The sequence below is a fragment of the Balaenoptera borealis genome, assembly GCF_965194805.1.
Source record: "Balaenoptera borealis genome assembly, chromosome: 6".
Taxonomy (NCBI): Eukaryota; Metazoa; Chordata; class Mammalia; order Artiodactyla; family Balaenopteridae; genus Balaenoptera; species Balaenoptera borealis.
In genome coordinates, this window is record NC_138863.1 from 126249695 (window position 1) to 126318925 (window position 69231).

At 60.1% G+C, this 69231-nt stretch overlaps 1 protein-coding gene and 1 long non-coding RNA gene across 13 annotated transcripts; one reads left to right on the forward strand and one right to left on the reverse strand.

Annotated features, from left to right (window-relative positions):
- Nucleotides 1–12155: 12155 nt before the first annotated feature.
- Nucleotides 12156–55993, reverse strand: HS6ST1 (heparan sulfate 6-O-sulfotransferase 1). Of its 5 annotated transcripts, none has more exons than XR_014245996.1 (3): nt 55153–55993; nt 15151–16116; nt 12156–12753 (listed from the first exon to the last, which is right to left on the reverse strand). XR_014245996.1 is itself a non-coding variant. In XM_082396909.1 (2 exons), the coding sequence occupies exons 1-2, from the start codon at nt 55677–55679 to the stop codon at nt 15408–15410; spliced, it is 1236 nt and encodes a 411-aa protein (XP_082253035.1). In that variant the 5' UTR covers nt 55680–55993; the 3' UTR covers nt 12711–15407. The 5 variants fall into 5 exon arrangements, 1 of the variants encoding a protein (XP_082253035.1); XR_014245997.1 differs by having other exon boundaries at nt 13632–16116; XR_014245998.1 differs by having other exon boundaries at nt 13147–16116.
- On the forward strand, nt 25578–31493 carry LOC309631007. 8 transcript variants are annotated; one of them, XR_014246001.1, is made up of 4 exons: nt 25580–26281; nt 28207–28887; nt 29021–29166; nt 29423–31493. It is a non-coding gene; the product is annotated as an uncharacterized lncRNA (long non-coding RNA). The 8 variants fall into 8 exon arrangements; XR_014246002.1 differs by having other exon boundaries at nt 25584–26281; nt 28822–28887; XR_014246003.1 differs by having other exon boundaries at nt 25585–26281; nt 28611–28887.
- Nucleotides 55994–69231: the final 13238 nt, after the last annotated feature.

Below are 69231 nucleotides of genomic sequence, written 5' to 3' on the forward strand. Positions count from 1 at the left end.
GGGAGGTGTTTCCAGGGGCTCCAGGACGTGCATGAGGAGGTGGAGGGGACAGCAGCGTGGCCGGGAGGTGTTTCCAGGGGCTCCAGGACGTGCATGAGGAGGTGGAGGGGACAGCAGCGTGGCCGGGAGGTGTTTCCAGGGGCTCCAGGACGTGAATGAGGAGGTGGAGGGGACAGCAGCGTGGCCGGGAGGTGTTTCCAGGGGCTCCAGGACGTGAATGAGGAGGTGGAGGGGACAGCAGCGTGGCCGGGAGGTGTTTCCAGGGGCTCCAGGACGTGCATGAGGAGGTGGAGGGGACAGCGGCGTGGCCGGGAGGTGTTTCCAGGGGCTCCAGGACGTGCATGAGGAGGTGGAGGGGACAGCGGCGTGGCCGGGAGGTGCTTCCAGGGGCTCCAGGACGTGAATGAGGAGGTGGAGGGGACAGCGGCGTGGCCGGGAGGTGCTTCCAGGGGCTCCAGGACGTGAATGAGGAGGTGGAGGGGACAGCGGCGTGGCCGGGAGGTGCTTCCAGGGGCTCCAGGATGTGAATGAGGAGGTGGAGAGGACAGCGGCGTGGCCAGGAGGTGCTTCCAGGGGCTCCAGGACGTGAATGAGGAGGTGGAGGGGACAGCGGCGTGGTCAGGAGGTGCTTCCAGGGGCTCCAGGACGTGCATGAGGAGGTGGAGGGGACAGCGGCGTGGCCGGGAGGTGCTTCCAGGGGCTCCAGGACGTGCATGAGGAGGTGGAGGGGACAGCAGCGTGGCCGGGAGGTGTTTCCAGGGGCTCCAGGACGTGAATGAGGAGGTGGAGGGGACAGCAGCGTGGCCGGGAGGTGTTTCCAGGGGCTCCAGGACGTGAATGAGGAGGTGGAGGGGACAGCAGCGTGGCCGGGAGGTGTTTCCAGGGGCTCCAGGACGTGCATGAGGAGGTGGAGGGGACAGCGGCGTGGCCGGGAGGTGTTTCCAGGGGCTCCAGGACGTGCATGAGGAGGTGGAGGGGACAGCGGCGTGGCCGGGAGGTGCTTCCAGGGGCTCCAGGACGTGCATGAGGAGGTGGAGGGGACAGCGGCGTGGCCGGGAGGTGCTTCCAGGGGCTCCAGGACGTGAATGAGGAGGTGGCGGGGACAGCGGCGTGGCCGGGAGGTGCTTCCAGGGGCTCCAGGACGTGAATGAGGAGGTGGAGGGGACAGCGGCGTGGCCGGGAGGTGCTTCCAGGGGCTCCAGGACGTGAATGAGGAGGTGGAGGGGACAGCAGCGTGGCCGGGAGGTGCTTCCAGGGGCTCCAGGACGTGCATGAGGAGGTGGAGGGGACAGCGGCGTGGCCGGGAGGTGTTTCCAGGGGCTCCAGGACGTGAATGAGGAGGTGGAGGGGACAGCAGCGTGGCCGGGAGGTGCTTCCAGGGGCTCCAGGACGTGCATGAGGAGGTGGAGGGGACAGCAGCGTGGCCGGGAGGTGTTTCCAGGGGCTCCAGGACGTGAATGAGGAGGTGGAGGGGACAGCAGCGTGGCCGGGAGGTGTTTCCAGGGGCTCCAGGACGTGAATGAGGAGGTGGAGGGGACAGCGGCGTGGCCGGGAGGTGTTTCCAGGGGCTCCAGGACGTGCATGAGGAGGTGGAGGGGACAGCGGCGTGGCCGGGAGGTGCTTCCAGGGGCTCCAGGACGTGCATGAGGAGGTGGAGGGGACAGCGGCGTGGCCGGGAGGTGCTTCCAGGGGCTCCAGGACGTGCATGAGGAGGTGGAGGGGACAGCGGCGTGGCCGGGAGGTGCTTCCAGGGGCTCCAGGACGTGAATGAGGAGGTGGAGGGGACAGCGGCGTGGCCGGGAGGTGCTTCCAGGGGCTCCAGGACGTGAATGAGGAGGTGGAGGGGACAGCGGCGTGGCCGGGAGGTGCTTCCAGGGGCTCCAGGACGTGAATGAGGAGGTGGAGGGGACAGCGGTGTGGCCGGGAGGTGCTTCCAGGGGCTCCAGGATGTGAATGAGGAGGTGGAGAGGACAGCGGCGTGGCCAGGAGGTGCTTCCAGGGGCTCCAGGACGTGAATGAGGAGGTGGAGGGGACAGCGGCGTGGTCGGGAGGTGCTTCCAGGGGCTCCAGGACGTGCATGAGGAGGTGGAGGGGACAGCAGCGTGGCCGGGAGGTGCTTCCAGGGGCTCCAGGACGTGCATGAGGAGGTGGAGGGGACAGCAGCGTGGCCGGGAGGTGTTTCCAGGGGCTCCAGGACGTGAATGAGGAGGTGGAGGGGACAGCAGCGTGGCCGGGAGGTGTTTCCAGGGGCTCCAGGACGTGAATGAGGAGGTGGAGGGGACAGCAGCGTGGCCGGGAGGTGTTTCCAGGGGCTCCAGGACGTGCATGAGGAGGTGGAGGGGACAGCGGCGTGGCCGGGAGGTGCTTCCAGGGGCTCCAGGACGTGCATGAGGAGGTGGAGGGGACAGCGGCGTGGCCGGGAGGTGCTTCCAGGGGCTCCAGGACGTGAATGAGGAGGTGGAGGGGACAGCGGCGTGGCCGGGAGGTGCTTCCAGGGGCTCCAGGACGTGAATGAGGAGGTGGAGGGGACAGCGGTGTGGCCGGGAGGTGCTTCCAGGGGCTCCAGGATGTGAATGAGGAGGTGGAGAGGACAGCGGCGTGGCCAGGAGGTGCTTCCAGGGGCTCCAGGACGTGAATGAGGAGGTGGAGGGGACAGCGGCGTGGTCAGGAGGTGCTTCCAGGGGCTCCAGGACGTGCATGAGGAGGTGGAGGGGACAGCAGCGTGGCCGGGAGGTGCTTCCAGGGGCTCCAGGACGTGCATGAGGAGGTGGAGGGGACAGCAGCGTGGCCGGGAGGTGTTTCCAGGGGCTCCAGGACGTGAATGAGGAGGTGGAGGGGACAGCGGCGTGGCCGGGAGGTGTTTCCAGGGGCTCCAGGACGTGAATGAGGAGGTGGAGGGGACAGCGGCGTGGCCGGGAGGTGTTTCCAGGGGCTCCAGGACGTGCATGAGGAGGTGGAGGGGACAGCGGCGTGGCCGGGAGGTGTTTCCAGGGGCTCCAGGACGTGCATGAGGAGGTGGAGGGGACAGCGGCGTGGCCGGGAGGTGCTTCCAGGGGCTCCAGGACGTGCATGAGGAGGTGGAGGGGACAGCGGCGTGGCCGGGAGGTGCTTCCAGGGGCTCCAGGACGTGAATGAGGAGGTGGCGGGGACAGCGGCGTGGCCGGGAGGTGCTTCCAGGGGCTCCAGGACGTGAATGAGGAGGTGGAGGGGACAGCGGCGTGGCCGGGAGGTGCTTCCAGGGGCTCCAGGACGTGAATGAGGAGGTGGAGGGGACAGCAGCGTGGCCGGGAGGTGCTTCCAGGGGCTCCAGGACGTGCATGAGGAGGTGGAGGGGACAGCAGCGTGGCCGGGAGGTGTTTCCAGGGGCTCCAGGACGTGAATGAGGAGGTGGAGGGGACAGCAGCGTGGCCGGGAGGTGCTTCCAGGGGCTCCAGGACGTGCATGAGGAGGTGGAGGGGACAGCAGCGTGGCCGGGAGGTGTTTCCAGGGGCTCCAGGACGTGAATGAGGAGGTGGAGGGGACAGCAGCGTGGCCGGGAGGTGTTTCCAGGGGCTCCAGGACGTGAATGAGGAGGTGGAGGGGACAGCGGCGTGGCCGGGAGGTGTTTCCAGGGGCTCCAGGACGTGCATGAGGAGGTGGAGGGGACAGCGGCGTGGCCGGGAGGTGCTTCCAGGGGCTCCAGGACGTGCATGAGGAGGTGGAGGGGACAGCGGCGTGGCCGGGAGGTGCTTCCAGGGGCTCCAGGACGTGCATGAGGAGGTGGAGGGGACAGCGGCGTGGCCGGGAGGTGCTTCCAGGGTCTCCAGGACGTGCATGAGGAGGTGGAGGGGACAGCGGCGTGGCCGGGAGGTGCTTCCAGGGGCTCCAGGACGTGAATGAGGAGGTGGAGGGGACAGCGGCGTGGCCGGGAGGTGCTTCCAGGGGCTCCAGGACGTGAATGAGGAGGTGGAGGGGACAGCGGCGTGGCCAGGAGGTGCTTCCAGGGGCTCCAGGACGTGAATGAGGAGGTGGAGGGGACAGCAGCGTGGCCAGGAGGTGTTTCCAGGCCGCTCCAGGACGTGAATGAGGAGGTGGAGGGGACAGCAGCGTGGCCAGGAGGTGTTTCCAGGCCGCTCCAGGACGTGAATGAGGAGGTGGAGGGGACAGCAGCGTGGCCAGGAGGTGTTTCCAGGCCGCTCCAGGACGTGCATGAGGAGGTGGAGGGGACAGCAGCGTGGCCAGGAGGTGTTTCCAGGCCGCTCCAGGACGTGAATGAGGAGGTGGAGGGGACAGCAGCGTGGCCAGGAGGTGTTTCCAGGCCGCTCCAGGACGTGAATGAGGAGGTGGAGGGGACAGCAGCGTGGCCAGGAGGTGTTTCCAGGCCGCTCCAGGACGTGAATGAGGAGGTGGAGGGGACAGCAGCGTGGCCAGGAGGTGTTTCCAGGCCGCTCCAGGACGTGAATGAGGAGGTGGAGGGGACAGCAGCGTGGCCAGGAGGTGTTTCCAGGCCGCTCCAGGACGTGAATGAGGAGGTGGAGGGGACAGCAGCGTGGCCAGGAGGTGTTTCCAGGCCGCTCCAGGACGTGAATGAGGAGGTGGAGGGGACAGCAGATGGCGCTTATGGAGCAGGGCCCGATGGGCAAGGCGGGTCCATCCCCGGGACCCCTGGAGGCCTATCCTCTCTGTCCTGGAGCCATTTGTTGTCCAGCTGCAAAGAGCATCTCACAGGGAGCCCCGGGCAGCCACTGCCGGCCTGCATCTCAGAGCAAATCTGCCCCCTCATCTTACAGTAGAAGCACATGCACAGTGAGAAGCAGCGTTCTGCCCCAAAGCTGGCAAGCAGAGGATCTGGGGGTAGAAATTCCACACTGGTCCCTAGGCTGATGAGTTCAGGACCAGAGTGATGGTCAAGGGTGGGTATGGAAGGGAGCATGTGAGGACAGGCTGGGGGCTGGGGGACCACACCCACGGGGGCCCCCTCCCTCCCAACCCACTAGCACGTGAGCTGAGATGGAGCTGAGGGGTGAGCCCGTGGTGTCCACATCCTGTCTCAATGACCCCTCCTGTCACTTGACCCCATAGGGCGAGGCCCCAGAGTGGGCCGGGGCCCACGCAGGGAAGCCAGCCGCGTGCAGCTCACACAGCCCGCCCAGGGACGGACGCCCAGCAAGCTGAAAGAAGAACCAGAGAGGTGACTGACGAGGAAAGGATGGTGCCGGTTCTGCTTCTGGCCTGGGCCCGCGGACGGGCGGAGCTGGCCGTGGGAGGGAGTCAGGTCTCTCTCGTGCTCGGGGAAGTCAGAAATACTCAGTCCAGGAGGGCCTGGGCCAAGCTTGCTGGGGGCGCCGTCCTGAGTCGGGGGCAGCGAGGACGCCGGATGGTCATTGCTCTGTCCTCACGTCCACTTTCTCAGTGACTGTGCCTGAGGTCTTTCTGCGTGGAGCCCCCCTGACGTTGACCGGAGGAAACACTGACGCCTGTTCTAAGAATTACCGCATCCAAAGGCAGCTTGGTTACAACAGGAGAGTTTTAGACAGGAAGCTTCTGCTCCTGGGAATACAGAGTAGACGTACTTTTCCCTATTCCTCCTGCTAAATTAAACCACCTCTCTCTCTATGTATCTATACAGAAGACTTATCTACATAGTATATATAACATGTATTATCTATCTTCTATCTATTATCTATCATCCGTCTATCTATCATCCATCATCTTTCTATCTATCAACTCTCTATTGTCTATCTTCTATCTATTGTCTATCATCTATCTATCATCTATCATCTATCTATTATCTATCTATCTATTATCTATCAACTATTGTCTATCTATCTTCTATCTATTGTCTGTCATCTATTTATCTATCTATCTATCATCTATCATCTATCTATTATCTATCTATTTATCTATCTCTCTATCATCTATCTATTATCTATCATCTATCAATCATCTATCATCTATCTAATCTATCATCTATCTAATCTATCATCTATTATCTATCATCTATCATCTGTCTATCTATCATATCTATCATCTATCTATCTAATCCATCTATCTATCATCTATGTATCTATCTATCATCTATCTACTCTATCATCTATCTAATCTATCTATCATCTATCTACTCTATCTATCTACCTATCATCTATCTATCTAATCTATCTATCTATCATCTATGAATCATCTATCATCTATCTATCTACTCTATCTAATCTATCTATCATCTATCTACTCTATATCTATCATCTGTCTACTCTATCATCTATCTAATCTATCATCTATCTACTCTACCTATCATCTATCTATCTATCATCTATCATCTATCTATCTACTCTATCTAATCTTCATCTATCTACTCTATATCTATCATCTATCTACTCTATCTATCATCTATCTACTCTATCATCTATCTAATCTATCATCTATCTACTCTATCTATCTACCTATCATCTATCTATCTAATCTATCTATCTATCTATCATCTATCTATCATCTATCTATCTATCATCTGTATCTACCTAGGCTCTAGAAAGCAAAGAAGAAACACACCAACTAGGGACTTTGAGACCAAAGGAATGACATGGCGGTAAGTTCCTGAGTTTCCTTTTTGCCTCACGTATCCCAGAGCTGGAGCAGAGGCAGCCCTGAACCCAGGAACGCCAATGGGCGTAGACAGCAAAGCCCCAGGGAAGCCTGCTGTCTTAGCCAAAAAACTAGGAAGGGGGCAGCCTAGCAGAGTGGAAAACGCCTAGGCCATAACCACCCTGCTCCAGCCAATCAGCACAGAAAAACCTGTGGCCCTGCTCCCACCCCCAGTGGCAAAGGCCCAGTGAGGGTCCTAGACTACCCGTGGTCCCAGCATCCCTGCTGGGGGTGGAGGTGCCAGGGAAGGCCTTTACCCCCGTTGGCTGGTAATAAGCCCCCCACGAGGGTCAGTAGTGAGGAGCCCCACTGCGGGTGACGAGAGAGGCCAATGGGGAACCTGATTTCTACCTCCACCTGGGCTCCAGTGAAGGGGACAAACAGACGCGTGGGAAGGCTGGGTCCACACTGGGGACCGTCACGAATGCTCCATATTCATCCAGCAAAATGACATGAAGCCAAAGCTCCAAGCCCCGCATCCCTCAGCCCCGCGTCTCCGCCAGGAGCTCTTCCTGGGCCTGGCTGTCTCCCTGGGCCCCTTCCTGCACCGGGAGCCTGAAGCCCAAGCTCCAAGCCCCGCATCCCTCAGCCCCGCGTCTCCGCCAGGAGCTCTTCCTGGGCCTGGCTGTCTCCCTGGGCCCCTTCCTGCACCGGGAGCCTGAAGCCCGAGTTCCCGAGCTTCTGTGCCTGCCTTGCATGCGGGCTTTTCACAATGATGATTTTGTTCTGAGAGACAGAAAACCATGCAGAAAGTACAGAAAATAACATGACAACCTCCGCCCCCGTACCCACCACCCAGAAGTGACAGTTGTTACTCTTTGATGTGCCTTGTTTTCTAACTATAACACGTAAAGTGTTACAGATAAAGTTGAAATCCCCTTATTCCTTTAGCCAAAGTCCCACCCGCTCCCTGCTCTGCCAACTCTGAGAAAAATCGCTATTGTGAATTGAACATTTATCTTCCATTTCACTTTTGTTTTTGTCTTCAGCCACCTATGTTTTAAAAAGGTAATTCATTCACATGTTTCAAAATTCAAAAGTTACAAAAGGGGGAATTCCCTGGTGGTCTAGTGGTTAAGACTCTGTCAGCCACTTTCGTTGGGTAGCCATGTGTCATTGTGGGGGGCGGGGAAGTGTGGTCTTGACCCTGGTTGGTTGTGCGCCCACTGACCCGTGGAGGCTCTCTTGCTAAGGAAGGAGCTGGGGACAACTATCAGGGGACAACCAGCAGCCTCTGCTGCAATGCCAGAGGTTTAAAACCCTTTGATGGGGACAAATCACTTCCTGTGTGGAGTGCCGGCTGGAAATGGGCAGAGAGTCCGGGCCAGGTCCCGTGCAGGACCTCTCCGTGCGCTCTGGAAGCACGAGGGCAGACTGGGCGTTAAACATCTTTCCTAGAGAACAATGTGTGAGCTGTACAACACGGCCTCTGCTGCACAGGAAGCCCTGTGGCCAGAGTCCCTTAGAGCACGCTGTGTGAGGCGCCCTCCTCCTCGACAGCACTGCGAAAACCCCAGGCTGACCTGTTCAGCGCACAATATGGTCCGGAGCCCCCGGGGCCTGAATACCGGCTTTGCGGCTTCTGGGGAAGGGCAGGTGTGACACAGGACAAAACAGCCTGTGGAGCCCCAGCTGCAAGGCTCCAGGCCGGCTCTCTTGAGTCTTGGAGAGCCTGTGTCTTGAATGCTTGGCTTTTTTTTTGCGAAAGAAGTGTTTTCCACAGTCCCTAGGCTTCCTTTTACAGAGAAATCCCAGGGTTTCGATGAGCCACAGAGTGGGAGGATGGGGTCAGTGAGAACAGGCCCTTTCAGAGGGAGAAGCTGCTGGGGCCGGGGTTCGGGGGACTCGCAGGCAGAGATGAAGGGCAGGTCTCAGTGCTTCATGCCAGTGGCCTTGGCCAGGGTCAGACACTGGAAACGGCGTGGCTGGGCTGAGAGGGAAGCAGAAGGAAAGGGGACCGCGTGTGGCCCGTTTGGGGCCTTGCAGCTGTTTGTTTGCAGGACGGGTCAGCTGCAGCGGAGTGGCAGGCCAACCGAGGCAGAGAGCTGGCCTCCTATGGCTGGTGGGCTGGGGGCACCTGTCTGGGGGGAGGTTAAGAACCTGCCGGTGTGTGTGGGGTTCCCCGTGGCAGTGAGACAGGCTGGGACCTGGGATCTGGGACACTTTGCTGCAGTGCTTGTACCTAGACAAATGTCTCCCAGCAACAAAATACAAAGAAACTATAAGGGACTAAAAATAACCACATGCCCGTGCAGTTGGGGCAAATTCTGGACAATAAGATACAGAAAGACCAAAAAACCCCCAACTGCCACTTCTAAAGAGACAGGAGCAAAAGCAGGGGGTTGGGAGCAAAAGCAGGGTCCTGTGCAAGCCCCCTGCATGCAACACCACCAAAGGGGTGGGCAGACCACCTCAGCCACCCCTCCCGCCGACCCCTGGACACACCCCTACCCTCACCCCATATAAGGAACCAGCTCGCCCCTCACTCGGGCAGCAAGCGAGCAAGGGAAACTGTTGTGTGTTCTCGCTCCCCACCTGCTGCAGCAGGGGCCCCAGTAAAGCCTCGCCTGAATTTCTTGTCTGGTCTCTTGACAATTTCTATTGATTGAGGAAGCCAAGAACCCTGGTTGGTAACAGCAGGAGGAGGTGCTGGAGGGCCAGCCCCCGGGGGAGATGTCGGTGCCGCATCCAAGCCAAGAGGATGATCCCAGGTTCCGACTGTCCTGGACACCCTGCAGTGGAGTCGGTGAGGACAGAGGCCGGGGGTCCTGGCCGGGGGCCTGATGGCCTTCTTGACAAGGTGGCGGGGGGACGAGGCAGGGGGAGGGGCGTGTGAGCGCCCTGCCACCCATCACTGGGGGATAGGAATGTCCCATATGCCCAGATGCCACCCAGAGGGGAGGGGAATCAGAGGAGAACTCCTAACACACTGGTTCTAACCAGGAGAGACTGTTAACTTGAAGGGACATATTTTAAAAATTCAATCACACTTCAGAGGGAATGGAAATTTAAAGTCAGGATATGAGCAATTTCTCTAAAAAGGGCATGTTTGGGGGCAAGTCTGGGCAGTGCTGTGTATTCAGACCCCTCCTCCGGGCCCGCCAGGAACCGCGGTCCCACCTGAAGCCTGGGCCATGGGAGATGCCCTGAGACTGGGTGGGCTGGGCTGGGGGTGCAGGGAAGCGGGAGGCCCAGCGGGCGTGGAGCCAGGAGGGTCTTGTCTTTGGCAGAGAGACAGAAGGCAGGTGGGTGACCCACCCGACTCCTAGGGGCGGGAAACCGGATGGTGCTGACCGGGGCCGGGGGGATGGACGGGGCTGGCAGGCGGGGGACCTGGGAATCTGTCACGGTCCTTCGAGGGGAAGAAAGGAAGAGGACAGTCCTTAGCTGTTTCCACAGGGGAGGCTGCGGCCCACGTGGCTTGGCGCCTCGGGGGGCAGGGCGGTGGGTGAGGCTGAGCTGGTCGCGGGGAGCATCAGGACTCCCCAGTGGCGGCTCGGTGGTCGGGGCTGGAGACGAGATGAAGGCGTGGCTCGCTGTGGCCCGTGTGGCCCCGCCTTGTCCTCCGGAAGCAGGTGAACGCTTACAGCAGCCCTCCCGTTTCACAGAGAAGGGCCGACCCGGGACCGTGGGCCAGCTGGATTCCGAACGTGGCCTGACAACAGGCTGTACTCCCGGAGGCTCTGCCCGCTGCTGCGGCGTGGAGGGGAGCCCAGACCAGCCCCCCACGCCAAGGGCGAAGCCCTCGCCCATCCCCGCCCACCGGGGCAGGAGTCTGGGGGCAGGGGGCCTGGTCAGCCGGGGGTGCTGGGCCAAGGCTCCCAGGACCTGCACCCCGAGTTCTCCCCGAGGCCTCCGGGGAGGAGGTCCCTGGGACCAGGTGCGTGTTCCGGAAGGAGACTCTTGGATGGGTGATGGCCCCCAGGGATCTCCCGTGCTCTGGGCTGGGGGCATGCTGTGTCCCTGCCAAGGGCACCTGCCTGGGTGGGTGGGCAAGTCGGGACTGCCTTCCCTAGGAGGGAGCTGGCGTGGAGCACTGAGGGGTCCCGAGCTCGCCTGAAGGTTGGGGCTGAGGATCCAGGGAAGGCATGCAGGTGGCAGGCCCGCCCCCTGGGGCACGGCTGGTGCGAAGAGGAAACAGCAGGGGATGCAGGGGTGGGAGGCTGGGCTTCGGGGCAGCTGGTGGGGGAAGAGGAGGTGGGGTGGCGGGGAGAGACCAAGGAGAAGCAAGGTCAGGCGGGAGGGGCGGGGGGGTCAGAAGGGGTGGAGGGGCTGACAGGCTGGGCCGACGCAGGGGAGGCCGCAGCCAGTGCAGAAGACTCCGAAGTGACCCTCAGCTTTAAACAGGAGAAGGCGGGCGAAACCCCTCATTTTTGGGGGAGGTGTTTTCACACACTGGCTCTGCGGGGCTGAACGGAGCCACTGCAGCGGGAGGACACATTCCCCCTGGGTTTGCTGAGCGGGGAGCAGGCTGAGGCCCCACGTGTGATGTCCAGGAGGGGCTGAGGCTGGGTCTGCACGGGGCGCCCGCTCCCCATCCCTGCAAGGCTCCGCTCCGAAAAGAGAGAGGACGCTTCCTCACAGACCCGGAGGGTCAAGAGCACACTGGGCGGGGAATCTCTGGTGACTAGGAAGTGGCCACCTCCGCCCCCGGGCACGGCGTGGCCCCGGCTGTGACTGCCCTTCCTCCTCTCTGCGGGCAGGGGATGGGGAGGGATGGGGAGGGATGGGGAGGAGGCCTGGATGCAGGAGCATCCAGATCGAGACCGTGGGAAGAGGAGGAAGAGACCCTCACACCTTAGGGTCTGAACACAGCCTTTCCAGAGTCTTGTGTGCAACAGCACCCACTGGTGGAAATGCAGGGGCCGGTACCCGAGGCCCCCGGCCCTCCACTTGTCCAGCAACGGCCAGCCCTACCCGCAAGCACAACAGATCCGTTCCCATGAAGAAAAAGCAGTGAGACCCGTGATCACATCAGGACCCAGACATCAAGTAAGGGCCTCCCTCCCCGTCCCGTGGGACAGAGGACCACCTCATCTGCGCAGCATTTACCCCCCAAACCTTTAACTGAATCCGACCGTGAGAAAACACACGCGGGCCTTGAGACAACCGGCCTATACTAAAATGCCAACGCTAAGACAGACGAAGGAAAGGGGCGGGTGGGGCTCTGTCTAGCTAAAGGACACAGTAGAGGCGTGACAGCTGAGTGCCGCAAGTGTCACAGGAACATTCTGAGGACACTGTACGGACCATTGGAAAATTTGGATGCGGACCGTACATCAGCTAATATTATCTTTTGTTAAATTTCAGGAATATGATAATGGTTTTGTGTGTGTGTGTGTATGTGGCAGAATGTCATTCCTAGGAGGTACATGCTGAAGTATTTTGAAGTATTCTGGGGACTGCAACTTCCAATGTTTCAGAAAAATGTGCGTGTGTCCACATGCACGTGTGTGATGCGTGTGCGCAGAGACAGAAAACGAGTGGGAGTGCAGGATAACAAAACGTGACACATGTTAATCCAGGGGAATCTCAGCTAAGGGTTTATGGTGCCCACGACCTACTCTTTCAACCTGTCATTTGCAATGTTTCAAAATTTGCAATGTTTCAAAATTTGCAATGTTTCAAAATTAAAGTTGAGGGGAAGGAGGCTCAGAAAGTCAGCACACGCTGTCTGCATTGTTCTGTCTTCCCTTAAGCGGGCCTCATCTTTTCAAGTCCTATAATTAATGACTGGTAAGTTATTCTTTTTTTGGTCACGCCGCGCGGCTTGTGGGATCTTAGTTCCCTGACCAGGGATGGATTCTGGGCCCTCGGCAGTGAAAGCGCCGAGTCCTAGCCGCTGGACCGCCAGGGAAGTCCCCAAGTTATTCTTTGCGGTGATGACAGTCACATTTCTTACTTTCGCAAAGCAAGGCTGAGTGACACAGTGTGTTAACTCCTCTCTCGCTGGGCCACCGCCTGCTCCTGAGGGAAGCCCGTCTGCTCCTGTGTGATTCCTGCGAGCTCACAGATGCTCATTTCGAAAATCAAACCGGGACGGCGCCACGCCAGGCGCGTTGCTATGTGACCACAGACCACACACACCAGCGTTCCTTTTCAGGGTTTATTTCATCTGCTAACATTCATCTTGACCTAGACAAAAACAATTAGATGATTATGACTTGTGTTTCCATCATCAACTCATTTTTTTGTATGAGTCACCAAAAGGTTTCTTCTCAACACTTTTTTTTTTTTTTAATAAGAAGCTATAAATAAATAAAGCTTTAAACGCTCCTGGGTTCAAGTTAAACTCTTCCAGTTCCCAAAACGTTCACAGACTCATTGTTTGGACAGTTCTCTCGTCCCTCACGCCTCCTCCAAGAGAGGCCACCGGAGGCCGGGGGTGGTGGGAGCGGGGAGCTGTCTGCTCACGGCATGTCTGCTCCTGTCCCTCGGCCCTGGGAAGAGCCCTGGGGAGGCCATTCCTTCCCTGGAGCCCCAGCCCGTGGTGCTGGAGGAGATGCTGCAGGCTCAAGAAGCCTTTACCTCAGAGCAGGCGTCCTGAGCCGGCAGTGCTGGACGGGAGACCCGAGTGGCCGAGGAGCACTGCCAGCCGGTGCTGTCACTGGCACCCCTGCCTGGATGCTGGCCGGAGCCAGGACCTCCTTCCAGATGCAGTGAAGAAACCGAGGAGACCGTGTGACTTGGGACAACGGGCCATGAGTTAAAACACTCCATTATGTACAAAACACATCCTGCACTCAGGTCCACACCCCCAGGAGCGCACCTTGGGGAGGGCTGCTTGAGCCAGGCCACTGGCCGGGTGCCCGGGGGGGCTCACACAGAACGGCCTTCCTCCCGGTGGGAGGCCACAGCAAGCCCCTAGCGTCGCAGGTGCTCGTGCGAGACCCCAGAGCTCTCGTGAACGTGTCCCACCCTCCTCCCTGGAGCACGCCCGCCCCAGATGAGTATCGGAGCAGACCCCCATGCTGACCTTCACACCCCTTTAAAAGAGCCACCTGAGCGCTCACCTCCGCAGCACGACGTGTCCGCTCTCGGGGGCCTGCTGACTGCGCTGTCCTTGGACTGCAGGGTGAAGTGGCCAGCGCAGGCAGCTGGAAGGGGGGGCCCTCAGGCCAGACAAGCAGAGACTACAGCTGCTGGCTCCTGGGTAGCCTCCTCATGCGACAACACCCCAACCCTTCCGGTGCTTACGGAAGGGTCTCGGCTCCCACCCCCTCATTCCACAGGAGGGCAGCTAGGCTGGCCAAGGGGAACCTGGGGCAGGGAACCCTGGCAGAATCTGCCCAGGAGGCTGCCGGGGGCCCGGGGCCCTCACCACCCTCCTTGAGTCGGGCCTGCAGCCGCCGGGCACGCGTGCTTCCTCTCCTGGGGAGACGGGGTGCCCTTCCACCTCGGGCGTGGGGCTCACACTCAGCTCCCCAGAACCAGGTCTCGGGTCTCATGTCGGGGGGTGCACGTCCAGAGGCGACGCTGGCCTGGCCTCCTCGAGCACAGGAGGGACGGGCGTGGGGCAAGTGTCTACAATGGACTGAACATGGCTTCTCCAATCTGCAGGGCTGCGGGGAACAGGCCTGACCAGCTGGTAGGGGCAAGGGCGCAGGAAAACGCGGGGAGAGCCCAGGGTCGGGGGGCTGTGTGTCTGGGTACTAGGGGAGCCACCCAGAGCTGTTTCTTCCAATCCTGGAGGAGAATCTGAAAGCCCGAGTACCCTTTCCTGGCTGTCCTGAACCACCATGGCCCCAAAGTATGGCTTGTGGGCAGTGGCTGTGGTCTGCAGCGTTCCAGCCAACGGAGGCTTGGCTGAAGTTTATACACGGGGCTGTGGGGGGAACGGGTCTAAGTCCCACCTAAATGTCCAAGTCATGGGCTTGGGGCTGGGGGCAGCCCACTAACAAAGCCCAGAGGGTCAGAAAGGACAATGCGGGCAGGGAGAGCTCTTGATTTCTGTCCCCCTTCCTGTCTGAGCTGGTCTGGCTGGGAGGTCTGCCTGGACCCAGGTGGAAGCATCCTCACCTACGGCCTTCCTACTCCTGGGATGCCCTCCGCCCATGCAAGGGGGCAGTGCAGCATGGGGCCCATCTCCCCACAGCGCCCCTCGGTCTGGGGACTGAGGAAAACGGGGTGGGGGACCCCAGGTGATGTGCTTTGATCTCTTGACCCGAAGCATGAAGCCACACTGTGGGTTTTGACCTTGGGCTAGAGAGGGGATTGGGCTTCCCAGGGGCTGGACTAGAGTCTTCTTGGCTTCAGACGGGGTGGGCCCTGACCCTGAAGATGGGTGAGCTGGGAGCTCCATTCCTGAGTCTACCTCAGAGGGCTGCCATGTCTCCACGCAGGCCTTGGGGCCAGGGGTTCCCTGGAGGCTGAGCTACCTGCAGGGGGTGGGGTGGGGGAGGCAGCGGGTGTGTGCCTGGTGGGCGTGACCACACACCTGGCCTGGCAGGTCCACCTTCCACTGCACTGGATTTTTCTAGTCTTCAAACCTGTGGCCGTTGTGACCATGAGGACGGGAGAGCGGGGACATACCTGCTCCCAGCCCTGCAGGCCTGGTCGGGGGGGTCCTCCAAGCACCCTTCCCTCTGACCCAGAGGGTTCCCACGTTGATTTCTCAGAGCCCCGGCCTGGGAGGGTGGGAAGAACTGACCCACCAGGCCCACCCCTTCCCCTCCCTCAACCGTTTGTCCGTCTTCTGGCGAGCAGACGGGGGTCCTCTTCCCACGGAGTTCTGGGGGCCGTGTGTGTCGGTCAGTCTGTCTGGTCCCACCTGCCCCCGCTGGCCGCCACTACCACTTCTCGATGATGTGGCTCATGTAGTCCTCGGTGGGCACGCGGCCGGGCTCCTCAGTGTCCCCCCGCGGCGGCGCCTCCTTGGCCCGGTGCAGCAGGCGCTCCTCGCGGCTCCGGAGGCGCTGCTGCCGGCGCTCCAGCTGCCGCCTGTACTGGTAGCGCTGCTGGAAGAGGTCCCTGGCGTAGTCGTAGAGCTGCATGTCCAGGTCGTTGAGCTCCTCGATGCGCCGGATGGTGTCCTCGCCCACCTCCACGCCGCCCGCCCGCGTGCTGTTGTACTGCATGAAGGGACGGATGAACTTGAGGTTGAACGTCCGCTCGAACAGGTACTGCGTCTTGCGCTGGAACTCGGTCAGGCCGAAGAAGGCCATGCCCCGCAGGTTCTTCTTGGCGCTGTCCAGCAGCAGCTGGGCCCGCTTGCCCTCGGGGATGAAGGACAGGTTGTAGCAGCCCACCAGGCTCAGGTCGGCCAGCATGCGCACCTGGCGGTTGCTGGCCAGGTTGTAGGGGCAGTCCATGAACTCCTGCAGTGTGCAGCCCGACCAGTCGGTGCCCTCGTAGCAGGGCGGCAGCTCCTCGGGCGTGGGCGTGCGCCCGTCGCACATGTGCAGCGATGTCTTCCACGTGGCCCCCCGCTGCACGTGCCGCCACTCGCTCAGGTAGCGGGACACGGGGTCTCGCAGCAGGGTGATGTAGTAGAACTTCCTGCAACGAGACGGGAGCGGGGGGGAGGTGAGGCCGGGGCGCCAGGCAGGGATGGGGCACGCAGGGACCACTGGGGGGTGAAGGAGGCCCTGAGTCGGATGGCTCTGCTCAGCGTCTATGCTATGGGACCCCCGGGGAGTGGCTTCACCTCTGAGATCAGCCATCACATCTCAGGTCTTCAAAGGGCCACTGCTGAATGAGAAACCCAGGTGTGAGATGTGATGTAACCTGCAAAGGTCTCAGGCCACCACCACAATGCCGAGTGTGACCGCTGCAGTCTCCTGCAGGGCCCAGCCCTGGTGCCCTCCTGAACCCTGGCCCAGGGTCTCCTCTGGGGCCCTCCCCCGAGCCCCAGGCGTGCCCTCCTGCCTGCTCGCACCTTGGGAGGGACAACCTGACTTTGCCCTGCAGGGGGTGGAGGAGAGTGGCCCCAGAGTCCACACCACCTGGAACCAGATGTTTACAGAGCTGTCACAGTGGCAGGCTTGGTGCAGCCCAAGGGGCCACTGAGAAGTCACTCAGTCCCAGGCTGCACGGCAGGTCTGGGTCAGGGCCTCCCGCTGGGCCCACTCCACCCCAAGCTCCTGCAGAGGTCCAGTGGGGGAGGGGCACCAGGAGACCACCCAGCCCCCGGGGTGAGCCGTAACTCATAATGTTTATCGTCTCCCAGGAACTGTTCCAACCCCCAAGGAGCTGGGCACCATGCCACCTCCTCACGCTGTGGGTAAGGGGCACCCATCCGTACCATGGGAGAGCTGACTCAAGGAGGGCTGTGCCCCCTTCTCCCCGCTCCCTCGGGGTGAGAGGCAGCCGGGATGATTCAGTTCCCTGCAGGGTGTGCTGTGATGATCGGCCCCAGTGCCAGGAACTGTGACGGGCCTGGTGGGTGTGGGTCGCCCCAGGGGGGGGTTGCGGCTCTTCTCGGAGCCCCACCTCCAGGGCTGGCAGAGCAGCTGCCTGAGCAGGTGGGGCAGGTCCCAGGCCAAGGGGAACCAGGGCCTGGGGCGAGCAGCCTAGAGTGTCCTCGGAAGTGGGCAGCAGGAGCCCACTGGGTCGCACACACCACTCCTGGGGGGATCCCTCCCCCCTTCCCCAGCCCTTGCCCGATGGCAACATGGAAGCTGCACCCACACTGCCCCCTCCTCACAGAGGCCCAACAAGAGCAGCCCTCACACTGCCCTCTGGGAAGCCACGGGGGCACAAGACACCTCGCAGGGTCTGGCAGTGCCCTGATCTGACCGCATCTCCCAGGGGGCAAGGGGGCCCTGGGGTGTGGGCATGATAACTAGCAAGGGCGAAGGTGACGGGGTACCACTGGGGGTCACCCCAGCCTAAGGGGGGGCCCATTCAGAAAACCGCAGGAACGGCAGACAGCGGCAGAAGGCCCGGGCAGAGGGCACCCAGGGGGCTGGGGGAGGGAGTCCGCAGGGAGGAGAGAGCAGGACGGGCATCCTGACTCCTGAGCCCTCCGCGAAGCCGGGGTTCTCCCGTTTGTGCCTCGGGCCCCGTCAGCTCTCACACGCCCTGCCCCAGCCCAGGTGCTGACAGCGCGCTCCTGGCCTCTGCAGGCGGCTCACGTCCCAGCCCCTGGGGTGGGGTCGGGGTGGCTGGCAGCCCCAATGTGACCCCCTCCCCCCAGCTCCTGTGGAACGTGCCCTGGTGGCTCTGGCTGCCCCTGGGAGAAGAACAAAGGCCCACCTGTGCCCTCCCAGCTCCTCTCTGACCACTGGGACCGCGCCCCCCCTTGCTGGCTCCCAAGAAGACACCCCAGGGCCTTTGCACGAACTGTGTCCTCCCTCTATTTCATCAGCTGACTCTGACTCATACCCTAGACCTCAGCCAGAGCCACTTCCCAGGGAAGCCTCGTCCTGCAGACACGGCTCTCTCTTGGGCTTCTGTCACAGTGGTAGCTTTCCACTGAGCTCTCAGCTCACCCCGTGGTAGGGAGGGGGCGGCGGGGAGCTGGTTCCTGTGTGTGCCCTAAGCAGGGCCATGGTGCCCCCCTGGGGACAAGACTGGGAGGGGCCAGATGGTCCAAGACAGAAGGTGCCTCGGGGCAGGCCCCTCACACGGCACCTTCAGCCCCCGGCGGAGGAAATCAAGCCTTGAGAGGTTAGGCAGCTACCTGGAGGCCCCCAGTGGCTTCAGCACTGGGGTAGGGTGGGCGGCCCCGCTCTGCAGACCCTGGTTAGGGGGACTGGGACCGGTGACAAAGACCTTCAGTGTAGCCAGGGCGAGGAGGTCAGCTCATCCCAGGGCCAGCCTTCTAGAGACCTAGTATATGACATTTATAAGCCCTGACCACGACAACTGCTTCTAAAGAGGCCACGACAGACAGGCAGACACAGAGATACACCTAGAAACACACGTGGGCAAACACAGTGCTGCGTGCAGGCTGCTGGCACACACCGCGTCCACCGCTGAGCCCGGCTGGTCCCGTGTCCTGTCCTCGGCCCTCCCCACCCCGTGTGCACACGGGCTGGCCAGCGCGGTGGAGTCTCCTGGACACAGAAAACCAGAGTACGACGTGTCAACGGACAAAGATTTGTCTACGTGGCCCCATCGAAGCCACTCGGGGTTCAACCTGGTTGCAAGGTGACCTCTGAGGGCAAGAACTCACGGTGCACAGCGGGGCACCAGCGCCCGCCCCAGCGTCTGCGTCCCCGCAGGCCTCTGCAGTCACGTAGGCCTGGAGTCCTGCGTCAGCACTTGCCACCGCCCGCCACGAGGGCAGGCTTGGAGAAGTCCAGCTGTCCCCCAGACCCTCACAGATCTCAGTGCACCCTTGAGAGGGGGACGGGGCCGCTCGCCCTCCTGCGGCGTGCTGGAGCCAGAGCCGACTGAGCCCCGAGGCCCCGGGCTCACGCTGACCCCCACGGCTCCCCTGCGCACCACACAGGTGCTGAGCGCGGCGGCCTTGCTCCCGGCTGCGTCCCCGGACGCCGGCCTGGCTGCACAGGAGCAGGGCCTCGCCCACGGTGACCGGGGCGGGCGGTGCTAGGATGGGGCGTGCCGAGCCTTCTCTGTTCAGGACGGTGCCAGGCCCTGGGCCCCCGATTCTGTCCTCCCAACACGGCCTGTGGTGGAGACTAAGGGTCCAGGCAGACCCTAGACCCTGTGCGCGGGGCCAGCCGCCCCTGGTCGCTGCCCAGCCCCCGCGCCGTTCCTGACTGGACGGCACGGGAGCCCCTGTGGGCGCGCACTCCTGTACTTGCTTGGCCTCAGGAGCGCATACGCCTGACCCCCCACCTCCGCGTCCCGGTCCACCCCGGCCCTTGCTTGCTCTGCTGTCGTGACACAGCAGGCACCCGTGGCCACAGGCCTGTGCCCTGGCCACCCTCTGTTCAGCACTCCTGCTCCCGTCTCACTCGCTCTGCCCTCCCTTGCCCGTTAGGCACATCAGCAGACAGGGCAGCTTTACCGGCTACTGAAGGGGGAGCGAGGGCACTGATCAAAAGTGAGCAGAGGGCAGGTGTGGCGGGGGCAGAAGACCCCCCAGACGACCGACCGTCCACGTCCAGGCAGCTCCCTGCCCAGGACGAAACCAGATGTGTGTTCTCTGGAGGCGCTCATGGCTCAGAGACACGAGGAACTGGGCAGGGGGCCAAACAACGGCCTGCACGCTCATGGGGGACCCAGCCCCTGCCCCAGCCGCACCCCAGAGAAAACTGCAGGGTTTCTGCCCCAGAGCGAAGTTCCCCCTGCACTCACATCTGGGGTCCCCCACAAACAGGGGGCCTTCTGCCTCTCACCCTCCAGCAGGATCTGCCCATCCAGGCCGTCCAACTGCTAACCAGCAAGGGTTCCAGAAGGAGGACAGAGAGGACATGGCGGAGGAGATGATAAAAGAAACAATGAGGAGTCAAGCACCTAATTCATTTCGCGTGAAATGGCTCGCCCACTGCCCAGCAAAGGAACGTGGAGACTAGACCCAGGATTACAGACATGACCCAGGAAGCGCGTGGACAGAAAACCAGGACACGTAAAGAGTGGGACTCAACTTCTCTATGGAACACCATACGCTAAGAATCGATGGAGCGATGGCTTCAAAATGCTGACGGGAAATAGACCAACTGTATCTCATACCCAGCCAAGCTTCACACCCGTGAAGGCTTGGGAAATTTATTTTCTGTGAATCCTGCTCTAGGAAGATACTGGAGTATGTATCTCATATAGTAGATGAGAGAAAAAAAAAAGTGTGGGACACAGGAGCTCGAACCCAGGAGAGATCCCAGATGTCCACGGGGCATCCCGCTGGGTCTGCCAGGAGCAGAGGGACAGGGCTTCCAGAAAAAGGGGCACAGACAGATTACCTGACAAAACACAGCACTGGTGGGAAAAACGAATGGTAGGTACATGGCAGATCTTCGGAATCACCTGGAAAAAACTGAGTCTCTGAAGATGGAAGACAAAGCAAGTAAAAAGTAGGGCAATCGTTAATTCTAGGGAAAACGAAGTTACATAAAAAAAAAAAAATGAAGTATGCTACTAGGCTCAGAAGAAAACAGTGGTTTTAGAGACATCATGATATAAACAGCGGTAAGTGATTGAATAAAAACTTGAGCTTTAACTCTCCTTGGAGAATGGGTGGGGTGTGGAGAAGGATAAGGGCATAAGAACACTTCATCTGTCAAAACAGAAAGTACACAGATAGCATTTAAATCAGTGAAATAGCACTATACACGACTCAGAAACACGGAAGTCAATACATGAAGACTACCAAAAAGAGCTGCAAGAGGGTCTTTGGGGAAGCCGGAAAGGAAAAGGAGATCTGTTGGTTTTTATCATAAACCGCTTGGAGCTATTTGTCTTTAAGCATGTGTGCATTCTTGTAACTAAAAACACTAAAACAATGTGGAAACTGGCTTAAAAAAAAACATACGGAGAGACGCTTCCCTTCATTAGTCATCGAGGGAACAGCACACTCAGCCACAACGTGATACCCACTGGAGCAGCAAAACAAAGTGGGGCAAGGCCAACTTGTGACAGATGCTTACTGGGACAGCTGTTGCGGAGTGACTTCACGGGAAGGCGGAAGGCGCACACACACTCACCCCGTGACCCTCACCCCCCCCCCCCCCCCGAGTCCTCTCCTAGGCACACATCCTGGGGAAGCCTCGTCCACGCGCCCTGGGAGGTGTGGACAAGACACTCTGCTGGTGACAGCCCCAAACATCCGCCGCAGAGGCATGCGTACACAAACGGGGTGTATTCTTCCAACAGAACGCTGCTCAGCAACAAACAGGAACAAACTACAGCTACTCACGGCAACTCGGGTAAACGTGATGAGTAAGACGTTGCAGAAAGAATGCAAATTAAGAAAATGTATCAGAGTGCAACAATATGGTTTATCAAGTTTCTAAAAATAAAACCAAAGAAAATGCTATTTAGTGGTACGTACGTATGTACTGAAAACAGTGAAAAGAAAAAGGTGATGAGGTGATACACAGGAGCCCTCCAGTCAGAGCTTAGCCTTGGCGTCTTGCGGGGTGGCGGCGGGGGCGGCAGGGACCGCGCTAGTCCGTGGCGGCGTCCATGGCACTGATCACGCCCTTGTGCTTAAGGCAGGAGCGAGGGTGCAGGTGTGCATCCTGTGCTTTATTCCCTAGGTACGTTCACGCAACTTCTTCTGTATTTCCCAAACACGTGTGATCAGGAAAGCAGTTTTAAAACCAAGGTTCTCCAGGGCAGCCTGCGAGGCCCCTGCTGGCCTTGCAGGTGGACAGCATTCCTGCCAAACCTGGAGCCTCAGTTCCTCAAAGCGTCTGGTTTCCCCTCCCACCTCTGTGCCAGCCAATTCCAGGTGTCTGCAGCCCTTTCCTTACCCCTGACCCCTTCCTACATGCCAATGTGAGTAGGGAGAGGCTCCACGGGGGAGGGGAGGACCCCTTGGGGGCATCACCTCTGGGGACCGTGAGGGTGGCCAGTCTTCTGGGTCAGTCGGGGCCGCCCTGTGGCTTGTGAACTAACCACATGATAGCGAGTCAGCTGCTCCTGCCTCCGGGAAGGAACCACAGCTCCTCCGGAGCTGGAGCGCCCAGCTGATGGCCGGCTTCCCATCCAGGAGGGCCTTGGGGTGCAAACAGGGCCAGCAAACAGTGCGCCCCGCCCCCTGGGGCTCCCCTTTCCTGCTGCCAATCCCAACGCGGGAGACCAGGGACCCTGTTTAGTGACTTGTCGGCAAGTTATGCTCTGTCAGGGTGGGAGGCTTCTGGCACCTTCTGCAAGCACAGCCCTAACCCACATCCTGGCCTAAGTGGGAGCCCATTGCACCCCAACTTCCAGGGCAGGTCTCCGTGGAGCAGGGCTGCCCGCTACGTCCCCGGACGGACCCAGGGAGCGGCGCAGACACGCCCCGGCCCAGACCATCCTGCCTGTGAGTTGGGGGCAGGATTCACAGCGCTGTCACCCTAGCGGGGCACACACTGGGACCGGAGGGGTGACAAGGAGGCCCTGCTCACACCTCTTCCCCTGAAGCTTCCACCACTGGCTGCTCACCACCATCTAGCCAGCCAGCCGGCACCCCACACGGTCCACTGCTGGCGGCAGGAAGTGGCATGAGGTCGTCCCTCTGCAGCCGTGTGCAAGGTCCCTCGGGCCGCCACCATGTGCCATCCCTCTCCCCAGGGTCTTCACCCACCCTCTCACCCCAATGCGGGCAAGCCCTTGGAAGGCAGGCCTGTGTACCGGGGACACCGCAGTGCCCTGCTCAGCGTGGAGAAAGCCCACAGCATCCAGGGCCGCGGACGCACAGCAAAGGACATAAACCAGCAATGCCCACAGGGCCCTGACAACGGCACCAGTGGCCACAGCCAACAGGCTTGCGACGTGCCAGGCAGAGCCCGGGACCCAGGCACTTCTCCCCTTTCACAGAGGATAAGCCCAGGCTCAGAGGCGGGCAGGGCTCTTAGAGCGCTCTGGGCTGGGTGGGGCGGAACCAACAAGGGCAGTAGGAGGTGATGAATGGCACCGCTCACCAACCGGGCAGGTCAGGAAGGCTTCTCAGAGACGGTGGGGACACAGCCCTTCGTGACCTGAGAAGGGGGCAGTGCAGGCTTGAGGTGCAGGCGGGGCCGGACAGAGAAGGGTCTTGTTCATTTACAGGAAAACAAGCTCCGATGGGAAGTGGCACAGAGTGCAAAATTCACATGGATTCAAAGACAGAACATAGGACTTCAAAGAAACTTCATGCCGTGAAACAATTCTAGCCTGCCCGGTCTACAACCACTCCCAAGAGCCCACGTGTGAACCGACCGCGTCATGCTTCCTTGCATTTAATTATGCTCTGTTTAATGTTTTCTGCGACCGTGGCTGTTCTGACATTTTTGTGTGCCCTGGTTCGGTGCATCCCACAATCGTGTACATCCTAGTGAACAAGGAATGTGTTTTGTTCTTGGGTGCAAACACTGCTGTCAGGGAGCGGCCTGCTCTAAAGTTTTAAGAGTCTGAGTTCTCACGGGACCAGCAGCCAGGAAGCCCTGCTTTATTGATGACAAACACTCAGACGGCCTCTGGGAAAATTCTGCAAGGTGCAGCTCTGCACTCCTTCCTTGGAAGGTGACAGCTGCGAGGTGGCTGAGTGGCAGGGGCTGGGGGGCCTGCCCTGCCGCAGGGCTGGGATCAGGGAGAGGGCCCTTCTCACTGTCCTCAGAAGCCCCTCCCCCTCCTGCCTGCTGTTGTGGGCATCGGGCGAGTCGGAGGCCACAGTCCCGACTGGGAGGTCCGCTCTGTATCCCGCGGACTTTATCAGTGATGAGGAAACCGGGCTCGCAGAGGCGGGCGGCTGATGCAAGCCTCGGAAGCAGAAACGGCCCCTCCCCTCCCTCGGTCACACCCATGGCTGGAGGAGCTTCCCTCTTCTGCCCCAAACCCCACTCCTGACCCTCCTCCTGGGAGCCGGGAGCCCGGAGCCCAGAGCCGGGGTGGGTGCACAATTCTGTGGCTGGGTGAGGGGCTGGATCAGCAATTACGCTTCCAGAAGGAGTCTGCTCTAAAGAGCAGGGCTGAGATGTGGCAAGTCTGCTGCAGGATGCTGGTGGCACGCCGGCCATTACAGGAGACACGGACGCAGAAGTCAGTGGCATACACACACGGCAGACGGTCCTGCAGCCAAGGGCGCAGATGGTCGCAAGCCTGCTGGTGCACAGAAGGGCCTGTGCCTGCCGGTGCGGAGACAGAAGGCACTACTAAGCGGCTCTCAGAAGAGCGAAACTATGGATTTTCCCCACATTTTATTATGAAAAACTCAAACTTAAAGAAAAATTGAAAGGTCAGTGAACACTCATATGCCCAAATGGGTGACTTTAACATTTTTTGGGATTTCCCAGGTGGTCCAGTGGTTAAGAATCCGCCTTCCAATGCAGGGGACGTGTTTTTGATCCCTGGTCAGGGAACTAAGATCCCACACGCCATGGGGCAACTAAGCCCACGCACCACAACCACTGAGCCCACACGCCACAACTAGGGAGCCTGTGTGCCACAACTTCTGAGCCTGTGCACCACAACTAGAGAGCCCACACGCTGCAACTACTGAGCCCGCGTGCCACACTAGAAAGCCCACACGCCGCAACTTCTGAGCCCATGTGCCACAACTAGAGAAGCCTGTGTGCCTCAATGAAGACCCAGTGTGACCAAAAAAAACAAAAAAACCCCAGAAAAACAAAAAAACCCGTTTTCTTCTTTATATACTCTGTATTGCCCGCAGTGAGCACACGTCATTTACCTAACTGATGTCAAGTAATAAAGGTCATAAAACATCCCTGTTGCTTGGGGTGCAAAGAGGCCATCAGAAAGGGCCAGCTTTGCAAGCTCTGTGCTCACGTGTCCTCTGTGATAGGACGCCAGCTGCCCCCTCCGCTCTGGGGGATCCAAGGGCAGGGCTTTTGTGAACAAGGTTCTAACTCACAGGAACAAACTCAGACCCTGAGACGAAGCTGGATTTTTCTACCAGTGCTAGCAGAGCTGCAGCTCCCTAATTGCGGATGAGGACTGTTATTTAGGATTAGAATTACAACCTTTTCTTTTTTTTTTAAAGAAATACTGTTGTATCACTTCCAGATATACAGTCACTGAAAAAAAATTAATGCCATAGGGGGATTGGCTTCACTGCCACTTTCTCCCCAAGGACGAGCTTTGGGGTCCCAGAGCAGCAAGGGAAACTCTGTGAGGGGTACCTGAGGCCCCCCTCTACCCCAACTCTGTACTGTGGTCTCCCAGGGCCCAGGAGTCCCTTCATGAGGACAAAGGCCACACCGTGAAGCCAGTATCCAGACGGTTAATTTTCAAAAAACCATACTCTGAGAGGTCTCCGGAACTTCAGAGAGAGGACCCCGGGCAGAACTTGCCATGGGGCCTGCTCAGGTGTGCAGGAGCCTCCCAAAGCCTTGCTCTGATGCCTGTCCCACCCCAGGGCCTGGGGAGTATCCCAGGGCGGGGGTGCCGGCTCGCTCACCAAGGTCCGGGTCCCCCTCCCAGCAAGAAGCTGACACCCTTCGGGAGGTCATGGCGTGAACCACCTTGGTCATTAGGTCACTGAGCTGGGCCCTCGTCAGCACTGCGTGCTGCTGACCTCAGGCCAGGTGCCCCCCGGAGCCCATGGCCTGGAAGCGCCTGCTGCCCCCGACGGCCCCCTGGCCTTGGACAGTGCTGCGGGCGGGTCAGGCCAGCTCCGGGAGCGCGGCTCACGCCACAGAACAACGCAGCACAGAACCCAGATGAGGGATTTGAGGCCTTCGAGGAAACCCAAGCCTGATCTGGCTCTGACTCCCACGGTGAGGTGGAAGCAGCTGAGTGCCCGTGTGGGCTGGCTGTGTCCTCCCCTTCCTGTGACAGGAAGGCACAGCTCCCCAGGGCAGGGCCCAGCAGCTGTCAGCTGTGTCACCTCCCTCTCCTCACCACGGCTGAGTGAGCAGCGCGGGCCCATGCGAGGGGAGCCGGGTCGGAGGAGAGGCGGGCCCCGCTCTGAGCGGCATGGGTGGGGAGCCGGACCACCCCCGGTAGCACAGGAGGGAACCAGCTGATGGAACGGACAGCCTCTACCGGCTCTGGGCAGCACTCACCTCCCTGCACCAAAGCACGGCGCCCCTCCCGGGTACCTGCGGGAAAAACCCAGATCCGCAAGTGCTGAGATGACACTGCAGGCTGGGGGGCCCCTCTCCAGATGCAGGTAGGAGACGCTGGCCTCAGGCCTTTCTTCCTGGGCAACGTGTCCGCAGAGCAGCTGTGAACTCATAGCTGTGATTTTTGTCGATTAACTGACTCTGCTTCCCAAAATACCCGGGCTGGGAGAGCAGCCCCGCGGCATCAGTGGTCGGGTGCTGTGTGCACACAGGTGGGCCAGTCCTCCCAGAGCCCCTGCGCCCCGGACGCCCAGGGCAGGCAGAGCCTAAAGCCGACACAATCCTTGGCAGGACCAGAATGGAAGCTCTGGGGAAGGCGCAGGCCCCTCGCTGGTCGTCCCAGCTGGACGGGTGGCGAGGAGAATGCCGGCCCAAGGCCACCTGGGCACGGGAGCCCTGTCGTCCTTCCCCAGCAGGGGGCACGCCCGGAGGCATGTGCCCTCCGCAGGCTGGGGCCCAGCTGGCCTCACAACTCTGCTCCCTGCCCCGCCCACCTCTAACAAGGTGGGAAGGCCCTTCCTGGCTCACCCAGGGAGCTGAATTCTTACAGACAGCGGGGAGAGAGTCCAGCTACTGGGAGTGGCGCTCACGTGGGCCCCCAGGTGGCTCCACAGGTTTAAGAAACAGCATGGAAATCTCTGAGGAGGAAGAAGCCCAGGAAGTGTCTTGTAGCCAGGTGTGGCTGTGTGACTAAGCCTGGCCATCAGGATGTCTTTAGAGACACCTCCCCCCCCATTCTCTTCCTGTTGGCTGGAACATGCATGTGACTACAGAGGGCCAGCAGTCGTCTTGGACCATGAAGCAGAAGCCTTGCTTTCTGGGGATGGTAGGGCCAGAGAAAGAGCCTGGGTTCCTGGTGCGTCTTGCGGCTGCACCACCTGCCTGGCCTGCCTACACTGGGCTCCTTTTCAAAGAGAGAGGAATAAATTTCCACCCTATCTTGGTCTCTGAACCTAATCCATCTACTCCAGGACCAATGCACGAGGACCCAGGCACGATCAGTGGTGAGGCCAGCCAGGTCTGGGGCGAGGCCTGGGGTATCAGAAGTTCAGTAATAACTGCATTAATTCAGTGAACCCTCAAGGCTTTACCCTGGTCATCCTGGACACTGCCAGACACCCTACAGGAAGAAAATGTTCCCATTTTGCAGATAAGGAAACTGAGGTCCAGAAAGGTTAAACAGCAAAACTGGCCACAGAGCTGGCTGGTGGCAGTGCTGGAATTGGAGCTCAGGCCCCCGGAGCCTGTAACCACCTGGGGAGAACTGGTCACCTGCTGAGCCACAGGCCCCAGAAGGCACATGAACACGTCACCTGGCAAGGTTGGCCCTGGCCACCTGCTGACCACTTGCCAAACAACAGTCAGGAGTGGTGGTATTTTTAACTAAACTATGGACACAATTTACGATCCACTTCCTTTAAAGTACAGTGAGTTAATTAAGAGTCAGAGTGGTCTGCATAAAGAAAAAAACACATCCAGACCTGCAGTGAGGACGAACCAGCCCTGAGATGAACCACTTTACCCAGCAGCTGTGACCGTCTTCCTGATGGCCGTCCCGGGAGGGGAAGAGCCAAAGTCCTGGACTTTGCCCGGCCCTGGACTTGGGCACCTTGGCTGTGGGATGCGGGGCGGGCCTCCTGGACAGGTTCTCCTCTGGTCCCAGCCCCGCTCCAGCCCTGCCTCCTGCTGGCTGATGACACTAATGCAGACGCAGAGCTTGGGGGAGGGCTTGACTCTCACGGGCCCCGTGTCCCTGCCAAGGCAGGAGCGGCAGGGCTGAGAGCTGGGTTGCCGTGAGCCCGCACTGAGCCCGATGCCTCCGCGGCCCTGCCCCTATGCCCTTGCCCCCACCCCAGGGGGAAGCCCATGCCCCCAGGAGCTCCCAGCTGAAGGAGGAGGGCCTGGCTGGAGGCCTACGGGCCACGTGGGCCCCCAGCTCCAGATGCAGGCCTTCCTGACCACCTGCTTCCAGGGCCTCCGGGATTCTGCGCCTGGAGGGATGGACACGGCTCGCAGGGGAGTGCTGGCCTGGCCCCCGCACACAGTGCGCCCACTGCCCCAGGGCCGGTCTGTACAAGCCGTTGGGAGGGGGCCGTCAGAGTTGCGTGGAGGTGCCAGCAGGACCCAAAAAGGGAGTGGGTGAGGGTGAGGGGGGCTGCCTGCCCCCGGGCTGGGGGACCCGGGGACGGGACCTTCCGGCAAGGCCTCCACAGCAGAAGGCCCCTCCCCAGGCATCCTGCACCCGCACATCTCCTGCCAGGAGGCTCACACGCTGTCTCCCTACCCACTGGGCGCCCTGGCTGGCCATCACTGCCTAGTGCTGGCTCAGAGGGGCGCTGCTGGGAGCTGAGAGCCCCCATCCCTCCCCTGGGCCAGCAGGGACACACGGGCGCTGCCTGTCTCAGTAAGGAGGCTGAGCACGTACGAGACAGTAGGACGAGGATGACGGAGCTTTGCACCCTGTCCCTGTGACGTGAGGCATCCTCGCAGAGGGGGCGGGTCAAGCGGCAGACTCTGCTGCCCCTCCCCCCGTCCCCGCCTCCACGCCGGCCCCTCGGGGCCCGTTACCACCTCCTGTGCCTCCCAGGCTCCTGCAAGGATCGGGTGAAAGGAAATGTGTCAAGCAGCCCTGCAGCCCAGGGGATCCACCAAGGTGAGGGACTCGCAGCCCGGGCAGGTCCAGAGGCGCGGAGCTGGGGGACCACATCCCTCTGCGTCCGGGATCAGCACCCTGCCGGGGACCCCACGGCCCCCTCCCGTTGGACTTTTCCTTTCCTCCGTCACAGGAGCGCGTGCTGTGTGTGGGACTGATGCAGCCCTGCCCTCCTGCAGCATCTGAAGGGCTGGACCTGTGACCGTGAGACACCCAGATGGACAAGTGCCAGGAGATCGGGTGCCTGATGCCAGGTCGGGGTCCGGCAGGGCCTCTAAGGTGTGACATCTGACCTCAGCTCTGAAGGACAGGGAGGAGGCGGAGGCCTGGCAGAGGGCAGGGGTGGGGCTGAGGCAGCATTCCTGCAGAGGAGGCCCAGGCCAGGCAGGGGGCGGCACACCACGGCACAGGCTAGTTCATCTAAGTGCACAGGTCGGTGAGAGGCAGAAAGGAGGGCTTGGTTTCAACGAGGAAAGGACGTTGTTATCAAACCGTGGGAAAAAAGGAATTTCCGTCCTTGTTTCAGAATTCCAAGTGGCTGAAAACATCCATAAGAAGGAAAATCAGCGCTCCTAGTTCAGGCTTAGGAAGCACCTCTGCAGTTGGCTTCCCCCTCCCCTGACAGCACCTAGAGTTCCGTGGGTGGATGAAAATCTTCCCTTGATTTATACACAACGTTAGCAAAATTTCAGGGAAGCAGAGCAGACTACCTCAGCCCCTGGCTCCGCGACCCAGAGAATCCGAGGCATTGCCGACTGGGCGGGGGACGGCAAGGGGGTCCCCAAGGCAGGAGGGCCCCCCGAGTGCATTCCAGGGGCCTGCAGCCCCTGCCTCCCCCTCAAGGCAAGGACCCCACGTCTGCAGGAAGCTTGAGCTTTTCCTCCCCAGCCCCCTGACCTTCGTGATCCCACTGGACCCTCACAAGGTCCCCCAGGACAGCCATGAGGTGAGGGGGGGGCATGTGACTTAACCACCAGGCCAACACACGCTGGGGGGAGCTGTGCGCACCGAAGGGAGGAAAGGCCCAAAGCCAGAGCTGGGTACCACGAGGGGCAGAGCTGGTGGCCGCAGGTGTGGCTGCAGACTGGTCCCGCCTGGGCCTCCAGCCAGGCCCCCAGCACGTCTGTCCTCCTGGCTCCAGCCTGCGTGCCGGTCACGGTCACTCTCCATTCCTGACCAGGGGTGATCGCCCTGCAAGAACCTCTCAGTGGACACGTCCAGCACTGGGGGCTCGGGTGCCCCGCCCACGAAGGGGCAGGTGAGGTCTCCTTCCCAGATGCACGCAGGGACAGACCGCACTGTGTCTGGCAATGGCGCCCAGACCCACGACAGACCTCCCACAGCACCGAGGGATGCCGAGGGACCCAGGATGGACGCCAGGCCCCTGACCACCCCTCCTGGCAGGTGACCAGAAAGGCTGCGGCTGCCGGGGGTTCTGGGAGCGCTGCCCAGGGTCGGGGCCACAGGAGGATATACTGGCAATGTCCTCCCGGCTGAGGCCAGGCTTACTCTCCACCCACCCAAGCACGGGCCTTTCCAGAGGTGTTCCCTCCAATGAGCAAAGGATGGCTTTCTGGGAGCTTGTCTGCTGTTCCCAAACTCTGGGGTTGGCCTCAGCCTTGGACTCTCGACCGAGTGGCACAAGCGGTGCCCCTCCGGGCTGTCCGAAGGCAGTAGGGGGCCTCCCTCCGCCCCCCAACTCCACCAGGCTCCCGCCTCGGCTCCCGGGCAGTGCTCCAGCTAAGCGGGCGCTGCTCGGGAGGTGACCCAGCCCGGCACCTGCGGGGCCCCGCGGGGCTGCCGTTCACATTTCGTGCCTGCCCGCCTGGGCTTTCTGGCTTCCGACACGGGCGGGGAGGCTTCAGTTCCACCTGAACACGCACGCTCCCGCCCCGGGGCAGAGGGAAGGTGATCGAGCCCTGCTCCATCCCCGGGTGGGGACATGCGCTCGCCGACTGGGCCTGAGACCTGCCTCCAGGCCTCTGCTGGCGCTCGTCCCCCTCGTCCTCCCAGCCTGTAACCGCAGACCCGCCGGGGCCCGAGGAGGGGGACGCCGAGGACCGGGAGCGCCGCCCCGGGCACACAGCACGCACGCCCGGCTCCCCCTCCTCCCTCCGTCCGCCGGGCCCCGCCAGCCTCTGGGTCTCCGTGCCGGGGACGCATCCTACGGCAGTCAAGACCCAGCACAGAAGGCCCACGCAGCAGGGCACAGCTCAGTGGACACTGCCCCCGCCAGGTTCCGAACAGTTCAGGGCCTAAAACGAGCTCAGGGAACTCGAAACCTGCGCCCGGTGACTCCACGGCGACAGGGAGAGCCCTTCTGGGGACTCTGCAGTGACACAGGAACACACGTACGTACGTGTGATGAGCCAAAGCGCCACGTCAAAGCTCACGTTACAACCTGACGCCAGCTCTGGAAAACACAGACGCTGGGCACAGGGGAAAGACGGGGCAGAAACACAACACACGCCAAACGAGGAGGGGGCTCGTCCCCGGGCCTGGAGCTCTGGGCAACCTTTTCTTCTGCTTTCAGTTTTTTGTATTTTTCCAATTTTATACAACCAAGCCTGTATTACAAAACAAACAGATTAAAGGCCTTCTGAGTACCTGATCTAACCTGATTTTCTCACTAGAGGTTCGGAGTCAGAGGCCTGGGAGGCCCTGGGCCTCCCCCGTGGCTGTGCAGATGTCTCCAAAGCCCCGAGACCAGCAGTGATCCGCCTGTTTGGGGGTCAGGAGGGCCTGAGCTGGTCTGGGGACCACTGGGGGCATCCGTGGTACCCCCTCCAGGCTCAGCCTGCTGACCCCACGGCTGGGGGCTGGCTTCACACCCCACAACACGCCTGCTCCCACGAGCGAACCCCTGCGAATCCCCCTGGTTCCCTCTCTCGCGGCCGCACGGAGCCTGTGAACGGAGAGGAGGGGGGCTGGCACGTGCCCCCCGCTCCGCGCATACACGTGCTCCCACACAAGCAGAGTCAGCCAGGGGATGATGGCCTCACAAGCTCTTTGAACAGAAACTATTTTTCCCCAGACACAGAAATCCGGAGCCGAAACGGCACACCCCAGGCAGAAGCCACGTGATGCCCAGATTGACCGCAGTGCCCTGCCTTCTCCCGGCCTGCGGGCCCTGCGCTCCGGGAGGAACAGCCACCCCGTGAGCTGGGAGGGCAGTCACCTCACCAGTGACCCTTGGTCCTGGGGGCCAGAGAGATGGACCTTTCCAGAACCAGGAACCGCCAGGCCACCTCAGGGGCCCCTCCACCAAGTGCTTCTGTGGCTGGCGGTGGGGCGTAGCTGGCGCACACTCGCTTTACTCCTGCGACCTCTGGGGCGGGCACCGCTGTCAGATGCCCTCTGCAGACGGGCAAACTTCCGCCGCTGAAGTTCCCCAGTTATCAGGGGCGTCCACCCCCCGTGCCTGTGTCTGCCGCTGACTGACCCCAGACACAGGGTCTCTAGGAGGAGCTGGGGCAGGACGCACCGGGAATGGGGCTCCCTACCTGCCACGAGCTCGGCCACTTAGCTGCTGTGTGGCCCTGATGGGTAACCCAAGGAATGTCTCTGCATCTGTTTCCTCACCACATGATACAGACACCATGCCCCCCACACGAGGGAGGCCATCCGGGGACCTCCAGCCCAGCCAGAGGGAAGGAGAGGAGGGCCAGGAGGGACGGAAACAGCCAGAACGAACTCATCTGCTCTCGCCAAGCGTGGGTAGGGGCACCGGGAGAACGTGCAAGAGAGAGAGAGGGAGAGAGAGGAAGAGAGAGGGAGAGAGAGGGAGAGAGACGGAAGCTGTCAGTCAAATATAAAAACCACAAGTAGCCCCATAAACTTAAAAACAAAACAAAACAAAAAAACAAAGCAGTCGTTAAAAATCTTCCTACATGTTAGAACAAGAGACAGCATATACCTACCGGCACGTATGCCAAGATGACAGATGTTAACAAGCAGTGTGTCTAAGTGAAAGCGCTCAAGTTTTACTACTATTTCAACTGCTTTGTAGGTTTGACATTTTTTCAAAATAAAAAGTGGGGGGGGGGACAATTCCTACAAAAAACACTTCTACCCAATTTTAAAAGAACAGATTATGCAAACTCTCCTAGATACCAGCAAAGAAATGCACATCCTCACCCCCAACTCATTCTATGAGGCCAACAAAATCAAACACGTGAGAAGAAAGGAAAATTACAGCTCTTTTCATTCTCAATATAGACGTAAAAAACTGCAAACAGAAATCTTTTCAAATCAAATCCAGCAGAACATATAAAAGCTAAGACACTATGACCAAGTCACGTAATCCCAGGTATGCAAGGATGGTTTAATATGAGAAAATCCGTGTATCTGATTCATCACGTCCACGGATTACAGACGTCAACAGATGTGTAAGAAGTGCTTGCTAAAATTAAATAATTATTCGTGATTGCAAGAGGATTCCCTTAACCTGATAAAAGTATCCAAAAGAACCCAGAACCAACATGGTCCTCGTGGGGAAGAGTCAGATGCATTTCCTCTAAGACGAGGAATGGGGCAAAGATGCCCACTCCCCGGGCCGCGACTCTCCACTCCTGCGATAAAATGACAACAAGGAGCCTGTCTGTCCCCCTCGTCTCTGCTGAGCACCTGCGTGCAGGCTCCGGGCTGGGGCTTCACCCTCAGGACCTGGAGGCGGGAGGGGGCTGCTTCGCAGGCCCTGTGCTCTCTGCTGGGAGCGCCTGGTGCTAAGGGTCTGGGTTGCTCTTGGAGGGCTGAGGGCTCTGGGCGTTTGGGCCAGCCACGCAACCGGAGCAGCAGTGGCCGTACTGGCCTGCATCCTCTCCGTGCTCAGCCTTGGGCAGGGGGGGCCCCAGGCCCCAGGTGAGCTCAGCAGGTGCGTCAGCCAGAGTGCCCGCTTCTGAGCGAGCTCAGCGGGCTAGCTTCTGGTCCCCCGAGGGAGAGGCCCTGGCCGCATGATCTGGGGTCTCCAGAGGCCGATGCCCCATCTGGAGCAAGTGGAGTGGGTGCGCTCACAGGGTGGCAGGATGGGGGCCACGCCTCTCCAAGCCTGTTTCCTGTTTCCTGGCACCGGCCTTCGCTGCCTTCATCAGCTGGCCCCTCCTCCGTCTGTGGGAGATGTGGGCGTGCTCAGGAAACAGAGCAGGCCCTTGGACAGACCCGGAGGGGAACAGCCCCTGCAAGGATGAGTTCTAACAGCTCTGCCCTGAGCGCAAAAGGCCCTGGGCCCAGAGCCTGCTCACGCTTCATCTGATTTGGCCGAGGGGCCCATGGGTGCGTTTCTGCCCAGGCAGAACTGTGCCTCCCAGTAAACGGTTCTCAGCCCTCCCTTTCCTGCGTCCAACTCCCTCATGGCCCTGGATCATCCGAATGTACACTCCTCCCTTGGCCTTCCCTGGGCGAACCATCCCCCTGCCGACCTCCTTGACCCCAGGGTGGCCGCGGGGAGAGGGTCTGGCCCAGGAGAGGGCCTCTGCGTGCCCGGCAGAGGAGCCCGGGCCTGTCTGGGGGTGGAGAGAGCCAGGTGGGGGAGGCTGAGCTGGGCAGCGGTGAGCACAAAGGCCTGGGCAGAAAGAGCTGGGGCAGGAGGCCAGTGGGCCGGGGCTGAGTAGGCACCAGGCCCTCCTACTGTCACGGGGACCAACTTGGGTGAAAGGGGTGTGACCTGAGAGGGGCCATCCCCAGCTAGCCATGCCCGTCCCTTCCCGGAGCCCAAGTCTGGCAGGACAGTGGCTTGGACGGGATCCCGGCCCATCTAGCACCACACACTCAGGCCTGGCATTCGAGGTAGGGACGCCCACACCACATGCAGACGAGGAAGCAGCGGGCCCAGGCCTATACCAGCCCGGACACAGAAACACTCAGGGCTTGAGCCTTGCACTAAAGGGGAAAGCGTGTTCGGTGCCCAGGGGCTCAGGGACCTGCTTCCCAGGAGAAGCCGGCAGAGAGTACCCATCAGCAGGGCTCTCCAGGCCTGGGTGAGGGGAGACGACAGGGGAGGACACCAGCGTCCAGGCGAGCACCCTATCGCTGGGGGAACGCTGACAGTCTAGCTGGGAACCCCGGGCATGACGCCAGCGTGAACGGGCGGTGCCAGCACAGGAGGCCAGAGCTCCCCTGGCTGTGGGCGCTGAGCAGAGGCCCGGGCTGTCCTGCAACGGGTGTCCCGGCGCTCAGGTGGGCACAGTGGTGTCCTGAAGCAGAGGGAACAGCGTTTGAGGAAGTGAGTGCGGCCCTACACGCGGGGCGCTCTGCGGGCTGCAGGCCAGGGCACGAGGTGTGACTCACTGGGAGCGTGGGGGCGGAGTAGGGGGGCGGGCGGGGTGCAGTCAGCTGGCAGGCTCCGTCTTGAAAAGATGGCCTGATTCACAAGGGAGGATGCCCGAGACACAGGAGATCCTGAAAAAGGCCACGCAAGGGGCTGCGGCCGGGCCTCTGCCTGGGCACACCTACGCCTCTGGTCACTAGCGCTCCTCCCCTGGGGCAGCAGACAGGCCCCAGCACCGACAGGCCGCTCACCCTCCCACCGCGGCAGCAGGCAGAACCCGGGGGCCCCCCTCCCGGCTCAGAGGCAGGGCGTGGCCAGCGTGCAGGAACCTGGGGGAGGGAGGGGAGTAGCCCAGGCTTAGAGATCAGGGTACCTCGGGACCCTGACTGTGGGCGTCAACCCCCTCAGGGCATCTCTAGGCAAGTCCAAGGGGCTGCAGCACAGGGTTATCCCCCCACTGCAGGGCAGGCCCCCCGCATCTCTTTCCCCCAGACACACAGGGTCATGCCAACGTTCCCACCTGGACACATCTGCCTCCCCAAGGTTCAGGGCGGGCAAAACCCACGGCTAAGGCCTGTCTGTGGGGTTCCTGGTGGGCCTGGCCCGCTGGGAGCTCAGGGCGGGTCTATGGAGAGCCACCCCACTGCCGCTGACCCCTGCGCCTGGCACAGCTGAACCTGGGCCCACCCCAGCCCGGGTCCTCCCAGCACGCCTGAGGGACTCTGGAGGCCCTTGGAGTTATCTGGAGACACAGGCCCTTTTCAGGACCGAGGCCCCCGTGCCACAGGAGCCCACTTGGGCTCACCACCACCTTGGGAGCAAGGGCAGACAGGTCAAGGGAGGACCGCATGCCTGCCACGACCAGGTGTGGCCCATGGCTGCCCGCTCCGTGCCAGGTCCCCGGGGTAGGGGGCTCCCTTGGGGATCTGAGTCCAGGCTGGCCTCCCTCCCGTCCGGCCCCGTGCGCGTCACCCACTGTGCCAGCGCCTGCCCCTCCCTCCCACTCCTGCTCTGAGCCCACTCCTGCTGCAAAGGGGTCCTGGAGGCCACCCTGGGTGTACCTGGGCCCATGTCTGGGGTCCTCTGTGTGGCTGCAGGCCCTCGGCTGGCCAGGACCTGAAAGCTGCTGTCTCAGGGACGCCGGCGGAGCTGCTCCCCTACTCAACAGCCCTCCATGCTGCGCTCTCCTGCCCCAACAGCCAAGCCCTCGGTGTGGGCCGGGGCCCCCAGGTGGACCAGGCACCCCGGTGCCCGACGGCACGTCCGCCTCCTTGCCGAGGCGCGCTGCTCCCCAGTCCTGTTCCGGGGACCCTCCTCCTCCCCTTCTTCCCCTCGGACCCTCTCCACCCTGGCCCACCTCTCAACCGTGGCGTGGCACACAACGTGGGGCTCTTCTCCTCTCCTGGCCTGTCTCCCACTAGCCTGGCCCGTCTGCGCAGGTCCCCAGGGCCGGCACGGGGCCTGAGCGAGGACTCAGAGAACAACTTGGGCTCGGAGGCTGGGAACGCACTGACCAGGGAGCGTGACGCTCCCTCCCGGAGACGTCGAGCAGAAGCCGTCCGTGGTGGTGACCTCGGCCACCATCGCCCACCCACCGGGCAACTGCCTGGCGCAGGGTGGAGAGGTCAGGAGAGCAGCTTCCGGACTTCCCAGAAACCGCGGCTCCCCGACCCCTAGGGAGGACGGGGCCCTCCAGGTTGAAACAGCAGCTGCAGTAGCAAATCATGGGCCCCCACAGACCTGGGGATGGACCCCCTGCTGGCTGAGGCCACACCTCAGGGTGTGTGCAGCCCGCACGGAGAAGCAGGGTGGGCCTGGGCGCGGATGGCACCCCAGGACCCAGAAGAGGAAGGTGACGCAAGATGGGGTTTGAGTGCGTCCTGGAGGGCAGGACAAAGACCCACACCTTCTGTGCCCCAGGGCCGATCCTGCCTGGGGCTCTGGGGTGAGGCGTGAGGATACACGAGGAGGGGGCCTCACTGCCAGGCCCCAGGAGGACTCAGAAGTGGGGACACACGCATCTAAAACGTCTCACAAGGAAGAAGAAAAACATGGCCCAAACTGTGTCTGGAGAGTTAGCCGAAGGGCCGTGGCCTCCAGCCCTCCAGGGCGCTGCCGCGGCCCTTCCTGCCGGATGAGAAGGCTTCCCACTGTGCGTCCGGGGCCTGGGCTGCTGAGCGACGGCCTCAGAGGCAAAGGCCCCTGTACTGTCCCTGATGTGACGCCAATCTTGGTGGGAATCAGGAAACAGGAACGTGAAGGCGACAAGCCTGCGAGTGGCGCCAGCTGGGCCGTAAATATCCTGCCTGTCGTCCAGAGCCCTGCGCCCAGGAGGGGAGCGGTAAGTCCACTACGGCCTGAGACCCGGGAGCCTCCAGAGCCACAGACGACCCTGTGCAGGGATCCTTCATAAACCCCGGGTGCCCGAGGCCACGAGAGCTCGGCACACGCTCCCAGCACCCCGCAGCCCGGCCAGCATGGGGCCCCGGGGACGGACAGGCAGAGAGGACACGGGGGCGGCCTGGCACACAGACGTGCGCGGCGGCCTCAGGCAGCACAGACGTGGCTGCCTCCCGGCTGCCCACGGGGGGCTGAGGAATTAAGAACCAACCTGCGAGGTGCGGAGGGATTTGCGTGCCACACAGGGCAGCGGTCTGTGGCCACGACGAGACCCAGTCAGTCTCCCAGCTGGCCTCGGACCATGAAATGGCCACACTGAACGAGGCAGAAGCTGAACTGACGGTGCTGGGGTTCCCCGGCTGTGGGCCTGGCCCCGGTCGTGGGTCCAGGCTGAGACCACCGCAGGGCCAAGCACACCGCACAGCCGCCGTTCCTCAGCTCAGCTCTGGAGCCAGTGGCGGGGGGACTGCCCTCTCCTCTCTGCACCTATCCGGCCCCTCTGCTGGACCCCTGCCCCAAACTCCACATAGCGCTGTCCCACACCCCAGCCGTCCCCAACTTCTGGGCCCACGGAGTCTGAACTTGGCCTTGCCAGACTCCTCCCGAGACCCCAAGCAACTCCCACCCCAGCGCTTCTGCACCACATTCTGGACCGTCCTGCCCTAGGCCGTGACAAGTCACCAACCAGAAAAGACGACATGTTGGTACGGATGCGGAGAAACTGGAACCCTTATGTGCATTCTTGATGGGAAAGTAAAGTAGCATGGCGGTTTCCTGAAAAAATTAGAACGTATAATTACCACGTGATTCAGCAATTCCACTTCTAGATAGATACCAAAAGAAAGGAAAACAGGGACGCGAACAGCTATTTGCAGGCCCATTCACAGCAATGTTACTCAAAGGAACAAGAGGTGGAAGTAACCTGAGTGTCCATCGAAGGAAAAATGGAAAAGCTAAATGACGTATACGCGTACAATGGCGTGTTGTTAAGCCTTAAACAGGAAAGGAATTCTGTCACATGCTACGGCATGGACGAACCTTGAGGACATTATGCTAAGTGAAATAAGCCAGTCACAAAAGGACAAATTCTGCATGAGTCCACTTATATGAGGTCCCTAGAGGAGTCAAACTCATAAAAGCAGAGAGTAAAAGGGTGGTTGTAATGCGCTGGGTGGGAGGGTGTTTAATGGGTACAGAGTTTCAGCTGTGGGAGACGGAAATGTTCTGGAGACGGATGGTGGTGATGGCTGCACAACAATGTGAACGCACCTAATGCTACTGAGCTGCACGCCTAAAAATGGTTAAAACGGTAAATTTTATGTTATGCACACGTTAGCACAATCAAAAAAAAAAAAGTCTCTCCTACAACAGAGCGTCTGCAGCCAGCCCTGGGCTGAGCAAGTCTTGGGCAAAACCACAGCAAGCTTCTCAGGAAAGGAGGCCCTCCTCTGGGTACAGCCGCTCCAGGTGACCCGCAGTGATGGGGTGACAAACGGAGCCTGCCCAGTCTAAACCGGCCCCCACCACGGTGGGTGGGGAACTCCCTCAGCTCTCTCGGGGGGGCGGGGGCGGTGACAGGACCAAAGACTAGCCTCAGGCGTGACCCGGCCGAGAACCCCGCTTCTGTTCTTTGGCCAGACAGAGCAGAGGCGCAGCAAGCACCTGCCTCGCCCGGTGGGGACAGGGGCACACAGCCGCCCCCCACACTCCACGCCGATGCTGGGGACCCTCGCCCCAACCGCCCGTGAGGTGGGGCTGCCGCAGCCAGGCCTCTGCCCCGCCGGCCCCCGCAGCGCTCTCAACAAACACACGAAGTCCACGCGACAAAGACCGTGAGCCCAGGGCGACGGGGAAACCACGGGTGGTCCTTTTAGGATTCCCTGATCCCAAACCTGGGACACGAGGGTGGACAGAAGGGACAGCGGCAGTGCCCTCTCCTCCGGGGCCCTCCCTGGGCGCCAGGCACCCCAGCAGGCCGCACTTCCCACCCCCAGGGGAATCGGAGAGAGCAGCACGGACCCCATTTTACAGATGGGGAAACCGAGGCACAGACTGGTCACACTTGCCCGAGGCCACAACACAGGGGGCCTGAGCTAGTCTGTCTCTGAAGGTCACGACCTACCCTGGGTCAGGTCCTCTCAGCAAAGAGTCACGGTGGCCCAAGCCTGTCTTGAGGGACCCCGGCTGTCGGTGGGACAGAGTCCAACAGGGCGGGGGCTATGGTGGACAGAAGCTCACGGCCTCTCACCTGGCCCTGCAAACACTGCCCAACTGCCAGGCAGAGGCTGGGGCGGGGGCTACGGTGCACAGAAGCTCACGGCCTCTCACCCGCCCCTGGCCCTGCAAACACTGCCCAACTGCCAGGCAGAGGCTGGGGCTGGAGGGCTCGGCCAGGGGTCCTGCTGGCCTCTTCCTAGCCACACCCAACACCCAGGTTTCCCTTTCGGGGCCCAGGCCGGGGCAGCACAGGACATCAGACCCCAGCCAGGTGAGCTCTGCCCGGCTCTGCCTGGCAAACGGACTCCAGGACCCCCTCCTTTTACACCCTCCACAAAATGGGGGGACTTCTCCAGGGACCCCCTCAAGGAAGATTTTGACCCCGAGTTCCCGCGGCTAATTCCAAGGCCTGCTGCTACCTCGTGTCCCGCGCCGTCACGCTTGCCCGAGAAACCAGGACTGCTGTCACTGTCATCAGCCAGGGTCCCTCCTCCTGGGAGGCCAGGAGGAAGAAGGCAGGGAGCCAAGGTCCAGCTGTCCCGGGGGTCTGGTCTTCCAGCCCATGACAGCCTCCTGCAAAGCCCAGGGCCCGGCCCTCCCGGCTCTCTGCGGGCAGGGGGCTGAGGGCTCAGCTCCAGGCTGCCCCCTGCCCGCACTTCTAAAACAACAGCGAATTTCCCATGAACACACGTCTCCTTAGTGTCCTGGCCTGTTCGGAGGTGGCAGGGATGAAGGGGTGGCCCAGCCACAGGGTGGAAAAACCACTCGGCTCTTAAAGGGGGCTAGCGGGAAGGAATTTCACAGGGGAGGAAATGTCTCAAAGTGCCAACCACTTGTAAGGAAGAAAGGATTCTCGTTCCAGGACGTTTCTGGGTCACCGCTGCCCCACAGCGCGAGCTGCTGCCGGGGGTGTGCGCGGGCGTGTGACCGGGAACGGGTGGGGTAGCTGTGTGGCAGCGTGGGTGCCTCGCGCGGCCCGGGGTCAGCCCCGGGGGGCCCCCGGCCCCGCACCCCGCCCTCTCCCTGGGGAGGGGACCCCGTGCCCCTGAGGAAGTCCAGCCCCAGCCCGAGGCCGCCGCTCTGGGCGGTGGAGGATGGCCTGTGGCTGGCCTGACGTGGACCAGACACCTCAAAAAAGGCCTCCAAACTAGAGCTGGGGCCAAGGCACGCTCCCCGTGGCGGCGGCCTGTCAGCTTTGCCCTGGTGGTGTGCACGGCAGGCGTCGGGGCAGGAAGGGCTGGGAGCCGGGTGGAGACTCAGCGGGCGTCGGACCAGGAGCTGCCGGTCGTGTGCACCGTCTGTGCGCGGGACCGAGGTGGAGGGGCTCGTTCCCACCTCGGGGACACGTGTGCAGGTTCAAGGCCGTGGCCCTGCCCGCCAGAGCCTGGCCCCCATGGCATCCTCCAACGCCAGTGGAAACCATGGCCGAGTGAGTCCTCGGGGCTCAGCTGGCCACGGCCTCCCCAGCCAGAACCACTCAGAGGTCCCAGCTGGGCCTGAGGGCGGGGCGGGGCGGGGGGCAGAATGCCAGCCCCTCCACGTGCCCACCATCCTCTCCCTGGATAAAGTCGAGCCCCAGTCGACCGGAAAACACTCCGCCCGACCCACGAAGGCAATCCTGTCTCTCACCCAGCACCCGGGAACCCAGAGGGCTGCCAGACCGCACGGCCCCTCGCCGCGCACAGTGGGGCCGCAGCACGGAGGCTTCCAGCCAGGCCCGCGCTCTAGGCTGGCGCTGCTGCTTCCAAGCGAGGCCTCCCCAGAGAGGCGCAGCAAGAGGAGGACGCCCCGTCTGGGCCCCATGACTCCTGGGCCGGCTCCCGAGCTACGGTATGTGCTTCTGTTGTAGGAAGAAAGAACGGAAGGCAAATATTTAAAAAACAGTTTTCAGCTCTGGCACTAAATTTCCCACAACCCTGAGCTTCCTTTTTGCTGCACGTGGGACCGACCGGGCTGCCTCTGGGCGCCCTCTGACTCTGCCAGGATGCTGGCTGCATTCCCGTGATGGCCCTCCCTCAGTAAGTCGCTGCTCCCTGGGGCAGGACTGGCGGCCCACCAGGGCATCGCCCCCTCTCTGAGGACTGGCTCCAGAATGACAACTGCCAAGCAGCTGCAGCCAGGGGTGTGGGTGGTACAGACGGGGCTCCAGGACACTCGGGTCTGCTGCCCGAGCCACGGGACCTCTGGCAAGTCGCCTGACCTCTCCGTACCTCTGCTTCCCCACCGGTAACAGGAGAAGAGTGGAGCCACCTCTCGGCGCACCTGGGACAGTACCTGTGCCCACTGGTCCCCGCAAGCCAGGGCCAAGTACCCAGAGGCCGGCAGAGTGACTGGGGGTCCAGGGTGCACTGAGACTGGGGCAGAGCAGGGCGTGTGTGAAGGGACCCCGACCTGATGTCACTTGGAGAAAACCAGAGTGAGGCCTGGCCGACGGATGGCGGAGTCACCACCCGAGGGGCCAAGGCCCTTACACTGCCCTGGGAACTCGAGGGGGGCCGCAAGCACAACCCAAGGGGGATGCTGGATGCTGCGACCCCCAGGCCCTCCCACACCTGGCTGCCCGTCGGATACAGCTGGGCACCCGTTGCAGACACGGCTGGGCGGCCCTGGAAGGGAGGGCTGGGGGCCAGGATCCCACGCCAGTGTCCTTCTGGAGACTGCACAGAGCGAGGGCTCCATCGAAACCCACTAAACGAATTTAAAAAGACTCAGAGGGGTCCATGCACAGAGCCCCGGGCGGTCAAGGCTGGGGTTTTCTGTGCTAGCTCAGCAGGCAACAGCTGCCGGCCCCCAAGGCTCAGGCTCGTGTGCCAGCTGTGGCCAGGGCTCAGGGCTGGGGGAGGCCACCGCCCCCAGGCTCTGCGCTAACACACCGACCCTCTGAAGGGCACTTCCTCTGGCAGAGACCCGGAGCAGCTCGCGTGATGCGCCGGCCGCCAGGCTCTGCAGGAGGCCACCACCCCTGCCCGCCAGCCCGTCTCCGGCCCACCTTGGGGCCAGTCAGCGCCCCCAGCAGCTCCGGGACAGCCCCTCCACGGCCGACACCACCTCAGGCCTCCGCTGGCCTGACCAGCAGAGGGACAGGTGACCAAAGACAGCAGGGCTCAGGCTGGGGGAGGGCGAGAGGGACTGCTGGGGCTCCCTCAGCCTTGCCGGGCGAGCACGGCCCCCACCCCGCTGCCGGGGGTGGCCCTCAGCCCTCAACGCCTCGCAACTGCTCTGCGCCCAGAGAGGGTCTCGTGGGAAGTGCTGGCCCCGAGGACGGCTACTGTGGGGTGAGGGGTCCAAGGCGCCAGCTGTCGGCCTCGGCTGCCCGAGTGCTCTGTGGCTCGGGCGGGCCAAGGGGGTGAGGGTCCTCCTCTGCGCGTGTGTCCTGGGCCCCTGCGGGCCTGGCGTGGGTTCCGTGCCCCGTGGCGAGTCCCGCCTGACGCCCGCCGGGCCCCCTTTCGACCCGATGCTTGAGGACAGGGGTCTGCTCCTGCTCGGGGCGGGGGGGCCGCCATCAATCCCACTGCCTGCCTTTGACCCACTTGGCTGAAACGTGACTGCCTCCGATTTGACAGACGATGTTTCCCGCTGGGCGCTCTGCCAGCCAAGCTTCCAGGAAAGCAAAGGGACAGAGCTCTCCTCCCAGGCCTGGGCTTTCTGACAGCGGGATGCTGGTTTGGAAGCAGGGCTCGGTAGGCCCTCAACTTCTGCAGGGTCCGCACCGTGGGCCACCAAGCAGCCTCCCGTCTGGACCTGTCTGAGCAAGACACGGCGCCCGGACCTGCTGGCCTGCCGACCCGCTCGCTGAGGGAACGGAGGGTGCTGGCATGTGCCCGAGCTGAGGCCTCTCCTGCGGGACAGAGGCTGGGGGGCAGGGGTGCAGTGGCTAGGGGAAGGGCACCGTGGCAAGGCCGTGAGGCTGGGCAGGCGAGGCCGTGGTGCCCCGGGCGGGCGGGAAGCGTGCTCTCACTCCACGGCCCCCCTGCTCCCCAGCTCCGCGCCTGCCCAGCAGGGCCCCTCCTCACGGGTGACATCAGAAACCTCCAAACCCCTGGGAGACCAACTGCTCCGCCTGCCCTGGTTCCACCTGCCTCGATCCCCTCCCCCCCGGGGAGTGACACGTCAGACCTAATGGCTCGGCTGTTTCCGGCGGGCGGCCACTCATGCGGCGGGGCCCCAAGGAGGAGGGGTCGGCGGTCACTCGGGGCCTCCCTCCGGGACCCTGTATCATCTTAGGCTGCTGGGAAAGCCCACCCTCCAAGCAGCCACGGCACCCTCCCGTGCAGGCAGGCAGCGTGGCGAGCTTGAACCCTACGCCTGGGTGACACCTGGCTCTCCCCTCCTGGGGGACCCTGCCCGCTCCCTGTTATGAGGAGGGCTTAACAGGAAACCCTGGGACCACAGGCCAAGTATGAATCCCAGCTCTGCCACGTGTGACCGTGGTGACAAGTTACTTAGGCTCTCAGAGCCTCGGTTTCCTCATCTGCAAAGCGGGGCCCTGACAGTGAGGTGGGAGTGAGGAAGGCCTGGCACCCGGTGTGGCTGTTGGTCACGGCCACTTATTGCTCCCAGACTGTGTCCTCCGGGCGAGGACACCTGCTCACCCCGCCCCCAGCACGGTGCACAGCACCCTGTCAGTGGGGCGCACAGAGATCGGAGCCTTCCCCAGCCCCTCCCTCCCCGGCCGTGGTCAGGTTCCCTAACAGGGAACGTGACCCAGGACTCACAGAAAACCCTCGCTGCTCTGGGACGACACCCGACCCCGCTTCCTGTCGCACTGATGCAAACAACAGAACCTCTGTGTTTGCAGGTCCTCGTTTTCCAAGGACACCAGCACCCCAGGGAAGTAAATATTTACAAGTGAGCCTTTAAAGCTCGTAAGGCAGAGGGGAGATGCTCACCCACTGCTCAAGGGCCACAAATGCGTGCCGTGTTTGTCCCTGGGGCCCTGGGAACCCCGGCAGGAGCTGCCTCTCAGATGGACGGCGATTTGCGGGCCACCCCTCCCAGGCCGGGCTGGGGAGGTGGTCTAGGAGCAAGTGCTGCAAATATGGGCTGGGGCCAAGTGGGGCCTGGCGGGGGCGTTTGCTGCGTTCCAAGGCTGCCCTGCCCCCACTTGCCTTTCCAGGAGGATGCAGGAAGCTCTGTTCCAGAGGAGGGCCATGCAGGGCTAAGCCCGGGGGGGGCGACCGCTGCAGATGGGGAACCAGGCACCCGGCTGGGGCGTGACACAGGCAGGCCTCACTCTGGGAAAGCCCTGCCCAGATTTCCATCAGGAGGGGAAGGGAGGGCCCATGACTTTACAGCAGTGGGCTGCAGGCTCTGGTTTTGGCCGCAGGATCCTTTCTTCCAACTCAACAAACCAGGGCTGATGGGGAGTGAGATGCAGCAGGAGGACTGCCTACGGTTTGGCTTTCTGGGCTTGTGCAGTTGCGGCCCCGGGCACTGCTCAGGACTCCTGAGGAAGGCCTTGGGGGTGCTCCTGCTGCAGGGAGGACGGCCGGTCAGCTGGCCACCTGTCCGCTCATTCAACCTTCCGGGCTTCTGGCTGATCCCCCAGCACAAGGGCGTCCCGGAGGGGTTCAGGGGTCAGCAGGCACGCTCCCCTTCCTCCTCTGCACGTGCACTTGGCTGAAGGGCAAGGGCATGCCTGGCCCACCCAGCCCGTGCCAGTACAGGCGCCGGTAAACCAAATGCCCAGACCCACAGGCAGGGGAAGGACAGTCAAGAGGAGATGCCTGTCAAGCACACCACGCACAGAACTTCATACCAGGACACACAAAGCGGACAAGCCACCTCTCGGGGAGAAACAGCCCCAAGATGAGAGCAGGTAAGCAGCTGGAGGAAACTTCAGCAGCCAGTAACCACACAGCAGGGTGCCCGTCTCACTCAGTTAGGGGAAAAGAAACATGTGCTAAGACCGTAGCGGACCAGCTCATGGCTGCTGGCTCGGCAGAAATGGCAGCACCTGACAGGCCGAATGGTGGGGACCTCAGGCACGGCTGGGGCGGGGTGTGTGCGTGTGTGTGTGTGTGTGTGTGTGTCAGTGGAGCCTGTCTGGGGAGCGCTGGCAGAGCTGAGCACGGGGGGAGGATGGGCAAGCCTGGTCACTATCACCTGGTCTGTGAAACATGCCTCCCATCTGCTCTCAGAACGAAGCCCAGGAAAAAAGATGTGTCTAGACAAACCCAGCAGTCAATGAATTAAATATGCGTGTCATGGACCAACACAGATAAATCTCAACAACAAGGCCTAGTGGAGGAAGCGAGGAACAGAAGGTCAAGTACAGTGTGTAACACGCAACGGTGCCGCGTGCTGTGCAAGGGATACATGTGTTTGCAGTGAGTGAAAGCATAGAAGAGGATGCAAGGAACATGGTGGGGGGGCAGAGGTGCTGGCGGCTCAGCTCACGGTGATCACCACGTGGACACACGAGCCTGCCTGCCGCTCCCCTCCCGTCGATGCCCGTGGGTGGGTGACCGCAGCCCAGGGCCAGGGCAGACGGGGGCCCAGGGAGGGGAGAGGAGGAAGGCCGTGGGACCCACCTGGCCCTTCTGCCCCTCCCTCCCCTCACCACTGAGCTCTTCTTGGTTGGGTCTCCAGGTCCTCAGCGGGGTAGGCGGGCAAGCTGCCCGCACAGCAGGACCAACCTGCACTGTCCCCACAGGCCATGCTTACAGGAAGGCAGGGGCCTTCTGGAGACCCAGGGAGCGAACAAGCCCTTTCGTCAAGTGGGCACAGGCAGGAAGGAACAGGGGGTTCCCAATGCCACAGCCTGGGGTGAGCAGGAGAACCCCATGGCCGAAACCCAGCTAAGTGCCTAGACTTCAGCTGCTGCCAGGGAAGTGCCCTGCTGACCCCTGAGCTGACCAGCTCAGAGTGGGGACAGGAGCCGAGCTCCCAGCTGGCTCTGAAGGGCTCTGCCCTGTCCCCGGAGAGAGGGGAGGCACTGTAGCCTCTTGTAAAAAAAAGAGACCCCAGCAACAAGGCATAATTGCAAGCTCCTACCTATGAGACAGGCACTGTCACTATGCCCATTTCACAAATGGGAAAATCGAGGCACAGAAGTCACAGAGCTCGCAGGTGGCAGAACAGGGATTCAAGCCGGCTGGTGCGGCTCCAAGTCTGGGCCCCCTCCCCTGCTCTGCCACCACCCCTGGTACAGAGACAGGGTTCCCGGGCTGAGGAGGGCCCGGCCGCCCGCTGTTCCTGCTCCCTCGCTGCTGGGGGGCCCAGAGATGCCCTCTGTCCTTCCTTATCATCGAGGGTGGAGAGACCCTCACGGAGCTGACCACCTGCTGGGGTCCGGCATGTCCCCCGAGTCCTCCCACGGCTCTACAGGCAGGTGGAGAAAACGTGGCTCAGAGTATCACGTGTACACAGGTGGGGAGCAGGGAACCCAGACGGCTCTGACTCAGGAGCTCAGGTGTCCACCCTGGTGCACCAGGCGAGCACAACTTCTGTGGAGGAACCTGGCCTGCAGAGAGGCTGGGGCCCCAGCTCCTGCCTGTGACCAAGGCGGGTGGGTCCCCCGCACCACTGATTTCCTTCAACTCTACAGCTTTGTAAACAATTAACTCCAGAGTTTTAATGTCTCTAGTTACCACCCTTCCAGATGATTACTGATTTGCTCTCATGCCCCACCCCTACCCCGACCCTGGGACCTTTAACCCATGTAACAGAGGCTCATGGGCGGCCAGGAGGCCAGACTTTCTCACAGTGCCCCAGGCCCACCCCGTCCCTCACTCTGCGCTGAGGGAAGCTGCTGACAGCTGCCCCCATACAGGTGAGGACCTGGGCCCCACCCCTGGGCAGTGAGGCCTGTGCTCACGCCTGGATTGCAGAATTCTACGGGGTTACGAGTGACCACGGCTCCAAGAGGACATGGACACAAACTGGGGCTGGAGGGCCCAGGAAGTCACAGGAGGTCATGGGGAACAGGACACTGGGTTCCTCCACTGAACCAAATGACAAGCTCCATATCCCCATTTTAGAGATGGGGAAACTGAGGCTCAGGGGGCTGTTTCTCTGTGCCCACGAGACCCACCGGCTCCAGACACAAAGTGAGAGAGGCTGCCAGGGGCTCCTCTCTCCTCCTCTGGTTCCCAGTCGGGCCTGCTGGGGCCCAGAGCTGCTGCCTGGGCTTCTCGGAAGGAACCCAAGAGCCAAGTCCCCACGCACCTCCGCCCTGCCCCGGAGCCTGAGCCCCGGGCACCCAGAGAGGGCCCAGGAGCTCCCGTGGAGGCCTTGCAGAACTCGGGGTGTGTCAGTCCCTGCAGGCAGCGCCTGGTAAGCCGAGGCCCCAGACGCTCCCGTGGAGGCCTTGCAGAACTCGGGGTGTGTCAGTCCCTGCAGGCAGCGCCTGGTAAGCCGAGGCCCCAGACCCTGGGTGCTCGGCAGAGCGCGTGAACAGAGCAACAGCTAGGGCGGGGCGGGGCCTCCAAACAGCCCAGCTGTCCTGGAGGAGCCTCGGGAGACACGGACGCAGGCAGCGCTGCAGGGAAAGGCCGCCGCCAGCCGCGGGGCTGCGTGTCCTCAGCAAAGCTGCCAGCACCCACAGAGCCGGCCGGGAGCCTGGCCGGGGGCCTCGCTGGCAGTGGGATAGCAGGGCCGCCCTGGCTGGTTTCTGCTCCCCCATCAAGGAAGAGAGACCCCAGGTCTAAACCAAGGCTGGGGCAGGATGTGTGCGGTCTCCAGCGGCTGGACACCTCCTCCCTGGGCCCAGCCCCCCCACTGACCCTGATGTCCTCCAACAGTGCCCACCCGGGTCAGGCGGCCTGGGAGCAGCTTGTTAGCTCTCTGGTGTGTGGATGTGGCCACGCAATGCTTTTCCAAAATAACAGGGCCTGGAAGCTGGGGGCTTGGGACAACACCACACCAGGAAGGGGACATTTTACCCCGGGAGGAACAGAGAGATTAGGCCACAAGTCCCACAGCCAGGAAGTGACAGGCCTGCCTTCGGGGACAGACTGGACACCCTTGTCCACGCACACGGCCTCCCTGTCCCCACTGCCCTCTTGTTACCATTTGTCCCTGTGACTGGCTGTGGGTCTCAGACGTGAGTCACCGTGGTTCCAGAGCACTGCTTCCCGTCTCTACTCCTAATGATCCTGCAAAACCCCACGCGGAGGTGCCTCCTCCAAATCCCTCCGATGCCATGGGTCACACCTCCTGCTGTCACCACTCGCGTGCCTGCCTATTTTTGTGCTTAGGACCGTTTTTCTGCATAATATCCCCCCCCCAAAAAAACCCCAAACCAAACTGACAGCAAAAATGTAACAGGAAGAGAAAGAGCCTGCTGAGTTCTGGAAAAAGCAGGAGTAAGAGTGTTGAGAGATGGAGACCCTGCAAACGCGCCTGCCCACCTGTGAGTGCCAGCCGGCGAGGCCAAAGGATGGGCCCGAGAAGACGAGAGCGGGTCGGCCACAAGACGCATCCACACGGCTGTAAGTGCCCACCAGGGAGATCACCTTGTCAGGAGGGCCTGTGCCCCCTTCCCTTCCCGTCCTCCCCGCAGACCAGCTGAATCACGACCTGGCCTGAATTCCACAGCCCTTCCGGCAGGGCTGGGGGTGGGGCTGGCAGCCGCAGGACCAGGACCACCTGAGAAGGACGCGGTCACCCAGGAGGGGTGGCAGGAGGCACCGGCCCCGCTGTGCCGGCAGCCCCCGTGCCTCGCCTGCTCTCGGCTGTCAGCAGCGCCGACGCCCCCCGCAGCCCCTCCGCGCTGCCCTGCCAGAGCCAGGAGGGTGTGGCCTGAGTCCCGTCTTGCTACTGCAGGGGTGAAGACTGCCAGATGTTCTCCAATGCACCGACTACCCAGATCTGCACGTGAAACCGCCCGGGGTCTCGGGAGCTCTTCGGCCCCGGGGTGGGACAGACGTGACGGCTGGTGGCTGGTGGCGGTTCTCACCGAGGTTGGTCTCCCCAGCTGGGGGCACCAAGGGGGAGGCCTGCACGGGGCACACGGGCCATAGGACAGACAGACGTCAGATGGCAGCTTCCTAACTTTTCTGGGCCTTGACTTCCTTGCAGGGAAAATGGGGACAACTGTCACACGTGCTTTGTGGGAGTGGGGAGGGGGAAATGAGATAGCCCATTCCAAGTACCCGCGGAGCACTCGGGACAAGAGCCAACCTTCTGTCTGCACCCTTCCCTTTGTGACCCTGGCTCCCCCAACTCAGGCCCCCACGGCCGCTCACCCCTCCCCTTTGGCCCCAGATGGCAGAGAACTGCACCTCCGCTCTGGGCAGGGGTGAAATGCACACATCTGTGACCAGACGGGCCGGCATTCAGGGTGGCTGGGTACAGCCCTGTTCCCCCCCCCACAAAGTGATGGGCCACCCTCAAGGGTGCACTTGTCAGGTGGGACTTTTCAATAAAAACCAGATACAGACAGTTTGCTCACTGAAGAAAGTAAACTCTTTAAACCCAGAACAATATTGAATACCAACGAGATGAGTACTCAAATACCATACTTGGCTACAAAATAAGGTGTAAAGTAATTTAATATTTACATTGAGAGCATTTAAACATTCAGACTATTCCACTCAGAAATTCCACACCTAGGAATTTCCAAAGGAAGTCAGGGGTATGCAAAAATACTTTATGTACAAGGATGTCCACTGTACTGTTACTTACAGGAACCAGAAATGGGAAACCTGCACATTCAACACCAGAGGAGAACCAACTATGGTGCACCCAGAGGTGAGTCACCTGTAGCCACTAAATTATTGTTGTTGATGACACAGAATAACATCTGTAGACTATTTACGTTATAGTTCCAATTATAATAAAAAAAAAGGTATGCATAGAGAATACAGTAACTTTCCTTTTTTATACTTTACTGCCGATTATCTACTACAGTCATTACTTTATAACAAAAACGAGAAGCATATGAAACGAAAAGACTCAGTGTCCCTTAAGGATGACAAAGCCAGGCCCCCGCTGATGGCCTGCCACTCTCCCAGGGCAGCAGCCCCACCTCTCAGTCCTGCCACTGAGAAAGAGACCCTGACTGATTCCACGAAGACCAGGGGCTTCACCAGCCCCCGGGCCCCAGGGCTGGGAGCTGCACCCACCGGGAAGGCTCTCTGACCCGGGGTGGGGGCACACAAGCCCCTGCACCGTGTCCAGCCCACTCTGCACTGCCCCGGGTTTTACAAGGGAAGCGCCTAGGAGGACAGGAAGCCCTGGTCTTGCAAGTTCTGTGGTGCTTTGAGGAGAACATGAGTTGTAGAGCCTGATGATTTCACAAGCCAGGGCTTCATTTAAAATGATCGCCGGTCAATCATTTGAAAGTTTGTCTTCTCACGCATTTGCTTAAAAAGAAGAGGTTTTTTGGTTGTGTGTTCATTTTTAAAGAAAATCTAACTCTGAATTTCTTGACCTTAGATTCCTTCCGTCTCAACCCAAGACCTCTCCGGGCGATTCCTTCAGGTGGCCGGGCCCTGTTCACTGGTCTCTGTCATGTGCTCTGGGTAACATCTGCCCCACTGCAGGTAAATGCAGGTTTTGTCCCTTAGTTGCACGTAAGGATGTGATTGTGAAGCCAAGTCGTCCGGTGCCGTAGAAATGCTCCAAGCTAAGCTGGCTGGGCCCACTGAGAAGCCCCTGAGGTTCTCTGGGACCAGCACTGCACTCAAGACTGTCTCCTTGAACCTGACTCACCACAGGACGCATGGGGGAAGGGCACGCTGACTGCAGCTCCCGGAGAGGCTGCAAGACCAAGAGGTGAACGTTCTTGTTGGTGCCACATGTAGGCAGCACCCGTTCGGCCTCTGGCCAGTGCCAACATGCCATGGACACGCCAGGATGGCAGATGGAGAGTGGCCAAGGGCACCTAAGGCAACGGGGCGCTATCTGGGAAGGCTTCCTGAAGGAAGGGGCGGCAAAGCTGAGGCTGAAGGGAGAGGAGGAGCTTGGTGAGCAGTGGTAGGCAGGAGGGTGTGCTGCACCGAGGGTGGCACAGGCTCAGCTGGCGGCACCAGCAGATTTCTGAAACCAGACAGGACTCAGGATGGTGGCGGGAGGGTGTGCGACCAGAGTGAGGCTGCAGGACTGACACTAAGACGCCTTCCTCCTACAAGGAAGCACGACCTCTGCCGGCTAAGATCAAGGATGCTGGGAGCCCACCTGCAGAGAGGACCCCATGAAGGTGGCCTGGAAGCCATACTCGGGTCCCAAATGCCCTCTGTGGCTCCAAATGAAGCCTACACGATTTTAGGGGCATTTCCAGGGCAACCGAGGCAAGACCCTAACCGTGTCTCCTCTTCCGTCTCCTTCAGGCCGACGGGAAGAGGAAGGAGGGACGTTTTGGACCTTAGGAGCGCCATCCCGACCCTACGAGGTGAATGGCAGCATGGGGCACTGACACACTCTAACCAAAGTGGCCCTTGGCAACAGTCGGCCACCTGCCTGAGGCCAGGCCTCCCTGGGGGCCTTACAAGCGTTCCTGGCAGATGCCAGCAGGTGTGGCAGCTCCCTTGCTGGACACAGGACGAAACAGGGACCTGCCAGCGCTTTATCACACACCTGCTCCTCTCTTCCATGCCAGGGAAGCGCTCATAGATGCTGGAAGTTCCAAACCATATTCCAGCAAAACGCTGGAAACCTGTCCATCTCCATTTGTCACCTCGATGCACGCCCATCTCAGAACTACCCCGGCTGACGGCGTTTGGCGGGGAGGCGCGGGAGCCATGAAAACCCTCACTTCCCCGCACCGCAGGCCCCAGAGCCCCGCGGACGCCGGCACCAGGAGCTGGGAGAGGCTCGGTGGAGAGATTCTAGAAGCATACCTCACAGCGGGAAGACATTCGCCCCCCACCCCGACCCCCCAAGGTGGTTGGTCCTGGGGACCGGAGAGGAGGAAGACAGGGCTCTCACCCAGGCCCAGACCCCAAAGTGCCATGTCACTCCTCAGTTCACCAGCCAGGCGGTCGCTCCAACACCACAGGGCCGTGGGGAGGGCGGGAAGGAGGGCAAGGGCGACACCCGAGTCACCCAACATCAGGCATCCCATGGGGGCTGGGCACTGCCACCGTCCCTCTGGGTGCTGGGTCCCTGGGCAGTGGGGGAGCTGCCTCATGAACCCCCAGCGCTCTGGCCCAGCCCCAGACCAGGGGAGCACACAGGCCTGTAAACACAGAAAGCCAAGACTACCCTGGCCCCTCCAGGAAGCTCATTAAAAACGCCATCAACCTAGCGCCTGGACCAGAACTGAAGGGAGAGGCAGGGAGAGTGACACGGAAGGCCAGCAGGGCTCTGTCACCTGCCTGGTGGCACAGCCCACTCCTCCAGCGGACGGCAGAGGGCGGGCCTCCTGAGAGCCCTGGAAACCCCTCCTCCATGGCCAGCAGCTGCTGAGCTCAGCAACTTCCCCACCGCGGCAGGAGGGAGCCACGGCTGACCACGCACGTGGACCACGCGGACTGCGCACGGAGTCTTCCACCCCTGCCACACGCACCCACCCTCGTGCAGCACCCGGAGGCCCTGGCCTCTTCCCCATTTCCTCCGCGCCTGTCTGTAGGGGCAGCGGGGCCTCCTGCTCTGGAGGACAGACTCTGGAGAAGGGACGCCAGGGGCCCTTCACCCTGGTGACCCAAAGAGAAAATCAGCCTCGGGAGATGGGGTTGTAGGACGAGTGTCCAGGAGGCAAACGAGGGTCGAGGCCACGTCTGGTGGCAAGCCTGACTCAGGCCCCTCGGCAGTGCCTAGAGCGAGGTCTGCACCCTCTCCCCTCCGGGCTCTCGCGACCTAATTGCCTTTGGCAGACAGGACGGTTCCGCCCTCCACACCCGCACTCCTGCAGGCAGAGAGGTGCCCACCTGGGCTTATGTGGGTTGCTTAGTGCCCAGTGCCGGGGGCTTGCAGCCCTGGTGGGCAGAAGGCTAGATGGGCAAGTGGCTGCAAGCCCCCAGGCCCAGCTCAGTCTAGCACAGAGTGGCAGGACCCTGGGGAGCGAGGGGGTGAGGGGATGGTACGAGGCCTGGAAAGTGCATCTATGCAGATCAGACCAAGTGCTGGGCGGGAAGCAATGCTTCAAGGGCCCCTGAACAGGCCGCGTCTGGCTACTGGTAGCCATGTAGCCTTAAGGCACCCAGCACATCACCTCTCAGGCTGGGAGCTGCTGTTGGTGGGGGGACAGCCAAGGGAAAGTGGGAAGACACTGCCCCCCCCCGCAGCTCCATGGCCCCAATTTCCTAACCATCTGGGAAAGACAACAGGAGGACTGCAGGGCTGAGCAGGGAGAGCTCCGAGCTGGCCGGATACCAAGGCTTCATCATCCAAGCACACCGAGACCTTGCACCTTCAACCCAGGAGTGCTGACGAACTCAGCTACACGGGTCACGCAGCTCCCCAACGCCCATCCTGCCCGCGAACGCACTCTTAAGGCAAACGAGGAAGATAAACAAAAGGCCGGCAAGAAGACCTCCTTTCTGGACCTTCCCAGCCCAGGCATCTCGGGGAGAAGGCCCCGCAGGGCACCCACGTGAAGAGAAGAAGATTGCCAAGTTTAACCCTTAGAAACCCAGCACCGTGGGGAGAGAGAGAGAGAGTGTTTCTGTCTACAAAGCGCTTCCCTGGAGAGCTGTCCCCCAACACAGGTCAGCCCTGTGCTTCCAACCTCCACAGTAACGGGGGCCCCCAGGGAAGGCGCCTGGCTGCGCAGGTGCCCCCCGCCAGCTCAGCTCCCCCCAACCTGCCCTAGGCCTCCTGCTCTTGCAGAGCGAGCTTGCGCCTGGTTCTGGCCCAACTCGCAGGGGCCGGCGGCACTGCCTTCCCCCTGCTCCCAGCCCCAGGGGACACTCGGGCCTTTGTTCTACCTGCACACTTGGGCACGGGCGGAGCCAGCCCCCTTCGCTGGCAGCTCCTCCCCAGCCCTCTCGAGGCAGGCTGGCGGGCCGGGGGCCCCGCAGGTGCAGGGGGAGAGGCACCTCACTTCTCTCACTTCCGATTTGGGCGTGAGAGCAGCGCAGGAAAGCGAGCACTCCAGGTGGGTTACACTCGCACAGGAACCCGTCTTCCCGCCCGACGACACAGGCCAGCCTGGACCCAGAGCTGGGTCACGACAGGTGACGGGCGGCGGGCAGGGGACGGTGACCCCGGGAAGTCCAGGCTCCGCGCAGCCCGCCGGGTGGTGGGAAAAAGTAAAGAGGCACAGAGGAGGTGAGAGCGGGATTCGAGCGGCGGACCAACTGGGGACTCGGGCGCCCTGAGATCAGGAGGGGGTCCAGAAGGGCCGCGGCGAGTGGGGTCCCCAAGAGGGCAGGAGAAGAGGGCAGGGAGCGAGGGTGGGCGCAGGTCCGCCCGGCGAGGGCCGGGCCCGGGGGAGCGGCCGCGAGCAGGCACCCCGCCGTCCCGGGCCGACGGCGCGGCCGGCTGCGGGCGCTCACCTGGGCGTGCGCAGCGCGGCGGGGTCGCGGCGGTCCAGCACGCCGGGCACGCAGTTGGTGAGCTCGGTCCAGTCGGCGTGCAGCCCGCAGCTCCAGCCCGTGGAGAAGCGGGAGAAGAGCCAGGTCTCGCGGCGGTTGGGCCGGTAGCAGGTGCACTTTTTCTGGCCGGGCCGGCAGTCGCAGGGCACCTCGAGGCGCACGTTCTGCACGAGGTGGCGGCCGAAGGTGGTGCCGCCCGTTTTCTGGATGTGCAGGAAGACGATCACGTCGTCGCCCTTCATGTCGAAGTGCAGCGAGCGCTCCAGCTCGCGCACCGGGAAGTAGTACTTCTTCTCGTAGTGCGGGTCGGGCGTGGGGAAGAGGTCCAGGTCGTCGGGCGGCGCGCGGCCGCCGGGCGCGCCCAGGCTCAGTCCCGGGCCCGCGTACTGGTAGAGGATGAGCATAAAGCACGCCGAGCCCGCCACCACCAGCACGAACTTGCTGGCGCGCTCAACCATGGTCCTGCCGCCGGCGCGCCGCCGCCGCATGTGTCACCATCGCCGGCGGCCCGGGCGCGGGGCGCGGGGCCTGGAGAGCGGGGGGCACGGGCGCAGCTGCCTCCGCCGCCGCCGCCGCCGCCGCCCGCGCTCCGGCCCGGCTACTCGGCACCCAGGCCGCCCTGCGCGGCGCGGGCCCCGGCCCTGCGCGGCGCCATGGCTGCTCCCCGCCCGGGCCCCGCTCCGCGGCCCGACCCCGGCTCAGCTCCGGTTCGGCTCCGGCCCGGTCCGCTCCCGCTGCGGCCCCTCGCCCGCAGGTCAGCTCCGCTCCGCGCCGCGCCGAGAATGCTCTGCGCCGCCCCGCGCGCCGCCGCGTCTCCGCAGTCTGCCGCCGCCCCGCCCCGGCCCGCCCCCGGCCCGCCCCCGCCGCGCCTCTTGCCGTCGCCGCCCGCGTCGATCCGTGGCCCCGCCCCCAGAGCCCCGGGGCTGCAGGCCGGTACCTGGCGTCCGGACGGAGGTCTCCGGCCTTGGGGAGGCCGCTCCGAGGCGGGCAGCGAGGACTGGGAACTGATCTCTGTTCTCAGAGGCGTGGGGAGAGACTGGAGAAACGTGTGGTGGGGCGCGGACGGCCCTTCTGTGCTGGAGGGGGCTCGCGGTGGTGGGTGCTTTGGGGCCTGGGTTCCCCTCACCGTTTCACGGGAGGGAAAGCCTTGGCTTTGCACGCTGGGCACTCTGAAGATCGAACGCGAGGGGGCCCGGGCTGGATGGACTTGGTGGGATCTGGGGGCGGTGGGGCGGGGAGCGGGTCGGGAAGGAACAAGGGAGGGTTGAGGGTGGTGAGCCTGGGACCCACGGCAGTGGTGGGACCTTCCTCCCCCTCCCCTCCCCCTCTCCCCCTCCTCTCCCCCCTCCCCTCCTCCCCCTCCTCTCCCCCCTCCCCTCCTCCCCCTCCTCTCCCCCCTCCCCTCCTCCCCCTCCTCTCCCCCCTCCCCTCCTCCCCCTCCTCTCCCCCCTCCCCTCCTCCCCCTCCCCTCCCCCTCCCCCCTCCCCTCCTCCCCCTCCCCTCCTCCCCCTCCCCTCCTCCCTCTCCTCTCCCCCCTCCCCTCCTCCCCCTCCTCTCCCCCCTCCCCTCCCCTCCACCCCCTCCCCTCTCCTCCACCCCCTCCCCTCCTCCCCTTCTTCTCCCCCCTCCCGTCCCCTCCTCCCTTCCCCCCTCCTCCCCCCTCCCCCCTCGTGGAGAGATGCTAAAGTGTCCGCAGGGGCCGGCTTTATGTAGTCCTTCGTTATTTGAAAGGAATTTCAGTCAGTGTGCGCTTTTCCCTCCAAGTTTATTATAATCCCAATGAAAAAGTTATAAAAAGTTGAACCAATATTTAAAATTTTGATGGTCCACAAAAACATTAACTTTTGGCTTTGGTAGATGGGTCAGAGGGTCTAGCGGCCCTGGGCCTCTCCTATCCGCGGTGGTGCCTCTGGGCCCTGCGGGCCTCCCTCCGCATTAGCCCAGCCTGCCCCCCGCCTGCCAGCTTGGGCCCTGAGCCAGACTCCCCGCACTAGCCCCGGAACCCACACCGCCTGGCCCTGACTGGGCTCAGAAGCTGTGTCACCTCCGTGGAACGGGGTGGGCCAGGGTGAGAAATGACCTGCTGAGAATCTCAGTGTCCCGCATCGCTGGGTTGGGTCCTAGTTTTTGGACTCAGGCGGCTGCCAGGCCTGGGTTCAAATGCCCACGTCATCCCATGTCAGGAGCTCCCCTGGTTTCTGTTCTGTCATGGGTCCTGCAAGCATGGGGGCGGGGGGAAGGTTTGTGAGGGTTTATATTGTCAATTATACTTCAACTAAACTGTTGAAAATATATAAAATCATGCCAGAAATCCCTTCTGGTAGCAAACCCGGAGAACTGGAAAACCAACCACCGACACCCCAAAATGCAACTAAGAGGGGAGCATGCAATTTTCAGAAGGAGCCTAAGGCACATCCATTCTGATGCAGCACACTGAGCACTATACAGGGTGACCTAAGGCCCGCTGGGGGCGGGGTAGAGTGGCCAGTCCCCAGTGTGACCCAGGGCCCCAAAGCCCCCGCCTATCCTCTAGCTGCCTGAAAACTGGACCTGGCCCAGGAGGCCTGTGGGTAGCTTGCTCAGACTTCTCCAGCCATGATTTCTTGCCAGGAGTGGAGGCTGGCACAGTGGGGAGCCTGGATCCACCTGCCTGTCTGCAGTCACTTGACCCCGTTTTTGGCTGAGGCCTGGGGAGGCTTCCTTTATGGCCCTGGAGGGAGCAGCTCAGACCTGGAGGGCAGAGCTCTCCAGGGTCAACCCAATGGGCATCCTTCCCCAGATGACAATCCTCTATCAAGTGGTGAATTGTAATTAAGGCTGCTCTTTACCCAGAACTCCTGGGTACCAATCACTGTAGATGTGTCATATCTGAGCCCATCAGTAAATCTGCGGAGGAGACTATAATACCCATCTTACAGAAGAGAAAACTGAGAGCAGGGTGAACAAAGCCTGAGCAAAAGCCTCCCCTGCGGGCACCCCATCCCCTCAGCTCTGGGTGTCTGGGCCCAGCGTGGAGACCCCAGGTGGCCCCCAGGCCTGGCAGAGCTCCTCTTACTCTTGTGAAGTCAGCAGAGCTGGGATTCTGATCCTGGCCCATCTGGCCCTTACTCACCCCTGCACTCCACTCAGTTCCCCCAGGCCAGGGGCCAAGGCTGGAGCAGGGCACAGCGAGAGGGTCCAGGGGGACCATTCCTCACAGCTCCTGGCGATGGTCTCTGCTGCCAGATGGGAATGTGGTCCAGAATGTTCAGGAGAAACCTGGAGTGTTACCGAAAGGCCACCAAAACCATCTGTGCTTGACCTGCGGCCCCATCTTGTGACAGTCTGACTGTCCCAAAGGGGAAACTAAGGCCCAGAGAGGGTAGAGGGTCTAGTACAGGGTCTGCAGTGGGGGGCTGCCCCTCCCAGGAGCCGTAATGGGAGCCAGAGCTGCCTGACCCTCGGATTAGCAGCTCTTCCAGGGAAGCTGTTTAATCCAGCTTTGTGCCTGCCAGAATGGCTCATAGCGAACCTCCTATTTAGCTCAGAAGCCCTTTCTTCCTAGAATTCTCTTAGGGGGAAGAAAATCTTTCTAGATGGCTATAGGATTTTACTCAGTTATCCCCTTTAAGTGCTGCGCACACACTGTGAGACCCCAAGGCCATAGGTGAGTTTATCGCAAAGTCAAGTCAGAGGAGCCACGGATGGACTCAAGTTGCTTCAGTGAATCAGTGGACCTTTGGGAGAAGGATGGAATACAGACTCTCCCCTTCCCCGACTGGCAGCCTCATCAACCTACTGCCTGCTGAGCCTTCACTGTCATCCCGACAACCGGCAGAAACACACACATCAAAGGGCAGTGTGGATCTCAAGTGAGGTCACAGCGTCGCCAAGCGCCTGGCACTCAGTGGGTCCTCCTCACACGCTGTTTCCTTCCTCTCCCTACCTGATCGGCCTGGTAGCCAAGGTTCCCCACGGTCCTAAGACCGTGTATGAATATAAGGAGGGCTAATAGTTTGCTGGATGCAGCGCCCAGCTTTGAGTGTTTGCAAAGTTCAGGAAAAAGCAATCACCGCTCTTCTGCTCCGTGACTGTCTTTGTCCCCTGACTATTCACTTCATAAAGTCTTTAATGTATGGTCTCTGGCTTAAATATCGAAGAAAGAGAAAAAAACACGGCTAGTTGTAGGATGTGATCATCAAATAAAAACAAGTCGTTGTACTTCTGCTTCGGGAAAGTGCAAGCAGTGAGAAGATTTCGGCTTTAGGAATGAAATGCAATTTCCTTTGAGCCTAAAATAGCCATAAGAACCCCAAAGCAAGCTTTCCCTCCCTACCTGCCCTGCGTCCTCAGAGTCTGAGAACCAGAAGATCAACCCGTGGCACCCCCTCCTCCCGGGCTGCAGTCCCGCGGAAGGGCGCGTGGAGGCAGCACCGCGGCCGCCCGCCCGCCGCGCGCCCATCATTGACATTGCAGGATTGGGGGATTTTCCACGCGTGATTCCCTCGTCCTCTTTCGGTCGGTCGCCCATTGTTGTTTCCGAGGGGGTGGAGGAGGGCACCCCAGTCTGTCCTCAGAGCCTCCTCCGGGGATGGTCCCGCTTCCCACGGCGGGTCAGAGAGAGAGAGAGGGGTTTCTCTGGGGACAAACTTTTAAAGGGGACTCTGGATCGCGGCGGAATCGGCGTCGCGGCGATTGGACCCGCCTGGGGGGCCGCGAGCGGCCTGCCGTGACCCCAGGGGCTGGCCCAGTGGGACCTGGGAGGGTGGGGTCGCCAGGGGGCCGAGCCGGGAGACTTAGGGCCGCTCTGGTTTAACCAGCGCGTCCTCCCCTCTATGGAGGTCTCTCTCTCCAGGGGTCCCCACGCTTCCCCCTCGTGCCTCCTGCCTTTGCCGCGGTCTCCTGGGGAGTCCTACCCGCCTATCTAAGGCCTCCTCCTCCAGGGAGCCTTCCCACCCGCCCCTCCCACCGCAGAGCCGTCCCGGTGTCCAGGGCTGGCTTGCCCCGCAGGCTATGCGCGGTACCCGGTTCCTTCCGCCTCGGCCCAGCACGGAGGCCTGCGCAGTGTCTTCCCAGGGCGCGGTCTTGTGGGTCGAAGGGCTGTCCCCACCTCCACCTGAACTTTGGAAGGGCCGGGGCCGGCCCGGCCTGGGGGAGGGGCGCCCCAGAGCAGCGGTCTCTAACTCTCTCTGCCTGCCCTGACCGCCGAGTGGCCAGCGGCCAGTGGCTGGTTTTTGTGTTCTCTCCTGCTGGATTTTAAGGCATCCTTAAATCCTTTCGGGGCGGGGGGCGGGGTGAGGAGGAGGTGGGAGTATAAATAGCTTAATGAGAATCTGAGCAATTCAGATGGAAATAACAGTCCACATCTAATACGCGCCCCCAAAAGCTGAGGTTTGTGACCCAGTTGTGGCCCAGAGGGGAAACCGGTGTGAGTGGCTCTTCGGCAGCCCTTGCCCGGCTAGGCCCGGGTGACTGCCCACCCTGGCCAACCGATCACACCTGGGAGCTTGGCCCTGCACCCCTCTACCCGGTGCCTGCTGTGTAGAGGGGACCGGGAGGTGGGCGAGGCAGGGGCCCACGTGGCCTGCTGCCTGGTGGGGATTCCCCGCCCAGCCCTGGAGGCCCTGTTCTGGGTCTCCCTCCCCTCCTGGACCACAGAGAGGGCAGTGAGGCCCGCCTTCCTCCCAGGTGCGTCCCTGCTGACCGGGTTGTTGACAGGGCAGTGGCTGAACTAGGCAGGGCCAGGTTCTGCCAGCTCCGTGAGGCCTGGATGGGCATAATGTTGTCCCGAGGGCATTGTCCTCATACGTGGAAACTTCTCATACAGGGACACGCCTTTGGAAATCCCAGGGCTAACTTCTCATACAGGGACACACCTTTGGAAATCCCAGGGCTAATGAAGGGTGAGGTGAGAGGTGAGACATGTCTCGTTGGCGTGTCCAGCTCCCAGCAGGACCTCATCCCACATTTATATCATAGTTTTTTCTGCCAAGAAGGGGTCGCAACCTAGCTGGGGTTGGGGGAGCCATCTGGGAGGCCAGTGGGGGCACAGTGGAAAGATGCACAGGTAGGAATATTCCCTGGGGGGTTAGCGCCCTTGCGAGGGCTGAATGGAATAGAGGGAGATGAGCCACCAGGACAGGGGTGCCTGCTGCCACTGCCCCCACCAGGGCCAGGGCACGGGGTGGTGGGGGAGGGTCTTCCGGGGACCTGACGCCTTGCAGAGCTGGCGAGGGGAGAGGGCGTGTGAGGTCAGCGCCCTCCACTCCATGTGAGGCTTGTGACCAGCTCGTGTCTCTCTACCTCCGGGCTTAGCCGCTCGCCTCTCACTGAGGGTCTGGCCCCTCCACCGACTTCTCTGTGGATCTCACTGGGGTGCATTTCCCCCTTTTGTGACAGCTGCCCTTCCTGCAAGATAACGGCCTGCCCCTCCCTTCTCTTCCTGGCTCTTTTTAACAGATTCCTCTGTCATTTTAGGCTGTTATTTAAGACTCACCCTCCTGATAGATTCGAGTTGGTGTGACACCTGGTTGATTTTTCTGATGGAAGCTTCTCTCCTGGGCGGGGTCAGAGGGCCTTTAGTGGGCTCCAGTTGGGGGCACAAAGGTGGGGATACGGGCGGCTTATGGAGAGGGCTGGGTGTCAAAGAGGGTCCCCGGGCTGCTGCCCGAGTGGCCTGCCTGCCCCAGCAGCCCTGTGGGGAGGGGCTGATCTGTCCTGGAGACCAGGCCCCAGGAGGCACTGCCCCTGTGTCCCCCAGCTGTGACCTGACTGGCCATGTCACTTTCTCCCAGCTCTGCAGTGACCACCTGTCTCTCCAAATGGGAATGTTCTTGCCTTTCATTTTTCTCCCTTCCTCTTTTTAACCCCCCTCCTTCACAGAGGAGCCTTTTGTGACACAGTCCCAGCTGGGCCCTGGCCCAGGGGTTCTGAGCAGCTAATGGGAGGAGGGCGGCATCCCCTCTGGGTACCACAAGAAGGATGGGGAGGGCTAGCCCCCAGCTATAGCATCTACTTCAGTTCTGCAGCTGCAGGGGACAGGGGTCACACCGTGGGCGGGGAGAACCAGGACACCTGCCTGGCTGAGGTCTGGGCTGGGCCCAGTTCCCTGCGATGGCTGCACATGGCTGGTGGTCAGGAAGGGGTCTGCTTCTGGCGCAGGTGGGCAACAGGGCCGGTGAGCACAGCTCGGACCCACTTGCCCGGGGCAGTCAGGCTGCCTCTGTGCCGGTAACCAGCCTTACCAGCCTCTCAGGCATCATCTCATTTGATCTGCACACACAGCAACTTTTCAGGTAAGTCCGGTTGTCGCCCCGTCTTTACAGATGAGGAAGCTGAGACTCGGGGAGGCCAGGCCAAGGCCACAGGGCCAGCAGAGGAGGAAGCAGGCAGGGAATGGAGGCCTCTGCTTCATGGCTGAGGCCTGCAAGGCAGGGAGAGGCTGCACCGCAGATGAGGAGGCCCAGGGATGGGGGCCTGCACTACAACGCCTGCCTGCACCTCCCGGCCACCCTGGGGCTGGACGAGAGCCTCCTTGTGGGACTTTGGCTTTTGGGTGACTGAGGCCTGGGACACTCCTTCCCTCCTCAGGCTGGTCCCTTGAGGCCATGTGGGGCAGGGGCCCAAGGAGGAGGGTCTCGGCCTCAGCCATATAAGAACAAAGTCAAGTGGGGCTGTAAGGAATCAGGGTGCTGTGTTCACTTCCCAGCTCTGTCTAACCAGCTATGTAACCCAGAGCAGGTTACTTGAGCTCCCTGGGCCTCCGTTTTCTCATCTGTAAAATGAGGATAGACTACTTCATAGGGTCATTGTAAGGAATAGGTGAGTCACCATACATCACACACTAAAGATCCGTAGTAAGCACTCTATCGAATACAGACGACCAACTCCTCCCATGTGCCGGCCCTTGGACTGGCCTCCTCTGGGCATTATTTTATTCAGTTCTCTCAGCTGCCCTATGGGCATCATTCCTCTGTTTCACAGATGGGGACGTTAAGGCTGAACAAGTGGAAGTGACTTGGACAAGGTGACACTATCCCATGCCTGGTGAGAGCCGGGCCAAGGGTCCTCTCACCTTCACACTTCCGGGCAGCTGAGCCCTGGGGGGATCCAAGAACCAGGTTCTGGGTGGGGTCCAGCCTTTGCCTCCCCCTGGGCTGTCCCAACTCTTCTTGGCTTGGCATTTCCCACCCAGGGACCCTACTGAGTGTGCCTCTGGGCCCTTGTTTTCCTCACACAGCCTTCATCACTTTTTCACGGGAATAACATGTTTTGAATATGTTAATACACCCATCTCATTTGCATCCCCTGGTCCTGACGTCTCCCTCTTTCTCTGGAGGCATCCTCTTGCCTCGGGCAGTTTGGGCATGCAGGAGCCATCTTCAGCTTCAGAATTCCAAAATGAGACTTTCTGAGTTTGCACCTGGCCTGTAGGCTCGAAAGGCAGACTTCGTTGCGAGGTAAAGATTTTCGACAACTTTCATCTCTTAACAGTTCAAGATGAAAGTAGGTGTCCGTGAATACAGAGGTGGGTGTGTGTGGGGGGCCCAGTCCCTTGGGAGCTGCTCGGTGGTGTCGTCCACTCTGCAGGGCAGCCCGTGCCAACAGGGGGAAGCCCCGAAGGGCTACGCGTGGCGGGCAGGCTGGATTTGTTCTCCCAAGCAGCCTTCGGTTTCTTTGTGGCTGAGGTGGGGCCTGGAGGCTTCTGACGCCCCAACTAGGGATTCAGAACTTGGCTGCGTCCCAGGGCAGGGTGGCTTCCCGTGGGCCATGGGGCCAGGTCTGGGGTTGCAGTAAAGCCCGTGCCCATGCGTGCGGGCGGCTCCACCAGCCTCCCCGCATGGGACAGTGGCCAGATCAATCCCAGCAGCGAGCCCGCTTCCCATGAATCTCACCTGCCCTCTTGCTCTGGGCCCTCTTGGACTCCTAAGAATTCAGAGTTCTGAAAGAATTTACTTGAGCCGTGCAAGTAGAGACCAGGCTGTCCAAAGGGAGGATTTGAGGATCACAATCTGATGAGAGACACAATCTGAAGCACTTACGGAATTTGCTTTAAAATGCTCCCGTGGGGCGGCGTGCCTATGAAACGTGATGGGCGTCAGTGGGTTCATTATGCTGTGCTCTCTACTTCTCCGTGGATTCCAACTTTTCATAAACAAAAGCTAAGAAAGAAAATAAAAAAAGGAAGAAAATAAAGCCTTAACAATGATTGGACCTGTCTAGAATGACTGGATGGGGCTAAATCAGGTGTTCTCTGTTGTGACCCTGGGATGGGGCTGTCAAGCAGGTGGAGCAGATGGAGAAATAAAAAGCCATGTTTTGGGGCTTCCCTGGTGGTCCAGTGGTTAAGAATCTGCCTTCCAATGCAAGGGACGCGGGTTCCATCCCTGGTCTGGGAAATAAGATCCCATGTGCCGCGGAGCAGCTATAAGACCGCACGCCGCAACTACTGAGCCTGTGTGCTCTGGAGCCCGTGCGCCACAACGAAGAGCCTGTGTGCCGCAACTAAGACTCGACACAGCCAAATAAATAAATATTAAAAAAAAAAAACAAAAACGAAAAATAGAAAGCAATGTTTCAACTTCTGGTCTGGACAAGGTGGGGAAGACCTGTTTCTGCCTCCTCCTCCTTGCTACAAACCCTGGAAATGGCACAGGAGACAACCAGCGGAGGATTCTGGAAGGTAGAAGAGGAGGGCGAGCTAGTTCGAGACCCCAGGACTGGAGAAACAGCACAGGGGCAGGACTACATACAGACCCCAAGTGACAGAAGAAGGACCTGGGCCTGGCATTTTCCGCCCCCTCGTCTGGCAATGTAAGGAGCCTGGATGGGCTCGTTCCTCCCCCAGTGGATTGGCAGTGCTGCTGAAATCACAGGTGAGCCAGGCAGCACCAGCAGGAGGGTCAGTGGGGAGGTCCCTGACAGTGAGTGGCCAGGTGGGATGCTCTCCTTCCCTGCTGGGCCTCAACCCCACAGCAAGGGGGAGCTCCACCTCCACCCCTAAGTGGCCCTACCCAGGAAGCCCCTTCATCCCTGTGGGTTGGAGAATCCCTTCACCCACCTAGAGGCCCCAGATGGCTGGGCCTGGGGAAACCCCATCTACCACTCTGGCACCAGCAGGGACCAGTGGGAGATCCAGCACGCACAGGATCAGCCAACAGACCAAAATAGTGCCGTAAGTCTCTGGAGATTAGATCCTCATTGGAAACTCAGTCCACAGAGTTAGGCCAGAACATCCAGGCTAAACCTAAACTGGCAACTGACTGCTAAAATGAAATGTAGGATCGTACAGTCACCAAATGTAGTAAGGAAAATGTCAAGAATACCATAAAACGTCAGCCATCGTTCAGTGAATCAGGAAAATCACAACTTGAGTATGAAAAAAAAATCAATTAATGCCAACCTGAATGAATCAGACATTGGAATTATCTGTCAAGGATTTTAAAGTAGCCACCATAAAAATGCTTCAGTAAGCAATTACAAATTCTCTTGAAACAAATGAAAAAAATAGAAAATCTCAGCAAAGAAATTGGTTATAAAAGCTATACCTGAAAAGTACAATTACAGAGATTTTAAAAAAGCCCACTGCATGGACTCAATACTAGAGTGTTGATGACAGAGGATAGAAAATCAGTGAACTTGAGGACAGAACAATAGAATTCATCCAATCTGAGCAAAAGAGGGAAAATAGACTAAAAACAAACAACCCCCCCCCACCCCCCGAACAAAAATCTCCAGGGATCCATGGGACAATAACAAGAGATCCCACCTTTGTATCATGTGTTGTTGGAGTCCAGCTGGAGAAGGAGAGTGGGCTGAAAGAGTACTTGGAGAAATAATGACTGAAAACATCTCATATGTGGCAAAATACATAAACCCACAGACTCATGAAGCTGAGCGAGCCCCAAATAGGATAAATCCAAAGACATTCAGGTCGACACATCATAATTAAACTTGTGAAAATGAAAGACAGTAAAATCTTTATAGTGGTCAAAGAGAACCTTGCTTTCTTTTTCTTTGCAGTTCCCCGAGACTCATCTTTTAAAAACACTTTCCCTTATCATATTGGTGTGTCATTTGATTTTGAAACATTCCTTCTAGCTTACATAAGTAATACATGGTGATCGCAAGAAAATTAAGCATGTTATTTATTTATTTATTTTAAAATCAATCAATTAATTAATTAATTTTTGGCTGCGTTGGGTCTTTGTTGCTGCATGCAGGCTTTCTCTAGTTGCTCTGAGCAGGGGCTACTCTTCGTTTGCTGGCTTCTCATTGTGGTGGCTTCTCTTGTTGTGGAGCACGAGCTCTAGGCGCAGGGGCATCAGTAGTTGTGGCTCGCGGGCTCTAGAGTGCAGGCTCCGTCGTTGTGGTGCACAGGCTTAGTTGCTCTGTGGCATGTGGGATCTTATAGGACTAGGGCTTGAATCCATGTCCCCTGCATTGGCAGGTGGATTCTTAACCACTGCGCCACCAGGGAAGTCCCATAAGCATGTTATTTATTAAAGATATAAAAATTACTGCAATCCCACCACTCAGCAGACAACAACATTCATGTTTTGATATTTGTATTTCCAGACTTTTTTCTATGTATGCAAATGCATATGAAAAAACATTTTAGCTAAAATGGAATCATAAAATACATATCATTCTGTGATCTGCTTTTTCATTTTAAAAACGTATTGTGAACATCTTTCCTTGTCAAGAAATGTGCAAGTATATTATTGTGCTTAATAACAATGTAGAATTCCATTGTATGAATATACACAATTTCAATAACCACAAATGTTGAAAATTTAGGTTACCCTGTTTTCAATAGTAAATAATACTGTGATGAACATTTTTCTATGTATACCTTGGTACACTCATCTGGTTATTGCTTCAGGATAAATTCAGAAGTTTTGAATTTTGGAGTCAAAGGATATGTGTGGTTTAAGGTTTTTGATAACTCTTGTCAAGGTGTCCTTCAGAAATGTTTGCCAATGGATATTTCTGCCAACAGTGTATGAGAAAACTAGCTTCCAGGAATTCAAGGTCTCTGACTCCATCATTCATGCTCGCCTTTGTTTCCAGACAGGATCACTTTCCTGCTGTCATCCTGAGTGTTCCTAGCACGTCCTGCCCTCAGGGGCTGGTCCCTGACTTGACCTGCTGCTCCCTCTGCCTGAAATATTTTTTCCCAGACATCCAAACGGCCCTCACTTTCTTCAGGTCTCTGCTCAGATGCCATTTGATTAGAATTGCCTTTCCCATTCATCTTATGTAAAAGAGACATCCCCTTTCCCCATTATTTCCTAGCCCCCTTTCTTTCCCTTATCTTTCTCCCTTACGCTTATCACCTTGTCTTGCCCACACTAGGCCCTAAGTGCAGAGACTGTCAATTCACTTCTGGATTCCAGCTCCCAGGGATACATACAGATGGTGCATGTAGAAGATGCTGAACTGATATTTACTGAATGAAGGACTCTTACTATTTTCAGACTGTCGTAGGTTGATAGGTGAAAGATGGTATCTCACTGTTTTAATTTGCATTTATTCAATTACTGATAACAGTGAACTGTTTTCATTCTTTTCGGCCATTTATTTTCTTCTTTTGCAAATTACCCACTCATTTTCTTAGTTTGTTTTTCTATTGGGGTGTTTATTTTTTATTTTTATTAGTTCTTAAAATATTAATAGTGTTAATCCCATGTCTATTACAGATTTTAGAAATAATTTCTCAAAGACTTTCATTTGTCTTTTAATTCATATTTTTTTGTCATATAGAAGTTCTAATTTTCTGTTTAGTTAAATACACCAGGGCTTCCCTGGTGGCGCAGTGGTTAAGAATCCACCTGCCAATGCAGGGGACATGGATTCAAGCCCTGGTCCAGGAAGATCCCCCATGCTGTGGAGCAACTAAGCCCGTGTGCCACAACTACTGAGCCTGTGCTCTAGAGCCCGTGAGCCACAACTACTGAAGACTGCATGCTCAGAGCCTGTGCTCCGCAACAAGAGAAGCCACCGCAATGAGAAACGAAGACTAGCCCCCACTTACTGCAACTAGAGAAAGCCCGCGTGCAGCAATGAAGACCCAATGCAGCCAAAAATAAGTAAATAAAATAAATAAATTAATAAAAAGTCTTTAAAAGAAGAAAAAGAACAAAATGGAAATTCTATAAATGAAAAATACTTTATCAGAAACACAAAATTTATTTGCTAATGAACAACAGAAGAAAACATCAGTGAACTGGAAGATAGGTCAAGAGAAAATCTCCAAACTGAGATACAAAAGAAAAGAATATTAAAAAAAGAAGGGATTATCCGAAATCTGTGGGACAATACCACATGGTCCAATAAATGTGTAAGTGGAGCATCGGAAGGGGAGGCTAGAGAGATTGGGGCAGAAGAAATATTTAGCAGAGATGATACAGAATTTAACAAGATTGATGAAAGACAATAACCCCACTGATGCACGAATCTCAGTGACCCTCAAGCAGAGTAAAAACAAATAAAACCACACCTTGGCATGTCATAGTCAAATTACTGAAGCCCAAAGATAAAGATAAAATCTTAAAAGCAGCCAGAGAAAAAAAGGCATTATATACAGAGGAACAGTAGAAAGAATTACGCTGACTTTTCATCAGAGTAAATGGAGGGCAGAGGACTTCCCTCGTAGTCCAGTGGTTGGGAATCCGCCTTCCAATGCAGGGGATGTGGGTTCAATCCCTGGTCAGGGAACTAAGATCCCACATGTCACGGGGCAACTAAGCCCATGTACTCTAGAGCCTATGCAGCACAACTAGAGAGAAGCCCACACGCTGCAATGAAGAACCCACGTGCCACAACAAAAGATCCCGTGTGCCACAAGGAAGATCTCAGTTGCTGCAACTAAGACCTGATGCAGCCAAAATAAATAAATAAATTAATATTAAAAAAAAAAAGAATAAATGGTGGGTGGATGACAGTGGAAAAACACTAAATGCTGGGGGAAAAAAAAAGAAAAACAACCAAAAACAAAAATAAAAAACCTTTCCACCCCAGATCAGGCAGATGTTAAAGTGGTAATGAGAGACTATTGTG

Bases quoted from the DNA above. Each gene is read 5' to 3' on its own strand.
- HS6ST1 (XM_082396909.1), bottom strand. From the start codon at position 55,679: ATGCGGCGGCGGCGCGCCGGCGGCAGGACCATGGTTGAGCGCGCCAGC. The intron at 16,117-55,152 runs GTGAGCGCCCGC...GTCTCGTTGCAG, and splicing joins GCCGCGCTGCGCACGCCCAG to GAAGTTCTACTACATCACCC.